General features: G+C 32.2%; 9 protein-coding genes across 14 annotated transcripts; 3 read left to right on the plus strand and 6 right to left on the minus strand.

Moving 5' to 3' along the window:
- Positions 1-3049: 3049 nt before the first annotated feature.
- LOC108478657 (NAC domain-containing protein 43-like) lies at positions 3050-4791 on the minus strand. The gene is made up of 3 exons (XM_017781130.2): positions 4399-4791; positions 4032-4309; positions 3050-3945 (listed from the first exon to the last, which is right to left on the minus strand). The coding sequence occupies exons 1-3, from the start codon at positions 4580-4582 to the stop codon at positions 3241-3243; spliced, it is 1167 nt and encodes a 388-aa protein (XP_017636619.1). The 5' UTR covers positions 4583-4791; the 3' UTR covers positions 3050-3240.
- A 5543-nt stretch (positions 4792-10334) lies between these two features.
- On the plus strand, positions 10335-16385 carry LOC108479360 (uncharacterized). 2 transcript variants are annotated; one of them, XM_053023204.1, is made up of 9 exons: positions 10335-10591; positions 10758-11611; positions 11837-12210; positions 12611-13741; positions 13852-14010; positions 14146-14461; positions 14575-14645; positions 14764-14886; positions 15562-16385. In XM_053023204.1, exons 2-9 carry the CDS (start codon positions 10768-10770, stop codon positions 15910-15912), a joined length of 3369 nt encoding a protein of 1122 aa, XP_052879164.1. In that variant the 5' UTR covers positions 10335-10591; positions 10758-10767; the 3' UTR covers positions 15913-16385. The 2 variants fall into 2 exon arrangements, with proteins under 2 accessions (XP_052879164.1, XP_017637394.1); XM_017781905.2 differs by having other exon boundaries at positions 10338-10591; positions 10751-11611.
- Positions 16386-16725: 340 nt separating this feature from the next.
- Positions 16726-23384, plus strand: LOC108479235 (ubiquitin carboxyl-terminal hydrolase 9-like). Of its 4 annotated transcripts, none has more exons than XM_017781705.2 (14): positions 16726-16955; positions 17271-17440; positions 17613-17873; positions 18211-18355; positions 18672-18731; positions 18802-18897; positions 18979-19371; positions 19491-19631; positions 20168-20338; positions 20782-21039; positions 21133-21281; positions 21825-22343; positions 22453-22723; positions 22822-23384. In XM_017781705.2, the coding sequence occupies exons 1-14, from the start codon at positions 16872-16874 to the stop codon at positions 22984-22986; spliced, it is 2883 nt and encodes a 960-aa protein (XP_017637194.2). In that variant the 5' UTR covers positions 16726-16871; the 3' UTR covers positions 22987-23384. The 4 variants fall into 4 exon arrangements, with proteins under 4 accessions (XP_017637194.2, XP_052879166.1, XP_052879165.1 ...); XM_053023206.1 differs by having other exon boundaries at positions 16864-16955; positions 17302-17440; XM_053023205.1 differs by having other exon boundaries at positions 16877-17176; positions 17302-17440.
- A 140-nt stretch (positions 23385-23524) lies between these two features.
- LOC108479237 (glucan endo-1,3-beta-glucosidase 11-like) lies at positions 23525-26055 on the minus strand. Of its 2 annotated transcripts, XR_008276046.1 has the most exons (4): positions 25471-26055; positions 24289-25376; positions 23942-24097; positions 23525-23732 (listed from the first exon to the last, which is right to left on the minus strand). XR_008276046.1 is itself a non-coding variant. In XM_053023207.1 (3 exons), the coding sequence occupies exons 1-3, from the start codon at positions 25520-25522 to the stop codon at positions 24029-24031; spliced, it is 1209 nt and encodes a 402-aa protein (XP_052879167.1). In that variant the 5' UTR covers positions 25523-26025; the 3' UTR covers positions 23525-24028. The 2 variants fall into 2 exon arrangements, 1 of the variants encoding a protein (XP_052879167.1); XM_053023207.1 differs by having other exon boundaries at positions 23525-24097; positions 25471-26025.
- Positions 26056-30436: 4381 nt separating this feature from the next.
- LOC108479236 (granule-bound starch synthase 1, chloroplastic/amyloplastic-like) lies at positions 30437-33999 on the minus strand. Its single transcript, XM_017781708.2, has 12 exons — positions 33218-33999; positions 33066-33146; positions 32793-32981; positions 32656-32719; positions 32471-32571; positions 32273-32382; positions 31931-32174; positions 31672-31848; positions 31397-31588; positions 31218-31304; positions 31005-31133; positions 30437-30908 (listed from the first exon to the last, which is right to left on the minus strand). Exons 1-12 carry the CDS (start codon positions 33551-33553, stop codon positions 30792-30794), a joined length of 1827 nt encoding a protein of 608 aa, XP_017637197.1. The 5' UTR covers positions 33554-33999; the 3' UTR covers positions 30437-30791.
- Positions 34000-48125: 14126 nt separating this feature from the next.
- LOC108476641 (beta-1,6-galactosyltransferase GALT31A) lies at positions 48126-51330 on the minus strand. Its single transcript, XM_017778911.2, has 11 exons — positions 50931-51330; positions 50149-50245; positions 50004-50065; positions 49690-49901; positions 49540-49603; positions 49371-49443; positions 49096-49216; positions 48916-49003; positions 48711-48836; positions 48523-48632; positions 48126-48431 (listed from the first exon to the last, which is right to left on the minus strand). Exons 1-11 carry the CDS (start codon positions 51032-51034, stop codon positions 48283-48285), a joined length of 1206 nt encoding a protein of 401 aa, XP_017634400.1. The 5' UTR covers positions 51035-51330; the 3' UTR covers positions 48126-48282.
- Positions 51331-59371: 8041 nt separating this feature from the next.
- On the plus strand, positions 59372-62852 carry LOC108476614 (subtilisin-like protease SBT3.8). Its single transcript, XM_017778880.2, has 10 exons — positions 59372-59755; positions 59836-59927; positions 60018-60115; positions 60201-60356; positions 60443-61116; positions 61212-61297; positions 61386-61631; positions 61709-61823; positions 61902-62094; positions 62185-62852. The coding sequence occupies exons 1-10, from the start codon at positions 59657-59659 to the stop codon at positions 62754-62756; spliced, it is 2331 nt and encodes a 776-aa protein (XP_017634369.1). The 5' UTR covers positions 59372-59656; the 3' UTR covers positions 62757-62852.
- A 35-nt stretch (positions 62853-62887) lies between these two features.
- Positions 62888-64797, minus strand: LOC108476615 (caffeic acid 3-O-methyltransferase-like). Its single transcript, XM_017778882.2, has 4 exons — positions 64024-64797; positions 63627-63937; positions 63473-63537; positions 62888-63362 (listed from the first exon to the last, which is right to left on the minus strand). The coding sequence occupies exons 1-4, from the start codon at positions 64449-64451 to the stop codon at positions 63060-63062; spliced, it is 1107 nt and encodes a 368-aa protein (XP_017634371.1). The 5' UTR covers positions 64452-64797; the 3' UTR covers positions 62888-63059.
- A 288-nt stretch (positions 64798-65085) lies between these two features.
- On the minus strand, positions 65086-67055 carry LOC108478815 (caffeic acid 3-O-methyltransferase-like). The gene is made up of 4 exons (XM_017781271.2): positions 66352-67055; positions 65956-66266; positions 65772-65836; positions 65086-65563 (listed from the first exon to the last, which is right to left on the minus strand). Exons 1-4 carry the CDS (start codon positions 66759-66761, stop codon positions 65261-65263), a joined length of 1089 nt encoding a protein of 362 aa, XP_017636760.1. The 5' UTR covers positions 66762-67055; the 3' UTR covers positions 65086-65260.
- Positions 67056-68311: the final 1256 nt, after the last annotated feature.

A 68311-nucleotide genomic window follows, 5' to 3' on the forward strand; every position in this document is an offset into this window, starting at 1 on the left:
TAAATTTTATAAATAACTGTACGAATAAATAAAACCAAAATCGATAAATATGTGTTGTATAATAATGAAAATGCTCATTTGAATTTTGTTTTTAGCGTGTTGTATTTACTACTTCATTAATTACTACCATAAATTCTCACGAGATAAATAAAAAGTTTGGGCAAAGAAATTGGCTTTTCCAATTGAAGGATTGCAGATAAGCAATCAATGTCGATTCATGAAGTCAAAGAACTCCCTAAATTTAAACTTCTTTTGGGGACCCTCTCTTTATAATTTTGTCTAATCATTTTAGCATTACTTGCTCACACTTAAATTCCATCGGTTTTAATTGGGTTAATCAATTATTTGTCCCTCAACTTGCACCCAATTATTACTTTCGTATTTAAACTATTCTTTTATTAGTTTAATACTTGAAGTTTTTAAACGTAACTACTGTTAAAAAAAAATTAGATGTCAAGCATGTTATCCCAATTGTTACTGCCATTATAAAAAAATTAAAAAATTGAGTGCTCCACGTTTCCCAATTTTCTTTTTTTTCCCTTAAAATAAATGAAAAGAAAACAGGAAAATTGTAAAACTTTTCTAAAATTTTAAAAACATAAAAATTTAACACCTTGAATGTTTTCTATTTTTTACAATAAAATTTTAAAAAAGCAAAAAAGAAAAAAATTACAAAGATTATAAAAGAGCTCTAAAAATTATCTTTTACACAATATGTATATGGTTCTTTCAAGGTTTGTCAAAACTCAAGAATTAAATTAAAATTGTACAAAATATTTTGGGGTTTAACTTTACAGATTGTTTATGTTCGTTTTTCAATCACTTTTGGTCCCGTATCATAAGTTTTCATGTAAATGAATTTGTAGTTGTCATAATTTTCTTCAATTAACCTTATTCATTTGAGGTTTGAGTCCATTTTGAGTTTAATTTATTTAAATGTAAATACTTTTGAATTTGATTGATTTAAATATAAACTGTTAGATTTTTTTATTTGATTCATAAATATGATTACAAATACAAATTTTAGAGCTAAAATATAATGTTGAGATTATTTCCTTTTGAATTGCATTTAGCATTTACTTATAAGCTAAATCTGAAATTGATTTAAACAAACTCTCAAGTTCAATTATATATAAGAATAGTAAATAACAGTAAATTTACTATTATTTACTTTATAGAATTAAGATCATAGTTTTTTTTTTAAAAAATAAGTATCAAACTTTGAGCAATTGTCTTTATGAAAAGATAAATTTTAAAAAATTAAAATAAAAATTTCCAGGTTAATAAACATACTCTACACATATGCATATTTATACTATTTTGTGTTTTTTTCTATATTTTTAATATTTTTCTTTTGAAATTTCAAATTTTTAATATTTTATGTTTTCTAAAAGATAAATTTTTTAATTAGAGAAAAATATTATAATTTTTCTTGATTTTTAATTTTTTAGATTTTTCAAGTTTTTTTGCTATTTTCTTGAAATTTTCCCTTTTCTTTTGCACTTATTTTAGAAAAAAAAAAACAGAAAATTGAGTTATGCGGTGTACTCCTAGCGTGCCACGTCATCTTTTTTTTATAAAGCAGTAACGATTAGAGTAACATGCCTGACGTTTAGAAACTTCATGTATCAAACTGATAAAGAAAATTATTTAAATACCAAAGTAATAATTGAGCGCAAGGTTTGAGGAAAATAGTATGTTAACCCATTTTAATTTATTGGTGATGAAAATTTGGAAAATAAATATTGTAAAAACCTAATGATTAGTGGGTAAAAGTGCATTTTGTCTCTCTATTAAAAAAAAAAGGAACAAATTAATGTTAAATTAATAAGTAAATTAGTCATTCTATTAAAAATTAGCCCACGTATGTTAGTATGAGATATACGTGGCATGCCAAGTGTAAATGTCTAATTATTTCGTTAATCACAGTAATTTTTAACAGTAAAATTAATAGTAAAAATTTCAACAGAACTAAATAGTTTGATCTCTAATATAACATACGGGACTAATTATTCATTTATTGAATAAATAAAATAAAATACCATTCAACTCGTCATACAAAAACCTTTATAATACTTTTACCATAACTGATCTATTGGATATTATTTCACATAGTTTCTTTTCTCTAATATACAACTAATTAAGGAAATATACATTCATTTAAAGAAAATCGCAAAGAATATAACACACGTAGCGTATGTATTTCTTAGTAAGGAAAAAGGGAATACCATTTATGTCATTAAAAACCATTTAAAGTTGCCATTTATAGTGAAAAGATGGAGCAGCAAACTTATGATAATTGCAATGCAAATGCTCCTAAATGATTTCGCAATAATTGTGATTAACTCTCACTACTAATCTCATTTATATTTTAAAAAATTAGATTAGGAGGGAGTGGCAACGACGTACCAAGTTAACCTTGTTGAAGGCATGTGACTAATTTGATATATTTATAGATATACACCTATATGTATGAATCCATGTTATAATGAACAAATGATGGTTTCCTTCTCAACATCGATCATCAAGTGCATCAGTTTTAATGAAATTAGTCGGTATTTTATACCATATCATTATCTCATATATAAACTTTAGCGTATGCTATTTAAGTGGTGATTAAAATTTTTGTTAGGTACTCGTTTGATACGGATTAAATCTTTAGTATTGTATTAAATAAAAAAAATATAAGATGATTAAAATTTGTTTATTTGTATTAACAATTATACTTAAATTTAAAAATCTAAAAATATAATGATTGAATATATTCTTGATAAGTTATAAGTACACAGGAATGAGATAATATATGGTATCTTTCAAATCTAATAATCTTTCTTAAACCACCTGATACAATGTTTGACCAACACACTTCCCCAATGTGAATTATGTGATGCAACCAAGTGGATATAATTATTTGGATTTTTTCTTTGGCGTGTGAGACCCATGAAACACATGTGCCCCAACGCCATAAAGTCACCAACTAACCTATTAATCAGTGTGTTATCAGGATAGTTAACGAATTAAGGGAAAAAAAAAGCATATTTAATCTCTATTATTCCCTGTAATAATCCTTCATATATATGGTGAGATGATTGGTAATTTGATCCATAACATCTTTTTTTTTTTCTGAGTGTAACAACGCTTTCCCATCTCAGGGTTCTTTACCCTTTTTTATGCAAATACATACATATACATATATACATTGGCCAGTACCCTTTTATATGATATTGACATTTAGTTTTATTATACCGATAGATGGCATAAAGGGTCTGATGATGATGAGGGTGACGGTGACGACGACTTGGTCAAGCTCCATAGATCATTCTCGTCTCTGTATACGTTGGAGTTTTGATTTGATCTGAGCAAATTTAAGTGCGATAGTTGAACATCATCATCGTGACGAAGACTGAAAGCTGCATTAGGGTCATTAAAACACCATAGTTGCTTGCTAGTTTCTTGTTGACCATTTAGCTGGGATGCCACAAGTCGGTCCAAGGTGACCCAATCATTAACGCCATTGTTGGACTCACAAACACCAGCAGTGCCTTGTTGGTTGATCGAAGATGGTTCAGTTTCAGTCAGCATATCGTCGATGGATTGGTAACAACAAGGCTTGATGAAGCTTCTATCTTGATCAAAGAGTGTTGGGCTTTCCAACCTGGGCAGATGCATGAACCTTTCATGTTCCCCGTTGTTGGTGTTGGGGTTATCCACGTTGTTGTTGCTCAATGAACCATTCTCCATCTTACAACAAGTCCTTCCCATGTGAAGAAGAATTTGATCTAGAACCCCATCGTTGCATGAACCAAGCATCTTCCCCTTTGAATCCAGACAAGTGGAGGAAGAGCTTTTACTACTTTCTAGGGTTTTCTGATAATTCTTCTTTCTAAATACACGACAAACCACCCAACCTTCTTCAGGCACTGAATCTCCAATGCCATTTGATGCCTGAACCCATTCAATAATTTCATATAAGCAAAAACAGATTCAACACAGAGGAATATTACTCCAATATTACATACATGCATACTTACAGTAGCGTCATGGGTACTAGTACTGTTATGATCGAGCCTGTACTCATGCATAATCCAATCAGATTTTTGTCCATGTGGAGCTCTTCCTTTATAAAAAACCAATGTCTTTCTCAATCCAATCCTCTTTAAACCGCTATAAATAATCTTATCACGCCCAGTTGCTTTCCAGAACCCGGCAGCCGTTGCACGATTAGTTCGGGTCCCCGTAGGATACTTTTTGTCCTTGTGGCTGAAGAAGTACCAATCATTCTGTGGGGTGGATCCTATTTTGCACTTCTCTGCATAATTAACCCACAAAGAAAATGAAAAAAAAGGGTTTGTTTTGTTTTTATATGGTAATGGCAGTACTAATACAGTAATACTATACCTTGTATTTCCCATGGCTCAAGCTTGTTGAGATCAACTTCTCGAATAACATCAAGTTCTATCTTTTGAAAAGCCACTTTCTTTCTGAGATAATAGTGAAGAAGCTCCTCTTCTGTAGGATGAAATCTGAAACCAGGAGGGACCCGAAACTGCCCATTTATGGATAGATTCATATCTTCTGACATTGTATATGATCTCTGCAATTTTCAGGAAAGAAAGGTGGGTATATATCCTTGCTGGTATATATATAATACAAAAAAGTCTTAGAAAAAATGAAATGAGCTAAGAGAAAGAGAACAAAAGAAGAGTGATAACAAAGGCCAGAGAGAGAGAGAGAGAGAAGTGGGGGGTGTTTCGTAAAGGGTAATGCAGTCATGATAATTTATAATGGTGGTAGGGCAGGGCATAAATGGACCAAAAAATGCATGAAAAAGATAAAAGCATTGGTTTTCATGACCCAGTGTGTACTTAAACGTGGGGTCTATGCGCTAGCGAAGAGCCAACTACCTCAAACTAGGGCTAAATTATGCTATTTGTCCCTGTACTATACATTTGATGTTGATTTATTTCATTTCTTTTAATTTGGTTACTTTCAATTTTTTTCATTTTTAAAATTTTAAAATTTTAGTCTAAATTAACCAAATGCTAAATATTAAGTTCATTAAGCTTTATTATTCTTAAAATTTAATACGACAAAAATATTATTATATATATAATATCATGTTAGCTTATATTATTTTTGTTAGCTTATATTATTTTTACATATTAGAGAACTTAAACTAAAGATATAATTCTACGTATGATACAAGATTAATAGGGTCAAGACTAAGGTATCAAAATTAAAAAAGTACGTGAACTAAAATTGACCGAATCGAAAAGTATAGTGATTAAATTTTAAAATTTAAAAACTATAAAGACTAAAATTTATAATTTGAAATGTACAAATACTACAACTTAGACAAAGTAGAAGATCTAATCTCAAAATTTGACCTTAAAACTAGACACCCTTTTTAGGAGAAAACATAGAAAGAAAGAAATTAAAATGAGGCGAATAATGTAAAAGGGAAGTAGGTCCAGCTAGTAATGTAAACAGTAAAAAAAGAAAAAAAAAGGTGGGTCCATGAGAAAATATGCGACAGCCATCTCAAACGATGACCCTCGACCTTAATATGATCCATTTGAAATAAACCAGCACTTTTTCGATGATCACTCTTTTATTGTATAAATCATCACCCCTCAACGACAATTGAGCAGTTGAGGAAGACATTTATAATAATGGCGTAGTGGTGATGTATGCATGCTTTTCATTGACGTAGGCTTTGCACTTATCATCTATAAAATTACAATGACGTCGTGGAACAATGTATGTATGTATGTATGTATGTATGGTCCTATTGATGGATTAAAATAGGTTTCGTTTGTAATCGAATAAATAATATTTGAAAGGCGTTATATATGGTTTATCGTATGTACCTTATCTACATGTTAACTTTGATGACATATTTGAAGAGACTGATGCCTATATAGGCTATAGGCGATCCATCCAAACTGTCAATCAAGTTTATGTTATTGTTGGTTTATCTTTTACCTTGTTTTGATAATGGGAATCATAGTACATATTGGGTTACAAGTGAAGATCAGGGAAGAGGGGGGTGTGCTAGTGTCTAAGCCATAACCATATGATGATCGTTAATCGTCTTAAATTCTATGCCAGTAATCATGAAGTTTGTGTGGAAATTGACGGAGCAACCACTTTTTTATACTAACCTTAAAACTGGACATTTCATCTCTTTTTATCACCTTCCTGTAGTTGTAGGTCGGACAATATGATAATGTGGTTGAATTTTGAGATTATAATCTAAGCTTACACATTCTACTACATAACTATATTCCGTTTATATGAATATCCTTTTGTTTCATGTGACGTCTATTCTGATGCCAGCGGCACGTTAACATTTATCTATTTATATAAATATTAATTTAGACTGAAACTCATAAATTAAGAAGGGGAGAATGAATAGGATTTGTTTGATTTTAAAATAATATTTATTTTTTTTTTAAAAGTAACAGTGTTAAATTTTCAAATTAAATATTAATTTTCCTGACAAGATGACAGTGATGGTTTTCGAGTTAGTTGTTGGTCGCAATTTCTTTTACAATAATTTTTAATTTTTATCTACACTATTGTAGTTTCTGTTTTGCTTACTCTATTTTTTTTCTGGAAATAGTGATGGTTTTAGTTTTTAGTTTCTAGTCGTGTTTTGGCCCATATATGAGATTTGTCAAGGGTGTCGCCAGATTTATTGGGAACTATTCTCAAAAGGTTTTATCCTCATAGAGGACAATGATGATGTTCATAAAATTGGAATATGAGATGAGGAAGAGGAGGACAATAAGTCATTTGGGACTTGACATTTTGTGTATCTATTATGCGATGAGTCTTTTGGGCTTTTGGCAACGATTTATTGGTTCACCAAAGTTCATTTTTAGGGTAGTCTGATGATGGTGGGGCTAAGATGCGACTTTTAGCAGTTTAATTGAGGTGATGTAGTTTTAGTTTGTTTCTAAATTCTTCTAATGTTGCCGTTGTTGTCAATTTATCTTTTTCCTCTTTTGGGATTATTCTGCAGACATGGCACTTGTGCATCAATTTGTATTGTCATATTTATTGTTTATACTATGGGTCATATCTTTATATTTTTATTGTTCACATTAATAATAGTATTTTATTAATAATAAAAAAAAGAACATAGTTATTTTGCTTTACTTGTAATGGCCTAAATTTAAGGTTATCAGAACAGTGGTTTCTTAACCAAAAATCCGATTTAAAGAGAAATTTATTTTAATATTTTTGCATGAATATTTATATAATAGGAAAATCGTATGAAAATATGATAAATTTTTTTTTACCGATTTAGTGGTTAGTTAGAAAAGAAATTATTGAATAAATTGGGTAAAAACAAAGTATCGAGATCTTGATCTCATAAAACCAAGTCGAAAATATTTTTATAAATATTTATGAAATATTAGTGATGTGGTATTAAAATTTCGTTAAGAAATTTTAATGTTTGGGTAATCAATTAAATGAAAAGGACTAAATTGTAAAAGGTGTAAAAGTTGCTAGAATGATTAAATAGCTTAAGTGTCTAATGAAAAAGGATTTAAAAGGAAATTAGACCCAAAATTTATTTGGGCTGGACGGCAAGGGCATGAAATCAACAGGAAAATTGATGATTTAAGGGCAAAATAGGAATATTACATAATTAACTAAATAAATATAGGACTAAATAGGAAATATCTAGATTTCTCTTCATTTTTCTTTATTCTCATCAGCCAAAACGCCATAGGAGGGGTTCTCTAAGCTGGTATTTGATAATTTTTGCACCAAATCCAGAAGATTCAAATACGAAGCTAGATCGAGGAAAGGAAAAAGTCCGGGATTAGTAGATTTTTGTTTACAAACAAGTATTGAGGTAAGTTTGTATAACTTGAATTATATTCTTAAATGCTTGAAATTTATGTTATTGATGTGAATATGATTTGAATGTTCATTGTATGAAAATTGATGAAACATTGATATATTTGATAAAAAGGGGAAGAAATTCCGATTGAGTGAAAGGAAAATTCTATGGATCTCTGAAAAGGAATTGACGGTAAAAAGGATCTAGCCCGGATGGGTGATCCTATTCTGATATAGCCCTCCCGAAGAATATGTGGAAAATGGATTTAGCCGGACGGTAATCCGAATCGGTCTGAATTTAGCTTGACCTGGTAATTCAGATCGAAGCTCATTAGAGTAATTGTCGTTGTAGGAGATTTAGCCTGGACTGGTAATCCCGCTGTAAGGATGAGGTTCGCGGGAGTGTGCTCTCTGAAATGGAAATATGCGCACATGTATATGAATTGACGGACCCGAAAATTATACACTAAAAATGTACCCCTGAAAATCCATCGAAAATTCTAAGAAATTCAACGGGATAAATATAAAAAAATAATAATAAGGGACATCATGGTATTGATAAGTTCATCAATCATGGTATATATATTATTGACACATGGAAATTATTGTACTAACTTGAATGTTGAGTTTGTGCATATTAGGTAATAATGCATTGAATGGATATTTGAATGTTTATTGCATTGTATTTAAAATATTAGATAAGTATAATTCTTGTTACATAAGCTTACTAAGCACAAAGTGCTTACCCTATTTCCTTTTTCCCTGTTTTTTAGTGTTAAGAGCGCGGAGGTCGGATTTGGTCGGAAACACATCACACTATCAACTTCAAGATTTCGGTATATCAAGAAACTTTATTTTGGAAATCAATGGCATGTATAAGCTAATAAAGTAAATGTTAACGTGAAATGAATGTAAAGTTAGCCATTGGTATGGTTAACAAACCTGGTCTTGGTATGTGATGATGTTATCTTATAAATATGCGTGAATCTATATACGTTAATCTATCTTGAAAATATGTTGAATTGGATTGGTTGATGTGATTGTTTTTGGTTTAAAATTGCAGGGAATGTTAGATATCTATAAAGGGGTTATATTGAGTTAAAAAAATTAATTCATAAACTCCGGTAATACCTCGTACCCTATTTCAGCAATGAATACGGGTAGGGGGTATTACATTACTAATGATAAGTGCGTAACTTCTCAATTATTTGTGATATTTCTCCTCTTAAATTATGATGTTTATGTTCTTAATTATATTAATATTTATACTTTTTTTATTATAGATTTAGGGAATAATTAGAGAAAATGAGCTTAATGTTTATTTTTAGCAAGCCTTTGTAGTTTGGACTTTTAATACAGTGCAATTTTAGTATTTTGATTATGACTTGAGCTACAAACCTCCATTTTGGGCTCATAATATACCGATTCTAAGTGAATTGAAAGATCTAACTAAATTTATTTCACAACTCAAGGCCAAAAATATTAAAAAGTCACACAAAAACGACTTGAAAGTTCGACGCAAGAATTCCTACAAAACCTAGAAAAATTATGCTTTATATTCATTGACACTTTTGTATTTTCTCCTATTTTTACACTATAAATTAACACTAATAGGGGGAGGCAGAGACATCTCCGCCCTCAAGATTTTTTTTATTTTGCATTTTATTTTCTTTATGGCTTACTAAACTCTTATTTTCTAGTTGAAGTAATATTTGAAGTTTGATTCTACAAGTTTGTGAGGTCGATTTGCTTCTAGTCTTTCTTTGCTCTTTTGTATTTGCATGTCTTCTAGTTTAGATACAATTGTTCAAGTTTGTTAAATATTAGATCGGTATTTGATAGCTTAGAATAATTGCTTTGTCAATTAGATAATTAGTTGATCGATTGATTTCTAATATCTATGTCGAGTGCATGATTATTATTTATTCTATTTAATTTTTAGGGCACTTGAACTTGAGTTCGGTGTTGCAAGAATTTTTCATTTTTCAGAGAATTATTAGTTATTTTATTTCATTTCCAAAGCACTTGGGCTAGAGTCACGTACTAAAATAAATTTTTTAAAATAATTATAATAAATATTATTTTATTTTATTTCATTTTCAGTGTATTTGGGCTAGAGTCTAGTGTTGAATAAATTTTTTATTTTCCGAAAGAATTATAATTATTATAATTATTTTATTTCATTTTAGGGCATTAGGCTTGAGTTTGGTGATGCAATAAATATTTTTTATTTTTGAAATAATTATAATAATTATTTATTTTATTTCATTTTTGAATATTTGGGCTTCTACAATAGTTTTTATTTTCTATAATAATTATAATAATTATAATTTATTTTATTTGATTTCTGGATACTTGTGCTTGAGTCTTAAATTAGTATGATTTTTTCACAAGGATTAATTTGCTAATATTAAAATTGAGAGTAGAATGAGGGCTTTTCATAGTTTTTGTAACATAATTTCAGTCGCAAATCTGCTAAGTTAGGGGTGAATGGGCTCGGGCCACTAATCGAAAAGGGGCTTGGATATTTTGAAGCCGAGCCGAAGAGAAAAGAATGAGAGAAAAAGAGGCGGACGCCAAAAGATTTCATAGTTGTAGTTTTTTTTTCATATTTTATTCCCTTTTAGTTCCGGTCCGTACCTGCGCAAGGAACAAAGCCATTCTCGTCTACCCCTGCGAACGCCGAGAAAGTCCCTCAAACCATCGCATCAGCAAAGGGTTTTAATGTTTCCAGGTACTCATTCTTCAATTTCAACTCAAGTTCGGCAAAAAAGGTAGCGCAAAAGATGTTAAATTAGCCCAACAGTTTTAGTTCAATGTAAATTGGGGGTGGTTAGGATAGGAATTTAGGATTTTTTTAGGTTAGGTCTTTTTGATTTTTTTTTCTAATTAGGGTTTAGGATAACAAGTATGAAAGGCCGGACGCAGCGGGCCGATACCCATGATGATTGGGGAGACGGTTCATGGACCGTGGACTGCATCTGCGGTGTCAATTTTGACGACGGTGAAGAGATGGTGAAGTGCGATGAGTGCGGCGTCTGGGTGCATACGCGCTGCTCTCGTTACACCAAGGGAGAAGAGTTGTTTGCCTGTGACAAGTGCAAGAACAAAAGCAACCGTAATGACAGCGAGGAAACGGAGGTGGCACAGTTGTTGGTTGAACTGCCAACGAAAACAGTTAGGATAGAGAGTAGTTCTACCCGACGGCCCTTTAGGCTTTGGACTGATATCCCCATGGAAGAGCGTGTTCATGTTCAAGGGGTTCCAGGAGGGGAACCTGGTTTGTTTAGTGGGCTGTCTGGGGTTTTTACGCCGCAACTATGGAAGTGTACTGGGTATGTGCCTAAGAAGTTTAATTTCCAGTATAGGGAATTCCCTTGTTGGGATGAGAACAAAGAAGATGATAACAAAAATGGTAAGCAAAATGAGTTTGAGAGTGGGAATCCTGCTGATAATGGTGCCGGAGTTCTATTTTCTTTGTCTAAAGAGAGGGTGTTTAGTGCTCCGATGCATCCAAAGAAGGATGTTTTAAATGAAGGGAAGAAGAGTGAGAGTGAAGATTTTGATGGAAAGCATTGGCAGAATGGAGTAAGGAAAGATAGGGGTGTACTTCAGCCTGTTACGGCACCCTCCAGTAAGCAGAAAAAAGATGAGCCTGGGGTGTTCAAAGATAGGGGTACAAGAAAGAAGTCTAGAAGTTCTGCTGAGAAAGAGGCTTACGAGAAGAAGAGATCTGTACAGCCCCATAAAACAGGTTATTTAACTTTGCAATTGATTTAATGCTTTATAAATATGTGCAAATGGAGAGATTCAGTTATTATAATTATTATTATATCATGAGAAATGTAGTTATTTCTTCAATAACTCTTGTTTCATACCATTGGAATGAACGGTAATGGTGAGCCTCATCTTTACCAGCGTTGGCATATGCATGTTGACTCCAGATTCTTTCTGTTTTTGTTTGCATTCTTATTACTAGTGTTTAGACCCAGCTGTGATGCAAAACAATTGGAATTTTATGAAGACAGAGTTCCAAAGTCTTTCGCGACTGGTGTCCAGAGTGGAAAGAACAAAAATTTGAAGGACAGTGTGCATCAAGAGCCAACTTCAGATGGTAATCTTGCATCGAACCATGCGGTTGAAAGACCCAAGAACAACTCAAGTGGAAAAGAGCATGCTTCAGAGGTCTCCACTTCTAGCATGTCTGGACATGATTCGATTAGAATTGATGGGAAGGAGGAGAAGGCTGATGATCAACTTCCCGCAGCTATAACAAGCACTCCAAAAACAGAAGATCTCGCTCAATTGCCATTAGGGAACAAATATACTGGGATAACTCCTATTAAAGAAGAGGTATCTTTGTTATGCTTTTCATTCATTGGTATCATGGACTGGACTTTGTTTCTTTTGTCATTTTGTCTGATATAATGGCCGATGGGTACTTTTTAAAATATATATATATATATATAGTGGAAGAAGTGCTATTAGTTGGTGTCGCTAGGACTGTCATGGCTCCACCATCTTTAATTTTCTAGAAGCAAGTGTCAGGTGATGTGAAATCAAAAGCAAGTCTCTGATGATGTTGTCAGGACCTTCAAAACTAGCATGTGCAGTTTACATGCACTTTAAGAATGCATGCAATCCTCCATCTGCCTTTGTGTAGTAAAATATTAGAGGGTTATTTGACAAGTATTTCTGATATGCTTTTGGTTTCACTTAGCATTTTATATAACCTTCCTTATTCTTGCAACAGGGTGATGGTGTGGCAATTGACAAAGTAGATGGTGTTGTAGTAGAAGGTTCTACAAGAAGTCCTCGGGACAATCAGGTTGATGCTTTGGCTAGTACTGCCCTGAAAGTTCAGGGAAATAATTTTCTTAAAGATTCTAATAGCGGCATCTCTTGCAGCTTTGATAAATCTGATATTGAGGTGAAAAGAGAAATGAATGATGATGATTCTAATGTTGTCTTAATTAATCAACGTTCTAATCCTGATGATACTAAAGACACAGAAATATCTTTTCATCAGACATCAGAAACCTCCCAAATGAATGATTTGGTTGGAGGATTTTCACATTCGTCTGACAGTAAGGCAAGAATCAGTGAATCAGAAATTGTCGCTGATTGTCATTCTGATAAAGCAAATGAGTTGTCTGGCCATTGTTCGTTGCTAAAATGCGATTTGGAGGGTTCAGAAGTTTCTGAGACTGTGAAGAAAATTTCTCCAGAATCCAACTGTATTCCTAGATCTTCTGAAGAGTCTAAACCAAGTATAAATGTTCTGACCCCTGAAGAACAGTCTAACCAGCGTAAAATGGTAGCATGCGTTGGAAAGTCATCTTCCACCTCATCCGCTTCCATATTTTCTGTATCATCTGTTCCTGATAGCTCTAAACCTACAGATTCTCAGAATAACTCAAAGCAACAAGTAATGCCTGACAACAATCTGAGCAGTAAGAAAGGTCACGCTACAAATGATGTGCCTAGGGATGAAGACAGACATGACTTATCACGTAAGGCAGTAAAAGAGCGACCAAAATCCTCTTATAGTTCTACGTCAAAAGTCCCACACCAAAGCAGGATTTCACATGCTTCCATTTCAAAAAGAAACATATGCGAGTCAAAAGACTCTGTGCCTTCCTCATCTTTAAAGGCATCTTTGATGCAGAATAGTACAGTTACGTCAGTCTCTGGTGAGTCTGCCGGCTCACTGCAAAGTCAGTCTGCTTCATACATTCAACAAAACAAGACATTGGCTTCAGGTTTCCCACAGAAAGGTGAAAAGTCCACTCAGTCAAGTTCCCAGCCAGCATCTAAGGCTGCACATGCATCATCAGTACATCCCTTTGCAACATCAAATTCCACTACTCTAAGTGATGAAGAGGTGTGAGATCAAGTTCCATCTTCTAATAAGATTTATACCTTCTCTTTCTAATTTTTTATGAAAATTTCAGGAGTTTCCTTTGACAAGATTTTCTCCCTCTTCAATTTCAGCTTGCTTTGCTTTTGCATCAAGAACTTAATAGTTCTCCAAGAGTACCTCGTGTTCCACGTGTGCGGCAGGCTGGGAGCTTTCCTCAGCTGGCATCTGCAACTGCCACAAGCATGCTAATGAAACGCACATCTAGCTCAGGAGGAAAAGATCACAGTATGGTAATATGTCTACTTCATTATCTTACATTACTATTCCAACTTGTAATTCCCGTTTTAAGTGTTCGTTGCATTGATAAAAGAGGTTTAGGAGAAGATTCTACTTTGATGAATGGTTCTTAATTGATACATTTGTAGGTCCCTAGAAGAAAAAACAAGGATGCATCTAAAGATGGGTCCCGTGGATCTCGTGAGCTTGATCATGATGCTAAAAGAACTGATAAAGTGCTATCTTCACTTGATCAGAGACAAGATCTTGGTTCTGCCATGGATGCTTCTGCTAAAAGGAATGACAAGAATGTACATGCCACACCCTCCACAGCCACAAACAGTGGCCCTTCTTCTTCAACTGAAGCTAATGAGCAAAATTTGTCATATGTACGTAGTTCACCTAGAAATTTATCTGATGATGACACAGGCACAGCTCGTGGTTCTGTACCTCGTACTTTACCTGGTAACTGCCTCTCCAAGCAAGTCTGGTTTACAAAGTTTTCTTGAATTGGGACCAATCTCATGTTTATTTGCATAGCATGTAATTAACCATTTATAATATTCTTCATATTTCAGGCTTGATAAATGACATTATGAGCAAAGGCAGGCGAATGACTTATGAAGAGCTTTGTAATGCAGTCCTGCCAGTATGTTGCTTCTCTCGTGCTGAGTGCCTACTGTCTGCTTTATGCCATCTTTCACTTCTGCTAGTTCTTGGAGGAAAAATATTGCTTCTCATTCATTTCTTTTCTGCTTTTATTCCAGCATTGGCCTAACTTGAGGAAACATAATGGAGAACGATATGCGTATTCTACTCATTCTCAAGCTGTTCTTGATTGCCTAAGAAATCGACAAGAATGGGCTCAGTTAGTTGATCGTGGCCCCAAGGTATGCACATAGGTTGTAGCTGAGCATCTTTTATTATTTCTTTTGTGCATTTTTTTCTGCTGAGAAAATCCTTATGGGACCCAAAACCATAAAATCAGTATGGTGTGGACTTTTCTCTGTGGTTAATAATCATAACTTGCTGCATGGCTTGCAATTTTTTCCTTGTGGATTGTCCTTGCTTTCTCCTTTTGGTTTAGCCAATGAAAAATGAGATGTTCTGAACAAAATGGAAAGAAAATGTATGCCAACGCAGCCTTTTGGAAAGTTTGAACTATCAATGTGAAATCTAAAGTTTATTCATCTATTGGCATGACAATGGCATGGCTGTGAAGGGAGATGGATTTTTGCTTCAGCTCTTGTGATTATGAGGTTTGGTGTTCTGGTGCATTGTTAAGCACTTTCAGTGATAATATGGAAGCCAAAAGTTGTATAAAATTAAACAAAAACTAATAGAAAGAAAGGGAGCAAAGATAAGGGGGAAAAATCATGGGGTCTTGTTGTGAATATCTCCTGGACTATGATTCAGATTTTCTATCCTGTACATACTAGAAATGGCGTGCGTTTGTTTTTGTTGTTCCTTCCATATACATAATTTTCACTGTTCTTGTAAGTTTTAAAGAATATTCTTATTGTTGGTTTTTTATTGAAGATCTAAATGACATTATTGTGTACCAGACTAATTCAAGTAAGAAAAGGCGCAAGGCAGATGCTGAGGATTCAGACGATAATGAATTCGGCAAGGGAAGAAGTACGAAAGAGGTAGAAAGCAAAAGCCTCGAGTCACAGAAAGAAGAGTTCCCCAAAGGCAAAAGGAAAGCGAGGAAGCGCAGGCGATTGGCTTTGCAAGGAAGAGGAATAAAAGATGTCCGCAGGAGAAGGAAAGTAGATTTCAGTGATGATGATGCCGGACCCTTCTCTAACTCAAGTGAGGAGAGCATGTTCAGTGACGATGAGATCCAAGGAAGCGGAGCTTGCCCAGTGGGAAGTGACGCCTCAGCAAGCTCTGATGAGATAGGGTCCATGTAACTTAAAAGCCTATAGAGTCATGGTTTTCAACTGATTTTCCAAGATGAAGAAATGGACTCTTCGGCTTTAAACGTTTGGATAGTGCTCTTCTGTTCCTCATCTCCTATCTGCAGATCACGAGATGATTCTTGTATTGTATTTGTATCCAGTGACAATCTTTTGTGCAGCAATGGGTTCATGCCAGAACAACAATTCCCTATTCGCCTTCGCCCATAGTCAGATGCTTGGTCTGCTCACCTGTAGTTCCTGCCGGTTTGTCTATGGGTGTGATTGATATTTAGTCCTAGTCCTAGTTCTGTACATAGACGGATATTTTTGGTAGTATTATGTTAGAGACTGCCACAAGTTTTAGCACAAGTTCCAACAGCATTGGCTCCTTTTAATTATTATTTCCTTTATAACAAGTATAACTTGCTGTCAGATTTGATCATTCCTTCTTCAATATAATGAACAAAACACCAAATATTTCTAAATCATTTGTGATTTAATATTCTTTGGTCTTACTTTTGGAGTTGAACAAATTTTTATTCTGTGTATACTGGAATTTTGAATCATTATTCGATCGTTTAATAAGTAAATATCCCAAGATGTGGGAGATGAATTTATATTTATAAAAGCAAATAATAATAATAATAATAATAACTCAAAAACGAGAGAAATCGAAGTCTTATTTTAATTTTCTTTTCGACCAATCAAGTTTTATGTTTATTTAGATATATTCTTTTTATTATATTGAAAATATAGAAAAAAAGGAAAAGAACGGTCATTTTCTATAATTAGCAAGTGGAGTATTTGGGGATTTTTTTACCTTTCTCTTTACTTTGTTAAAACAAGAAGTTAAAATATATGATTTAGATTAAATATAATAATCTAATCTTCACAGGAGAAAGGAAAACAAAAACAAGAGAGAAGAAAAAAGAAATAAAAAGAAAATATAAAATAGAGTTTTTCAATCTATTATGATTTGGGTAATATCCCGTTTTATTGTTGAAGCCTATAAAAAGGTGAGTGACTCAGGAAAAGACAAGATCGTTGAAAAGACGGTAAGTTTAAGTTGGCTGCCTTTTGTCCAATTAACTCCATTTCTCCTTCCCCAATAATCCCTCTCTCATTTCCCGATCTGCTTTAGCTTTAGGGTTCTCCACAATATTCAATTTTCCCTTTTTTTTTAAAGAAAGAAAGATATACTTTGTTTTCTAATTTTCTTACATTTATTCGTCGACGAACAAGCGATTTATCTGTGCTTTGATTCTGATCTCTCTAGGTGATACAAATCTGCTTGATTTTTGGATTGGAGATTTAATTGTTATAATTTTCTTTTTGGTTTAAAATGAATTTGTGATTTGGTTGATGTTTAGGGTGTTAATTCATCGATCATGACGATTCCAGATTCGGGATGCGTGATGGAGAACGGCGCGAGTTGCTTGCCGTGCACGCCCGAAGAAGAGAAAAAGATCGTTACTGATTTAAGAAACGAATCCGAACGTAATTTGAAAGAAGGCAACTTGTATTTCGTTATTTCTAGCAGGTACGTTTTAGAGGATTTTCGACCTTTTCTTCTTCTTTTTTTTTTCCTGGTTCCTATCTGGAACTTGAAGAAATGATTTGATTTTTTATTGAACTTAATTACCTGTTTTTTTAAATCATTGTATATTAATTAATTGTATGATTCAGCTTTTTTTCTCTTCATTTTCTGGCAGCTGGTTTCGAAAGTGGGAGAGGTATGTTGGAATAGACGGTGATGAAAATTTGATTGGGAACCAATCTTCTGATTCTCGGCATATCAATGGAGCTTCTTCGGTCGTGGCAGAAAGGCCTGGCCCTATGGATAACTCTGACATTGTTGAGAATGGAAGTGATAGCGATATCAAGGGAAATGACATACAGCTGCGAAGAATGTTAATGGAAGGGCAGGATTATGTTTTGGTACCACAAGGAGTTTGGGAAAAGCTTCACGGATGGTAATGCTTCACCTCTTCCAATTTCTTTTGCTAATATACATACTCTGGTTATAAATTTTCAAGTTACCAAACAGCGTGAATATTTATAGCCTTTTAATGAGTTATTAGCCTTTTTAAGTGGTATCTATTTGATGCATTCACGTTAATTGAAATGGACGGACATACAAAGGATATGTGCATGCATTATCTGCCACTGTAATTGTTTGACATTTTCTTCCTGGTTAAAGCAGTATATGCTACTGACCTGATTATATACCATACACCTGAATGTACCTATCTTTGCTTTACTTATTTGAGAAGATATCTTGTAAAATTTACTTTTTATTTTAACATGTAGGTATAAAGGAGGCCCAGAATTGCCTAGAAAGATGATTTTGCAGGGTGTTTATCATAAAAAGTTTGATGTGGAGGTTTACCCCCTTTGTCTTAAGTTGATAGATTCCAGGGATGAAAGTCAGTCAACTATATGGTTAAGCAGAAAGGTATGGCTTTCATTTGCATAAATTGGTGGTTTGTCCATTCTTTTGTTGCCTTGGTCTGGCCAAATGGAGGATAATAGTGATAAAGTATCTTGTTTAAACAGGTTTAGTATTATTGTAAGTTTTGATGTCTAGGACAAAACTGGAAATCCTTCCATTTCAAATCAATTGTTAAAATGATCTGGAAAAGCCTTTTGGTTTCTTAAGTCTTATTTTTTTAATGTCCTTGAAATTATGCATTGTTGTTTTAGTCAGGCCATGCAGGTTCTAACTCCCTTTTTTCCCCACTTCTATTCTTTTGGTTGGATGTAATGTTTAGGCTTCTTTAACTGAGCTTTTCCAGAAGGTCTGTGCACTTAAAGGAATAGAGCAGGATAAGGTGAGCATTTTTTTTTTTTAATGTATTCCGAATAAAATTGTTTGCTTACATGTTTTGGCTATATTGTTAGGTTCGCATTTGGGATTACTTCAACAAGAGAAAGTATGCACAGTTGTCTGTTTCAAACAAAACCCTAGAAGAATCAAACTTGCAGATGGATCAAGATGTGAGCATCCTTTTGTTTTCCCTTCTTGTTTTGCTTCCTAATTGTTCTCCATTTACCTGTATGATTGCTGAAACATTACAGATTCTTCTGGAGCTAGTTGATGGACATCAATCGTCAAAAATTGGCATGGATTCTACAGGAAATGACCTAGCTTTGGTTTCCTTGGAACCTTCAAGATCCCCCTTGACAATTGCTGGGGGCCCAACCTTGTCCAATGGCCACTCAGGTTACAGATCAAATCTGTATCCTGGAAGTTCCATAGGCTCAGGATTAGCAGATATGGATGATGGTTTTGAAGCATGTAACTCTGCTAGAAAAGTAGAGAAGGGGGGCTTGGCTGGATTGCAGAATCTAGGAAATACTTGTTTTATGAATAGTGCTCTTCAATGTTTAGTGCACACGCCCCCTCTTGTTGAGTATTTCTTGAAAGATTACAGAGCTGAGATCAACACAGACAATCCTTTGGGAATGCATGTAAGTGTGCTTCTATCAATCAATTTCTTTTGTAGTTTAATGTGAATTATGGTTTGGACAATTTTGATATCTATTCTTGAGCACTCCACAAAGTCTCTAACATAAGTTTACTTGTGCAGGGAGAGCTTGCTCTTGCATTCGGAGACTTGTTGCGAAAATTATGGTCTTCAGGGCGAACTGCTATAGCTCCACGTGTATTTAAGGGGAAACTTGCTCGGTTTGCACCCCAGTTTAGTGGTTACAACCAGCACGATTCTCAAGTAAGTTTTTTCTGATGTTTGAATATTTTGTTCTTCTGCAATGTTGGGAATTTAGTAGTATAGAGTAGTGGGAATTGTATGTTGTCTGTTTAGGGTTTACCATCTCTGTTACATTGGGAAGACACTGGTACGGGTGCAATATATGTGTTGGACATGGCTTGGAGCTTTCCAAGTCGGCTTTTTCATGTTTTGGCTTTATTTTGTTGCAATCAAAAGAAGCAGCAGCAAAATAGATGAAGGGGGCTGACTTGTTGTAAGAGAAGAAGAATGGCGCATGCTTAAAAAAAGGAAGAAAAATGAGAAGTTAAGCGCAAATTAGGGTAGTGAATGCTTGAAGGATCCTAAGTAATTTTTAACTTCTAACTCTTCCAAGGCTTAGCATGGAGTATATATATTTTGCATTATACTTTAAATGCAACTTAAGAGTGACTTATGAATGTTGTTTGAATGGTATCTATATGTAACTTTTCAGGGTTACATTTTTTTTATCATATTTATGTTTTGTTTTCCCTAATGATGGAGTGTCCCTTTTTTAGGAACTTCTGGCTTTCTTACTAGATGGGTTGCATGAAGACTTGAATAGGGTCAAACAAAAACCTTACATTGAAATGAAGGACTCTGATGGTCGTCCTGATGAGGAAGTTGCAGCTGAGTGTTGGAAAAATCATAAGGCACGGAATGACTCAGTAATTGTGGATGTTTGCCAAGTGAGATATTTCTTGTTTTGCTTGAATTCTTAGATTTAGAGTTGCATATAGTAGTCCTTTTTAAAGTTATGTAGGAGAGTCAATAGTGGTATCAGGGTTTTTCTTGGGAGATATAATTACTATCTACGATTTGTTGCCAGTGCCATTCTAAGCAGTTTATGATCAATTACTTTTTCTTTTTGGGACAAATTAGAAGTGCCTTTTTTTACATATCTGTCATTATATAGCTTTTCCCATTCTTTAATATTAGGTTATATCTCAGATTTAGGTGCCTAATGCTTTTATTGTTCCATGTTTAATATATCCCATGCCTATGTAGTTGTTTTCATTCATCTAGCATATCAATGATACTTGACTTCAAGTTTCTGTTCCTAGCAATTAGGTTGATTTTCCACTTGGTTACTAACAATTGGAACATTGGTAATAATGCTTCTGCTCCTCAGGGTCAATACAAGTCTACACTGGTTTGCCCAGTTTGCAGCAAAATTTCTATCACCTTTGATCCCTTCATGTATCTATCATTGCCACTACCTTCAACTATCACTAGGACAATGACAGTGACAGTTTTTTATGGTGATGGAAGTCGTCTACCAATGTCATTTACGGTCTCTGTGCTGAAAAATGGTTTCTGCAAAGATCTCCTTTTGGCATTAGGTACTGCATGTGGTCTGAAGAGTGATGAAAGCCTTATGCTTGCAGAGGTAAACATATGTTGAATTGATTCTTAATTTATTTCTAGCTGTTTAAATTATACATTCTCTTGATTGGCTGAAGTAGTAAACCTTCAATATCAGGTGTATGAAAACAAGATTTACCGATATTTGGAGATGCCTTTGGAGCCATTGGCTTCGATAAAGGATGATGAGCAAATTGTGGCATTCCGGTTTCAAAAGAAAGAGATAGGGAAAACTAGGCTAGTAATTTTTCATCGATGGCAGGAAAAGTAAGTTTATTTCTTTGTCTCTCTAGCTATTGAAATTCCCCCAAGCAGATTGTATTCTTTCAATCTGATTTACTACATGCAGTATTTTGATATTTTAGAATACTAAGGGTCCATCGTTTCTCTATCATTGCAATTGTCTACTGATTATATATTATTATCTTTTTATTATTATTTCTCAAGTAGTGTTTATATCTGTCTACTCGGTTCATCCATTGACTGTGCACACCATGCGGAATGTATTTGTTTAAGAAAATCTGTGGAAGGGTTCATGACTTTTACAGCACACTAGGCATTGAGGAATGGACTTTTGTGGCTTCGTATTTTTCCTTCAAGTATTTGGGGGGAAGCTGAAAGTAGTCTCATACCAATCTGTAATAAGCTGAGAGAGAAAAGGAGGGGGGAGTATATTTCTTTTATGTTTTGGCGCATGTTTTTTTCTTTGAGGGAGAAAGTCATATATGAATATGTTGAATAAGCTGTATTCTTCTTTGCCTCTTTTCTGTCTTTGCTTAAGATTTTGAACCAATATATTGGACTTTCCAGGGCAGAGCTTTTTGGAACTCCACTGGTTACTTATTTGGTGGCGGACCAATCAAGTGGAGCTGATATTGAAGCCGCTGTTTCTAAAGTACTGTCACCTTTCAAAAAAATTTCTTCAGCTAAGGCTCATGTTGGTAAGGAAAATGGCATTCTCTTGGATGGGCTTGATGAAGAATGCAGCTGTTCTGATGCTCAGTCAGTTGAGAATGCAGAACTTGAGGGTACTTCGTGCAGAGACTTGTCAATTCCACTCCGTCTGACCGATGATAGGGTTATGAACTTCAATGCTTTTAAGAAGGATACCCTCTTTGAATCAGGAAAGATCATAGGAAAGCTCTTAAGGGTTGTACTAGATTGGACTGACAAAGAACAAGAGTTATATGATTCCAGCTACTTGAAGGACATTCCCGAGGTTTATAAAGCAGGGCTTGCAGCAAAAAAGACCCGGCAAGAAGCCATTTCTCTATCTTCATGTTTAGATGCTTTCTTGATTGAAGAACCCCTAGGGCCTGATGACATGTGGTAAGTGCTTAACGCTTGTTCAAATGGATTTCAGATGATAATGTTGCAGTCTCACATTACTGTAACCAGTACCGACCTTAATATGCTATGTCTTAAATTATTAATGCAGGTATTGTCCTCGTTGCAAGGAACACAGGCAAGCTATAAAGAAGTTGGACTTGTGGATGCTACCTGAGATTATTGTTTTTCATTTGAAACGCTTCACTTATGGCAGATACCTAAAGAACAAGATTGACACATTTGTGAATTTCCCAATTCACGATCTTGATTTGAGCAAATATGTCATGAGCAAAGATGGTCAATCTTATTTATATGAGCTATATGCCATCAGCAACCATTATGGTGGTCTAGGTGGTGGCCACTACACTGCCTATGCTAAGGTAAACTGATAACCTAGCTGATTAGTGTTTTATTCGAATTTACGACATTTGTATATCTAATGGTTATATTTGAGGCTTTGGTGTTTCCACTTATCCAGTTGATTGACGAGAATAGATGGTATCATTTCGATGATAGTCACGTCTCTGCAGTCGATGAATCTGACATCAAGACATCAGCTGCTTATCTCTTGTTCTATAAGAGAGTTAGATCTGAATCCAAAGTGGAGGCAGGAGAGGCATCACATAGTCATTCCATCTCTTAAAGACCCCGATGAGTGCAATCTCCAATACTATTTGCCTTATCGAGCTGCCTCCAATCAAGGATAGGCAGCCGGCCTCACCTGCAACAACCACTGTTATACTACGAAGATTTTTACTTGTCTGAGCAGAAGCCGAGCGAACCCTCAATGTTATAAAAGATACAATAGGTGACCCTAACTCCGGAAACAACTCACAACGAAGCAGCAACGCAATTCAAAGGTAGGGGCAACTATTATTATTAGTTCTATTAAATTTTTTTAATTAATTTTTTTTGAAGGAAATTTTGGGCAGAGAACTAGGTCTGCTTGCTTATATAGTTCTTAATTTGTACTATGAGCGAGTAATAGTAGCCAATACCCGTCTATAAGTATTTATTTAATCTTTGAAGCCTTTTAACGAAGCCATTTAATTATTATTAATTTTTAGGGATGCCTATAACTCTTGAAAGATTGCCCTTTACATAGTGGCCATCTTTTTCTTGTCAGTCTTGAGAATTTTGGACTTGTAAAAGAAGAAAATATAAAGGAGTCATCTAGAATCTTATTCTTAATGAAACCGCCCTCTACCAACTGATGATAAATTTATTGCTTTTTCTTTAATCACTTTAATATTATTATTCTGATGTATAGAATCAAATTCTAAATATGTAAATAAGAAAACCACCAAAAGGAAGAATGAAACCATAATCTATACTAGTAATCAAAAACAGCCTGCAGTCCCTCTCTCTCAATCACCAAACCTAACATCCCTGCAAAAGACCAAAAGTGAAGAAAAGATACAACTTGAGTGCCAACTAAAAAGGATCAAAAGCCAACCAAAATCATGTCATCAAATACCCACCTACCCACCCACCCACCATCACCCAATTTTGATTTTTCGGGCCGACATTGAAGACAAAGTTTGATGATATTCCCTATAAACCACTGTTGGCGTACAATCAAAGAAAAAGAATTTTACCTTTCTCTAACAACCAAGTTGATGCCGTTCATTCCCCCTTTTTCCCCTTAATATCTGATAAAATGACCTTTCGAAAGCTTTGAATTACTACACCAACGTTTTAATCAACAACAGTGACGCCATCATCAACGCATGTCCCACGAACTTACGTCTTCCCTGTTATCAATCAAACCACAAGTTCAAGAAAAAAACCCAGTAAATCTCATCATGTCACTGTTTGTCATTGTCAATAGGCAAAATAAATCCAATGGATCTCGTAAATCTTAATTACATAAAACAGAGAGAAAAATAAAACCCACAATTAAAAGCGGGGATTTTTAACAGTAAAAACGTGAAAAAGCTCTTACCGTCGCTGAAGAAATAGACAAATAACCAGTTGATGAACTCGTCGGAGAAAACGGCATGGTCACCCCATTCCCGATACTTCCACTGGCGGTATTGTTATTCGTAACACCAAGAGCATAGGCCGGTGTTCCATCAGGCTTAAATAACCCATAATTCCTCTCTGAAGTTGGACCTGGTTTCATATTCTCATTAAACAAAGCAAAAACATATATATTAAGATCCGAATCCGGTCTCAATGGAGTCCCTGCGTTTTGAGACATCAATTTAATCAAATTCCCATTGTATTTCTTTGCATTATCGGGTGTAGCCCCAGCTTCGTCTTCATCTCCCTTTGATGGCCACCCTGTTTCCGATATATGAACTGGGAGTTTCTTGTAACCCAACGAAGCTAAAGCTGAGTAAACGGCATCGATTTGAGCGTATAACATGTTGTCGTAGTGTAAATTCGTTGCTGGATCGATTACCCCTTGGTTTGGTTGAAACAGAACAAAATCCAACGAAACTTGCTTCGGGTTTCCTTTATAAGCAAAGAACGGATACGCATTGATCAAAAAAGGTGACCCTGTTTTCTGATGAAAGCTCAATGTTTGGCTCAAAATATCGACTAAATCCTCACGGAAAGCTCCGGCTGACGGCGGAAAAGAGGTTTGTAGTATGCCTAAAGAATGCGCTGTGGTTACTGTCACCTGTTTGTCGAGCCCGAGGTTTACAAGTGCCGTATGAACGCTTTGCATGGCCGAGACGAGGTTATCGGAAAGATTAGTGTCGTTGAAAGTGAGAACCTCGTTTCCGACAAAGATACAGGTGATTTTCGCGTCCGGTAAATGGGCTTGCACGTTTTGCTTAACCCAATCTTGAGCATTGTTCGGGTCTCTCATCTTCTCCAAGTCCCCGTTGCCTAATCCGATCATGAATTCAACGCCGGAGTTGGCGAATGCGCCGAGCACTCTCGGATCTGCATCGTAAAGTTTAACTTTGGTGACCCCAATAGATTTCACGAGCGGCACTACGTTTTCAGGGGAAGGAAGATTGTCTGCTATTTGCCCGTAATTGATCCCAATCGAATTAACCATAATTGGAAGCAAATAAACTGCAAATTCGAAAACCCAAAACGAGAAAAAAAATCAGCAAGATCCAAGTAGATAATAAAAAAAACCAACCCCAGAAAGTAAATAACCCACTACCTGAAATCGAAAGAATAATCGAAGCATAGCTAAAAATTCTCATCAACTCCATGAAAACAGAGCAGAAACTAGTAAAGAGTGACGAGTGTGCAAGTAAAAGCTGTGAATTAGTCACCCAAAGCGTTTGAAGATTACAAGACAACGAAATAATAAAAAAAAAAGTTTTTCTGAAGTGTTCTTTGCTAATAAGCTATGAAATTAGAACGACAACTGTAATGGAGCTGGTGGGAAAAAAAAAGGTTGATAAGAGCAATGATTGAATGAGAATTCTCGCACTGTTTTCTCAACAAGTGTTTTATGTCCACACGCAGTTGTTGAAACCCAACAAAAATAAAAACAAAGAACAGAACAGAACAGAACAGAAAAGGGTTTTAAGATCTTTTCTGTTAAGCTATAGTTTTCAAGGTCTGCGCCGATTTTGAAATCGGTGGGTACAAGATGGATGCTTATAAATAAATTTAATGGAAGTGGTGGGAGATACTGTTAGAGGCGGTGAATTTTATTGTCCCACTATTTTGGTTTAGATTTTTTTTTTTCACGAACCGAGATATATGTAAAGTCAGATATTTCTTTTCTCAAAAGATTTGATTGATATTTATGAATGAACGATCATTGTTTTATTGAATTTTTGTTTCGTGTGATATCTTTCTTTTTATTTTTGTAGCTTCAACATCACTTCTCGCTCAATTTCCACATGGGTCGGCCTTCTACTTTAGGGTTTAGGGTTTATCAAGAAACTTATTTTTCAAGTATAAATTATGGTTTTAAGTAGCTGGTTGAAAATTAGTTTTTAAGTATTAAAGTAACATTTTAATTTTTTAATGGTGTCGGAAACAGTTGTTTGAGGTCACTAAATCTGACGAGTATGCTCGTAAATTTTATTATTTAGTTTTTATGAGTCAAATATGGATTTTAAAAAAGTTTTTTAAATTGATAATTTGTATTTTATAATAATTTACTAGGTCAAGTAATTTTAGAAAATAAGGTATCGAGATATTGTTTTATAAACCGAACCGTAAATATTTTTATAAATATTTACGAAGTGTCATTAATTTAGTATTAAAGTTTCATTGAAAAATTTTAACGTTTTAATAATTAATTAATTAAAAATACTAAATTAAAAAAGTGAAAAACTTACTAATTATAATAATTAAGTGATTAAGTGGCATGAGTAATAAATGAAAAGTTGAGGCGGCATATGAAAGAAAAATAATAATAAAATAAAGCCATTAATGGCGAAATTGTAATTAAAGTGAAATTAAAACACCCAAATTGAATTCTAAAAGTATTTCTAGACATTTCTTCTTCAATTTTGGTTCAGACATGGGGAGAGTTCCTTGAGCTGGTTTTGCATATTTGCTTCATTTGAGTCCAATTCTTACTCATTTCTTATAATTTTTATATTTTTGAAATTGTTACAATTAGGTCCAACTAAATCTTACCTTAGTTTTTGATTTTGTTAAAGATTTTGGATGTTTACATTGATGAATCTATATGATTTTTATGCTAAATGATGAATTTGAGATGTTAGTTGTTGTTTAAAAGTATTTTGTTAAGTGATTTTGATGAATTTTTTGATTAAGGATTAATTTGTTTAATTAGTAAAAATACAAGGATTTGTTGCTAAATTATTGTAAAAATGGGCTGTATTGAATGCCATGAATATTCAGCTAGCATGGGTTTGCATTAAAAATTATTAATTTGCATGTTTTGGGCTCAGGGACTAAATTGAATAAAAGTAAAATTTTAGGGACAATTTTATAAAAATATAAAAAATAACCAAATTGCAAGAAATGAATTATTTTATTGCCTAAATTAATATATTGAATGAAATTATTAATTTAGATTAAGGTCGAGTAGAAAATCGAGCAAAATAAAAATTTTCCAAAATGCCCCTAAATATTAGTATTCCTGCAATTTAACCAGGTAAATTCGTACGGTTATACTTTAAAAAATATATTGATTTGACGGCTGGTATTATGTATTTTTTCTATTGTTGAGAATGAATTATTGTTGAAATTATAATTTGAATTGAATATTCGGATTAAATGGAACGCTGGATTTGAGTACATTCGTTTTGTGGCGCATGACAACATTGGGCGAAAATGGCGAAAAATTACCCAAGTAAATCGAGGTTCAACATTTGTCGCGAACTCTTGTGTTTTACTTTTCGTTTATCTCTTATGAGCTTCTATTTAACTTATATGAGTTTCCGTTCAACTCTTTTGAGTTTCTGTTCAACTCTTATGATTTTCTATTCAGCTCTTATGAGCTTCTGTTTAACTCATATGAGTTTTCGTTTAGCTCTTACGAGCTTCTGTTCAGCTTTCGAACTTCTGTTAACGAAGTACTCAAATCCGTAAGTCATTCTTCAAATGGTAAAATATCGAGAGTTATCTTGGATGATATATGTATATAAAGGAATGGTAAGAGAATGATATGTATCATGATAATATATTAATATCTTGATATGTACATGGAAATTATGTAAGTTGAGACGAGTAATAAACTTAAGTGTGACATATTGAGATAATAAGATTATTGATGTTGAAATTATATGAAAAATGTTCAAGTACTCTAACAAGTGTTGACGTTTGATGCTTAGGCAAGTGCCAAGCTTTTGGTTGAATGGTAAAATGTTTAATTATAAGATGCATTGAAATGGTAAGTGCTCAAATGAAAATATACTTGTGCTCATGAAAGAGTGGAAAGTTTTAAGTTATACAATTTCTTATGGCTTAATATGTGATTAATTTGAAAAAGGCTATGTTTGCATGCACTAGCTTGTGGCTATGGTGGTATGGTATGCTTATGACTTGTGTGTTATGCATATGGAATGGGTGTGATAAGTAAAGAAATACAATTGTGAATAAAGAACTTTAGAAGAGTATAAAGTTGTTTAAAAACTCTACTATACTTGGGATAATATGTATAAGAGATGCTATGGATTTATTATTTTGTGAGTTGTTAAATATGGTTTCTTGAATCGTGTGGCATCAGTAAATGTTTATTCTTGATAAATGTAAATTTCATAATGAAATGAATTGATATGATTAAAGTTTATACGAGCTTACTAAGCATTCATTGCTTATTTATTTGTTTTTCTTAACTTTTCAGATTATCGGAAACTTGATTGGGTTGGAAGCTTGTCGGAGTTATATCACACTATCCATATTCTATCAATACTTTCAAATGTTTTTTATTTTGGTTATAATGGCATGTATAGGTATTTTGGTTAATGTTGACTTTTATGTAATTTGTTGAGATTTGCCACTTATTTTGTCTTGTTTTGGATGTATAATTATGACTTGTTGATATGTATAAAATTGATTGTAGGTTGATACAAAATTGGGTGAGAAATATGGCTTGTAAAATGACATATTTTCATCTACACGGGTAGAGATACGGGTGTGTGTCTCAACCGTGTGTGACACATGGTCGTGTGTCCCCTGTATCTTTTAAGAATGTAAGTCAATATGCTCACACAACCTAGCAGATGGGCGTGTGACTTGGCCGTGTGAACCAAGTCAGTATACTCACACGGGCTGAGACACGAGCCGAGACACGACCGTGCGTCCCTATTTCGAATGCCCACACGGCCGAAGACACGGGCGTGTCTCTTGGTCGTGTGAGTGACACGGCCTGACCACGCGACTATGTGATCCCTGTAGTTTTGAAAATTTTAAGTATTTCTAAAAAAAAATTTGAGTTTCCGATTTAGTCTCGATTTGTTTCTAATGCGTAATTTGGGCCTCAAGGGCTCGTATAAGGAATAATATGTATGATTTTGATTGGTTTTTGACATGAATATTATATGATATGTAATGTTTTCATTTTCAGTCTGTTTGATTTATAAACTCCGGTAATGCTCCATAACCCTGTTCCGACGAGGAATTTGGATTAGGGGTGTTACAATTAATAGCTTTATAAAAATAAAAATATTGAATTATATTAATTTAAAGCAAATTAAATTGTAATGATTAGTTTTAAAATAGGTTAAATTTTATTATTCGTTTTTGTATTATGCATATGTTGTTAATTTAATTTTTATATTATAGCCTCAACTCAAATGGTAATGTTAGGTTAAAATCTACTATTAGTTTCGTATCATGTGTATGTTGTGAATTTAGTTATTATTCTCCAATTTAGTTAATTTTTAATCTTATACATTACAAGTTCAGTCTTAATTCAAAATAGTTGTTAAATCCATTAACTAAGACAACATGTATTTTTATAAATATTTTTGTGAAAATAGCACTCTAAAATGACGTATATGTATGATATTATGTTTGTCACCAATGGTGGCAGAGCGTAGTGGAGACTAAGGGTATGATTCCCTTAAAATGATAAATTTTAATTTATGCCCTATATAATTTATAAAATTTTAAATTAATAATGATAAAATTACACTTTAACCCCCAAATGATAAAAATTTGATTTAACTCTTTAAAAATTATAAAGATATAGGCTATTAAAATAATAAAATACATTTTTACTATCATAAAAATATACAATTTAATTCCAATCTCTCAAAAAATTATAATAACATGTATTAACTTAATAAATTTTCTTAGCAAAAAAAAGTTTATAAATTTAATAACTACAATCCGAATCAGATTAAAATTAAAAAATATAAAAACTCAAAAACCAAATTAAAATATAAGGTTTAAAACCACAATTTTCATGTAGAATAAGGACTAATAACAAAATTTTGACCTATAAAAGATATATATCTTTGCATAATATGTTTTTCTTACAAGTTGTTTTCAAGCTACTAAGTTATAAGTTTGAATCATTATTTATAAAATATTAAAAATTATATCTACATAATTATCTTAAATCATGTATATATAGATGAATTCCAATTTAAATTTCGTGTGTATAATTATACTAAATTAAAATTTAATACAACTAATTAAAATTTATTTATAAATTTAATATTTATCTCTATAAATAATAAATTGGCAAAATACAACTCATTTTATATAGGATCCAATCCAAATAAATAAAATTAAAGCACAATAAAAGTCTAATGGCACCACAAACGAACTAACTTTATTTGCTCTCAGACATATTCAGTGAAAATGGCTTCACCATTTTAGTCTTTGTGAAACTTTCACTAACACCCTGTTAGCTACTTAATATTATTTCTCTCTTTATACAAAAATCTCCCAACTTTTCACCCTCAACCATACCATTGAGTGCTTTATATCAGTCAATGCTAATGGCACCCCAAAACTTGACGCAGCTACTGGTTTGCATTTGCTTGCTTTAAGAACAATTCGATATCGAAACATTTTATTTAGACTCCGAAGGGCAGTTCATGGGGTGGCAACGTTTTCCTTGGCAAATGGAGCAATCTCCTCGCCTTCGTTACCGGGTTCACTGCCAGCAACCTCCAGGCTCAACAACAACTTCTCCCACAGCTTTGATGGTCCCTGCATTGATCAACAAATTTCCCATTGTGTTCATTCTTCCTAAAGCTACAAATGCGGGTTAGTGTGAGGTTCTTACGTGTTCGGCAAGGAACTAACCTTCCATGAAAGGTCTTGTGCCATACAGTTTTGGATCATTTCGTTCATGGTTGGAGTGCCATATGTTGCAAGAGCTTTCTTGACAGTCTTTGCCACCTTATCCAAATCACTTGGATCCACTGCATCACACTGCAACGCAATATCCCATAGAGATTAATGGCCCTTCTCATAAGGCTTGCCACAAAAGTAATACTTTTTTTTTTAAATACTTACTTCAACATTGAAAGCTCCCATTTGAAACCCTGTGAATCCTTCCTTGACGGTGTCGACGAGTCCACCGGTTGAGGCAACTATTGGCACCTGTACCACAGAGCAAATAGTGTGTATGAGGTTTATAGATTCACTGCTTATGCAAATCCTTGAAACCGAATCAGTTGGTCAAAATCATTTACGGTTCCATATCGCATAGCGTGCAACTGGATCAGACCGCACGGTTCGAATCGGCTGGGGATCAAAATGAAATCAGAACCAGCAATTATCTTATGAGCCAATGGGACATTGAAATTGGCTATTCCTCTAGCTTTGTCAGGGTATTGTGTCTCTAAATTCTCAATCTGTTCCTCCATGGCCTTTTTGCCAGTTCCCTGAAAGAAAAGATGTCACTGTTGATACCGTACTCATCGAGGCAACAGTAACAACTGCTTCAACATTAAAATTTGACACTAACAAGGATTACAATCTGACAATTTTCTCCGATGAATCTCGGGATCGCTTCTGCCAAAACATCTGAACCTTTCTGCTCTTCTAACCTACCGATGAAGCCAACCACTGGAACGTTCTTGTCACAATGCAAGCCCATTTCTGCTTGAAGAGTTTCCTTTAGTATAGGCTTTGCATCCATTACCTGCAATGAAAACTTATTATGGAACATGACTTTTAATACTCGACAAACAATAGATGAACTGGAAGTAATTCAAAGCACATACAGTTGAAGCATCATATTGGACATTGATGTGTTGGTCAGTGGCAGGGTTCCACTCTTGAACATCCATGCCATTCACAATGCCGGTGATGCCGGTTTTACGGATGATGTTATCAAGTTCAACGCCTTTATCTTCACCTGATATAAGCTCCTGGGCGTAGTATGGGCTTACAGTCAAGACCTTATCTGATTCTAGAATTCCAGCCTTCATCCAATTAATTTTCCTTCCCTTGATAGGCTTGGGATACCTAACGACCAAAACGGTATCCAGCATAGATTTCCATGCAAGTGCAACAAGAAAAAAAAAAAAAAAGAATATACATGAGAAGCATCAATGGTTTCGTACCCATCGAAGAAGTCAAACGAACTCTTGAACCGATCAGGCAGATTAAGAACAGAGAAATCCGAAAACGGAAATCTTCCCTGATAGGCTATGTTGTGGATGCAAAATGCAACCTGCCCATATTTTATCAAACACAAGGTAAAGTTTCAAGCTTTTCTGCATGATGAATCAAACAAAGGCCATCAAGGCATCAAACCATACCTTGGCATTCATGTAGATGTCCCTTGACTGGTACATGCTTTTCAAATAACATGGTAGAAGACCAGTGTGCCAATCATTGGCAATAAAAATAACATCTTCCCCTGCAGCAGATGGTAAAACCCTAAACTCTTAACTTTTATTAAACAAGTGTTGAAAAACTTACAGAGGGAGAGAGTCCTCCATACCATATGGTCCTGAGAAGTATCTGTTGGTATTTAAATTCAGAACCTTGGGTGCTTCCAGAGCAGCCTGCAAACAGTGAAAACAGTGACATTACTGTGATAAAATCATAAACTACAGTTAAACATTGTACAATTTCTACCTGGCATAACAAGCTAAACCGCAATTGATTGTCTTTGTAGTCCACACCTGCATTAGGGCCATAGATTTTTGATCCAGTTTTGCCCCAAACCTTCTCGAGGAACATTGGGTGATCAACAAACACACGATCAACTCCACGTTTGTAACAATGGAAGAATCGAACGGTCTCGATTTTGTCACCAACTTTTACCTGCAAATTAAGAGCTGATCCTGAAGAATATAATCCAAAGATGGTTCACTTTAGTTGAATTTAACAGAATAAAATAAACCTTACTTCAACTAATACACTGGTGTCCCATGCATCCATGTACTGATCATATCGAGGAGACACTGTCATAACACGATGTCCATTGGCCTTCACAAATGTTCAACACAGGCATTTATTAGTATCCCATCAAAATTAAGCTAAAACCATACAATACTTACCGCCATTGCAGGCGGAAGTCCACCAAGGACGTCGCCAAGTCCACCAGTTTTGCTCCATGGACCACACTCAGCTCCCACAAACACTAAGTTCAACCCTTTGCCGCAAATAATTTTTCCCCAAGGCCTGGGGTTTTCCTGTTTCACAGCTTGTCGGGCAACAGCCTTTGCATTGGTTCTCATCTGCAACCTGTCTAGCATGTTCAAAAACCTTAGACCATTGTGAGTAATAGCAGCTTGGTTCTTCATGCAAATCAAATTGGCGGCCTTAGTGTCTGCTCCATGGCTGTTGACTTGACAAACTGTAGAAACAAGGTGTGAGGCTGTCACTGTGGCCATTGCAAGAAGCTGAGACCAAAATGAAGATGATAATGAAAGTAAAAACAATTTTAACCCCCAAAATCCAAAACAACACAACTTGATTCAAAAACAAAAGAAGAACCAAGCATTATAAATTTTTTATATGGCATTAAAAACGTAACAAACTAGTTCGAAAATGTCTCGAAAGACAAAAAATATTAGAATAGTATAGGATGATCAAAGAAGCAGAAACATATGCAAGTGGTTCACTGAATCTCTCAAAATCAGTTAAAAGAACAGAAAATCTGAAGTCAGGGGTCACTTCAGATTTCACGCCGAGGATCGGCTAATTTGGACTGATTGCACCACTGACCCTTACAAAAAGGCGTGGCATTACGAGAACAGTTGAGCCACCTTCAACAGTCCAAGTGCATCATCAACATCAGCTTCTTAAATGAATATGTTGCAAAAATTTGCCATTCTTCCATCTTAAAAGGGTCCAAAAGAGTTTCTTCTTAAATGAAAATGTTGGTTTCGCCGAGATTTTTTAAGTTTAGTACTTGGCATATAATTTTGTTTAATTAATTAATTGGTGGTGTTGAAGGAACCCATGGGAATGCCATCATAATCTATGTAATGTACTCGAGTTATGCACTGCAGGGTGCCAACTTATTTTTGTGCTTTTTAGTGAACACCAATTCAATAATAATAAATTTTAAAAAAAAAACAAATTTTGAAATAAATATAATTTGCTTTTAGGTCCTTTTAGATTCCGTGAATAAAACAAAAAAGCTTTCACTCCATCCACACGAATGAAACGAAATAATATATTAATATAACAAAATCAATAATATATTAAATAATCTTACATCCAAATAATTATAATCAAAATTAATTGTCACAAAACATGACTAAATTAATAAGCATAACATATTTAAACCTAAATAAAATAAATTTTAACTTAAATCAAAATAAATATAGACTAAGAAGAAACACATTGTTTACAAAGTATAGAATTTAAGTCACAAAAACTGGAAGACCACAACTTTACTATTAAGTTAAAGCTTAATCAATAAAAATATAGTTTATATATATATATATATATATATATATATATATATAATGTCTATTTCTATTTATAAATCTATAAAAATTGCACTTAAACACGTTTAAATTTATTATAACAGTATCGACTAATCTTGAATGAAAAACAAATAAATTGTATTTATAATGTTGAAGGTTTCGTAGAATAATATTATTGGGCATGAAATAGAGATTCTAGACCCACTGCAAATATCAGTATATATCTCATCACATAATTAGTTCTCAAATAATGACGACCATCTTTATCAAATGGACTACCATGTTTTACCTAACCCTAAATAAATAAATAAAAGGAGTAACATTTAGTTGTTTGTTGGTTTCACATCTCTTTCCGATGCCAATGGCTTTTACCTAATTACTAAATATGTTTTATATATAAATCATAGCTAATGGCTTATGTTAGTTTTCACCATAAAACAAACTGTCCCCAAACTGGTTTAAAATTTGTGCCTTTGCACTAAAGAGAAGAAAACATGTGTCTTAAAAAATAAAGTACCGTGGAGGTTGAATTATAAGGTATTCATAAATATGGGTTAATATTAGTAAAGAAGATGACGGTAAGAAAAATGAATTTAGAAACAAACAGTTTAGCAACATTAGATCTTGTTCATAGAAATGGAGAGATAAATTACAACAGTACTATTTTGTGAAACATCAATAGAATAATTACTAGTAATTAAGAAATTAATCTTAAACACGTATTTCGTGAAGGAAATTCACTAAAAAAATAATACTAGGATCATGATTTTTAATTTGAAACCGGGTCTTACTATCTTTTTATATCTACCTCATACATTTCTTCAAATTCCACGTAATGATTTTGTAATGGTTAAAATGATTGTAATTTAAATATTAATGGTTAACGAAAAGCCTATCACGGGTATATTCTTAATGTCATTTCAGAATATCTCTTTGTCACGTGCCACCTGCCCAGCACTTGAATTTATATTGGCTATTGAGTATATTTTGATTATTTTATGTATGTTGTGTGAGTGTGTATATATATATATATATAATTTTATTCCCTCTATTTTAATTTTGTGCAAATTGATTTCTTTAAAATAATAGAATAATTTTATTTGTGTTAATTTTAAAAACGAGTTATGATATTTAATTTTTATCAATTTATTCTATTTTTGTTAATATAATAATAAATTCAACTTCTGAAGTTTTGTTATTGTTGATTTTGATTCTAAAATTTTTAACAAAATTAATCTGATAAAATTTATAAATGTGAGGACTAAATTTATTAAATTTTTTAAAAATTGAAACTAATTTGGTAAGATATGTAAATAATGAAAGCTATTATACCAATAAAATATTATAAATTAATAAAAGATATAAATATAATGATAAAAACTAAATTAATATGATTTTATTAATAGGAACCAATTTACTAATATTTGAAATTCGAAAGGGTGCATTCAAATTCACACTGCTCTTCAATTTTAACGTTTGGTCCGTGATGCTTTTATGATTTTTATTATTATTTTGCTTTATTAACTATTTTTCTACTTTTTCTTTAAAAACAAAATAAACCCCACTAAACAATAAAGAAAATTACCGAAATGAATGGTTGATTCAATGTTACGTGGCAGTTGTGGAATGAAGCAAGAATTGCAAACATTGGTGGTTTTGTCCCTACGTTTCAATTGAAGTTATCGATTGACGTTCATAAATGAAAGTAGGGCGATTCTTGCAAATGATTGAAAAGAAAAGAATATGCTATTTTATGATTTTAACTTCTTTTTATATTATAAATGTTTTAATTTATAATGTATAGCTTTTAAAATTATTTATTTCGACTTTGCCACTTTGATACACGTTTTCAATTTTAAAATAGATCAACAATAACAATTATAATTCATCCAACCATGTATAATTTTTACCAAAAATATATTTAATAATATGTTATGTAATATCATTTAGAAATCCTAAACGCACACCCTCAAATTTAAAAGCATTTTTTCTCCTTGGTTTGTTTAGAAAATTATTTACAACGTTTAATATATATTGAAAGGTATTGTTTAAAATATTAAAAAATTATTGTTTGGATCATTAAATATTTTTAATGATAATTTATAAATGTATTCTTATTAATAAAAATAATATTTATATATTTAATTTTTATTATAAACTTTATTAAAACAAATATTTGGATTAAATATTTAATAATAAATTTCAATTGATAATTTTTAAATTATTTTTATTTTTAATTTTAATTGAAAGTAAAATTATTTCAAATTTATCTTACATGTATTTTTAAATATAATAATATATATAAAATCATGGATATATATAACTTGTTTTGGAATAAATAAATAAAATACTTGAAATCATGTTTTGTTTTAACTAAAATCTAACCCATAGAAATATAAAAAATAGTTAATTGCTCTGAACAAAACTACAAATGTAATGACTCGAACTTTAAGGTTTTAGAAAAGTTTATTTTCGGTCATCGTTTCAAAAATGGATTAGAAAATATTTATTAAAAAAAGTAAAAATATTTATGAAGTTAAGTAAGTGATTAATTAAAGTTTAATTAAGTAAATTTAGCTTAATTAGGGATAATTGGATAAAAGATTAAATTGAATATAATGTGAAAGTTTAGTTTTAAAGTAATAGAAAATAAAAGGATCAAAATGGCAATTAAGCCATACCCATGAAATGAGGCGGTGAATGGAAGAAAATCAAGATTTTTCTTGAATTATGTATATTATTAAATTATTAAATATATATGTATATATATATAAAAAAAAGAAAAACAAGTGTATAAAAATGATTGGTACAAGTGTTAAATAAATATTTGTTATTAAATAGATTTTTATTATAGTTATTATTGTCATTATATATATATAAAAGAAGCAAAAGAAAGAAACAAAAGAATAAAAGGAGGAAAGAAACAGAATAGCAGGGGACGAAACAGAGAAGGGAGAAAGGAAGAAAAGAAAAAGGGAAAAATAAGGTTTTAAAGGTTCCAAGCTAATTTGGCAAGTCAATTTAGCCTCTTTTCTTATGATTTTTGAGTTTTTGGAATCCTAGAGATAAATACTACTTGTTTTAAGTAGAAATTTTGAAAGTCATTAGATTTCTAAGTATGGTTCATGTTGAATAAAATGATGGAATTGGGGTTTATTTGATAGAAATTTTGATTGGAATTGAATAAAGGATTGAATCGTAAACTAAGCTATAAGTTTTGAGTTTTAGGGATTAAATGGAAATAAATTCGAAATTATGAAAATATGCTGGAAATTTAATAGTTAAGTATGAGTTTGGACAAAATTTGAATAGAAATGAAGTATGAATTGAGATAGAAAAGTAAGTGAATCTAGTTAAGATTAAATTGAAATTAAAGTAGAAATTGAATAAAATTGTATTAATTAGATATAAATTAGTAGTGAATTAACGAATATGAATTGTTTTAATTCCGTAGCTAATGTTGTCTCGGGAAACCTCGGCTAAGCAAGGAAAAAAAATGGCAAAGACAAAGGAAGTTAGCTCGAGAAAATACGGTTTGTATTTCTATAATCCGAACCTAGTTATTAATTGTTATATTTTTTTATTCAATGCATTTAATAAATGTTGAAGTGAGAATTATTGTGTTTATAATGGAAATGGATTAATTTGGTATGTGATGAATTTATCTTGATCGAATTAAATTGAATTATATATTATAAATATATAAATATATATATATATATATATATATATATATATATATGTGTGTGTGTGTGTGTGTGTGTGTGTGTGTGTGTGTGTGTGTGAATGAGATATTATGCAATTATGATAATTGAATTTTGGATAAATATTATGATAAATAATTAAGATGGGAATTATATGTATTGTGTCTTTATAATTGAAATGAATTGATTTAGTGTGTGATAAATTTATATTGAATTGATTTATGAATATCTGTTTTATTGAATTTATATTGATTGAAATTATTTTAATTGAATTTATATTGATTGAATTATATAATATATATGATTTATGTAGAAATTTGAATATTTGATATTGAAAATGAATTGAATTGTCTTGAATTATGAATTAATGTGAATAATTGAAATATATTGTTAAATTGAATGAAATTGTATGAATTGTGAAAATGGATAAATATATGTAATTATCTGAATGAGATATTGATGAAAGAATTATTAAATTGAGAAAGTGAATGAAATACCCTATTAACTAGTCGGGCTAAGTCGGATATAATTGGCATGCCATAGGATCCGAAAGTGTACGGATTTGCGGCTTTACCGATTAGGCACTTTATGTGTCGTATTTCGGCACCTCGTGTGTCGTTTTAGGCACTTTATGTGTCGATATCTTGATCGGTACTATGTACCGCTTTTAGGCACAATGTGCCGTCTTGGTGTGTTTGGGTTGGAATCCGTGTATCCGTCAAAGTCCGTTGTTAATAGGGGTAAATAAGTGAAAAGATAAATCGAGTGAATTTGATTGATTGAACTATTGGAATGAAATGAGAAATTGAATTGAGAATTGAAATTGAGATATGAGATTGAAAACATGAACCAAAAGGTTCATGAAATGAGTGAAGTTCAAATGGATGATGATTGATGTTAGAATGAATTAAAATGGTATATTGTTAAGAAGTAAAGTGTGAATACAAGTGAATTGTGAATATATTGAAAGAATTTATACAGTAAGCAAATGAAAAGAATTGAGCAAATATGTTGTTGTGTTTGTTATATGGCTTGTATAGAATTTTTATGGTAAGTAAATGAAACTTATCTATAAAATAAATAAATGAATGGTTATATTTATCATTGTGATTTTAAGTTTAATTGCTATATTACCAAGTGTTCGGATTATAGAAATACCACTGAGTATACCATACTCAATGCACGGTTTGTTTCGCATGCAGTTAAGTAAAGATAGACGTTGAATCAAGATCCCATCCGATCCCGAATTCATTAAGGTAAAGTGTGTTAATTATTGGTAATGGCATGTACCTAGGATGTCTTATGTGTATGTCATTTTGAAATTGTAAATGTAAGGATGAAATAAATAAATTTAGATTTGGCTATGGTATAAAATAGGATTTGACTAATTTGGTATGAATTTGAATTTTGTGAGACAATGTCGATTGATTTTGGAATTCCTATTCTGAATTGGGAAAATCATTAAAATTGTATAAAAATAATTACAGGCTATAATTTATATTCTTAGAATCTTTAATGAGTCTATTTTCAAGAGAAATAAACGGAACATCATCCAAGTCCTGTGCTATGAGATAATTAAATTTTAGTAAAGAAAGGTCGAAACTGTCAAACAGCAGATCAGGAGTAACTTTGAGGAATAAACTGTACTAATTGGCTAAACCAAAAATTCTGAAAATTTTATGGTAGAAAGGTATATGAGTCTAGTTTTAAGAAAAATTAACGGAACTTAATTTGGAGTTTCGTAACTCTAGATATAAATATTTTAGTGACTGTTACTCAAGAAGACAGTTTTGACATGAACATAAGATAGTAAATGAAATTGTGTGTAATTATTCTGTAAACTCCGGTAATGCTCCATAACTCTCTTTCGGGACGGTTTGGGGTTAGGAGGTGTTACAACAAATAATTACATTATAAGAATATAAAACTGTAGGCGATCTAACATACAATTTATATATAACTGAAATGGAACAATTTTATCTATAATTTGCAAAAAAAAAAAATATTCCATGAAAAATACAAGTGCTAACTTAAATTTATAACTGAAAATAATACATATTTGCAAAGAATCCCAATAAAAATAACAGAAAAATCAAGTAATAAAAAAAGGTAATAACTACTACTTTTTTATATTTATTAATAAACTAATACCCTAAAGCAAAATATATAATATGTTTCATTTTGTCTTGAAAAATTCCATTATAAAAAGTAAATTTCTCTTTGTGAAAAATTACTCATCATAAAAAGTTAAATTTCAAATAAATTAAATAAAATTTCACATACTAAACATAATCATTTTTCAACTAATTACAATTTCAAAAACGTAAGTATTTACCATTATACCAAACGCTACTATTGCAGATACGAATACAAATTACAAAGTCGACAACTCATAATTTTAATGTGTAACATTTAGATTTATTTCCGTTATTAATTCCATTATAAACTAAAAGCTGAATTTTGATTATAAAATAATTTATTAAAAAATACAGGAAATCAATAGGCCCTAAGGTATTGGAAATTCTAATATCGACATCAAAATTAATCACAATTCACAAAGGGTACGAAAACGACATGAAATTATAAAACAAAACCACAAAACGGCACTCTAATATCCCACATCATATTTCAAATATATAACAATTAAATTGAGAATAATTTTTTGGGAATGGGTTAGCGCGACTTTTCGAAAAATGAAAAACGGAACGAAAGTACGGCGTTTTTTTGTGTGTCTAATCTCTCTTTTATCTGTGAGCTGTGACCAACGTCTCTATGAACCTTAAGCCATCAAACCGTGGCGCGAATTTCTCCCTTTCTGACGCCGTACGATTCCTCGACGAACTGTTCTGTGACTCCTACATAATCACTTGTTCCATGTTAAGATTAAGAACTAAATATTTAATTTAAAATTAAAGCAAATGAATCATGCTCCTAAAGTGAAATTAAATGAGCAAATCTAGATCCAGAAGCAAGGCACTCGAATTAATAGATTTAAGCAGCCAAAGTTTCCCAGTAATATATCTACAAAATTAAAGAAAAAAGAAATTTGAACAAAAACTAGAAAAGAAAAATCACGCATTAGACATTGGAAACGGGAATCAGTAAAATATGTAGTAAATTTGAAACGAGAAGAAGCATTTAGGCCAAATTTCTAATTTCTGAATGAAAAAAATGCTCTAATTAAAAGGGGGGGGGGGATAAACCTGGTTGGATGAGGTTGGAGAAAAAGAAACATGTTGGACTCCCGCGGATGAAGACGAAGTGAGAGCCACCGTAGACGCAACGAGCACGGTCGCAACAAGAGGTCCAGATCCCTTCATTTTCCCGATTCTTTTCTATATCTGCGATCGAAACTCAGATAAAGAGTTGTTTTTTTGGAAGCTCCGATGACGAATGGGTGAAATCCGACGAACTTCGCCGGTTCCCGACCACCTGCTGTCCCTTTTTTTTCTCTTCCCTTTTGTGAATTCATATTAACTTTCTTTAAGGGCTGAGGCCCTTTATATTTTTCTGAAATTGCCACAACGTCCCAGCTTCTTCAATTAACGGAATTTAATTTTACTCTTAGGTCCGACATTATTTTCTTTTTTTTTAAAAAAAAAGAAAAAGAAAAATCAAAATTGTGTAGCTTTCTCTGCCACGTCGAGTATACGGCACCCTCAAATCTTCTTAACCAATAGGGAAGGAGCGCGTGTACTTAAGTATTGCCAGCTTGGCATGCGGAAAGTGACGGCAGCCGTTGGATGATATAAAAAGGACGGTGGCCTATACGTCTTTCCTAGTCTACCTTTGCTTTAAATTTTAATTAATTTATATTTATAAAAGAGAGGTGCGTTGATTGTAGAGAAAGGTACTGGAATCAGGCAGGCTCGTGTTTTTGAAAATAGGTGGTTGTTGTTTGCTTAAGCTCGATACCGTCCGTGTCTGACTCAGTCAGTCAGTGAGTCAGTCAGTCCATCCCCTCTCACCCCTGCCTAGTGCTCCGTGTAGACCGCTCCTTTAATTAACTATGATTTTTATTGGATATCTTTATGGTTAAATTCTTCTATTAGTCCCTGTAATTTTCAATTATTATGTATTTAGTCCTTATACTTTTATTTGATCGATTTTAATCTTGTACTTTTTGAATTTATCAATTTTAGTCCCTGTACTTTTCAAAATTTTAAATTTTAGTCCTAACCCAAATAGTAGAAATTAAATATGTTTGGTTAAATTTAATTACTAGTCTTGTAGTATTCATACGGTTGTAGATTTAATCTATTTTCTCCAATTGAATCATTCTAAGTCTCTATACATTTTAAAATTTGAAATTTCAGTCTTAAAATAAATAAAATTTATTAATCCATTAGTTGGATTTTAATGAGTAATATAGGAAATAATAAGCAAACATGACATTACACGATAATAATATATTTGATGCATCATATTTTGGAAATAACAAAACTTTACTTAATGAATTTAACTACTATTGTTTGGTAAGAACTGAAATTTTAGAATTTAGAAAATATAAGAACTAAAAATATCAATTAAAAGTATAGAGATTAAATCCATAACTTTTGCTAAATATAGGGACTAATAATAAAATTTAACCTTTTTATCTCCAATCTTTCTCAATTTGAATAATGCGTGAATTAATTTCTTAAAAAAATAAACAATTTAATATATGTCAATTTAAAATTAAGCAAATAAAGATAAATCACAACAATTAATGTTTCTCGTCAATTGTAAATAATTTCGATTGATACATCAAGCCCTCAATATTTTATATATTCTATCATTTTGATATTAATTTTAAAAAATAATTTAGAAAAATATATAATAGACAAAAAAAGTGTAAACTTTGAAAATATATTAATATTAAATTAAAAGAAATTAAATTATTCTAATTTTTTAAACGAAATAAAAATTAGAAAATTTATTTTCCTTTTAAAATAATCATATTGCGATCCGGTCAAATATTACTGCCTCAAAAATGCAATTATTGTAAGCTAAAATATTTGTAGTAAGGCCAGGTTTGGATCATATATATCCATATTTGAATAAGAATTTCTGTTTACTTATTATTCTAATTCATTATTTTTACGCATTCATATTGGCATCAAAAAGTCAATTAGTACCGCCTTTTAATATTCCAACAGTTGCGGTTGAAAGGATGGTCTCCGCGGCGTGCCTTGATTCTGCACGGAATATGGACCAATTGACATGTTGTATATGGACTTACAAATATTCAAATCCATTAGCCAAGAACTTTGGCCGTATGAGATTATATTGTAATAATTGGGATGGCGCTTTCTAAGTATCTTCCTTGAAGGAGTCACCATCGTTTCTTAATTATTATTATAATAATAATATCAAGTAATCAAATTTTAGAGGTTTAATTTTAATTTAATCATCTAAGATTTGGCTTAGAATATATGATGATCTTACAACTATAATATGCGGTCTCCATATATTTCTTACTTTAGTTGTTTATTGTTTTAAGGCTAAATTATACTATTAATTACTAAATTATGGATAATTTTTGTTATATCACTTAATTAAAAAAATATAATTTAGTTATTAAATTATTTAAAATTTTTATTTAAATAATTGGGTTGTTAAGTTTTTTTAAAATTTCGTCAACGAGCTTCAAACGATAATTTGATGATCTTATTAATTGGTACTTGAGTTTGACACTTTTTTTTAATATGGTATATATGTTATTTTTTGGTCAATGTGGTACTTGTATTTGACAAAAGTTATATATTTTGGTACTCAAAGTAACTATGTTAACCCTTTAGTGTTTGGTTCAGGTTTTAGGTTTAGTTTGATGAAAATTAATGGGTTTGAATTTTTCATGATTTTGTTATTTGTCAATATATTTACTTTTGCATTTAATTTGCCAAGTATAATTCGATAGACAAAGGCGAATCTAGAGGGGGACTGGCATGGCCCCTGACCCCCCCTAAAATGAGAAATTGTTGTTTAGGCCTTCTAAATTTTTTTAAAATTTTAAATTAATAAAGGTAAAATTACACTTTTGCTCCCTAAAACTATGAAATTTTAATTTAATCTTTTAAAAATTATAAAGATATAGACTATAAAAAAATAAAAATTCATTCAGCCCCCTAAAAAATTGTTTTGGCTTTGCCCTTGCCAATAGATTTGATTTAATTCGGTTTTATGGTTAATTTAATGAAAGTTAATTGCTAATGTTATTAGTTAATTATAAATTATCATCAAATTAATTCTAAAACCTGAATTAACTACTAAAAATAACATTATTATCTTTAAATATCTAAATATATAACTTTTATCAAATACATATATAACGTTAAAAAACACAAAAGTTACATTAAAAGAATGAGAAACTCAAGTTTAGCATAAACAAATGTAAATATTTATATATATAAACGATTTTATTTATTTTCATATAAAATATTGTTGTATTCTAAAAGTAGGAAATTAAAGGATAGATATTAGATTCTAAGATGTCACGTTACCTATATACATTTAAGACATCGTGCATCTATCGTATAACTTTTAAGACATTATTCTTGGCACACAGTTTTTGAGATTAAAAGCTGTTTCTCTATGCTAAAAGTCAAAATATTTCTATTTATTTATTTCAAGTTATATTTTAATTATTTATATTTAAAATATTATATTTTAGTTATTTATGTTATCATTTTGTTATAAAATAGTCACTTTGTCGTTAAGATATGTTATCTCCGAATGAGCAGTCCACATGATGCTTAAAATAAATTTTAAATGCCAACATGAATGTTTAACCATGTAAATTAATTGATTTTTAATCAAATAAATTTAATTAATTAAATTTTCTAAATTAATTACAAGAAAATGTTAATTTAGTTTTCCGAAATAATAAATACTAATGCATCAAATTAATCTTTCAATTGGAAAATAAAAATCATTGATCTCCACTTTCTTTTAGTTTTCGTTTCCATTTTGAATGAAAAAGCCATCCATTTTCATAGTCATCTTTGTTGAATCGAAATAATAGAAATCAAATTGAGTGCTCCATCAATCGGTTGTATTTTTTATTCAAAATGGAAGAACAAAGGATCGATTCAATGAAGGGTCCAAGCATGAATTACAATAAAAAATAGTTTTTTTTATTCTTTACCTGAATTTTGGATTTAGATATTATGTTTTTTATTTTTTATTTTTTACAAAAAGGTGATCCATCTTTTTATTTTATATGCGACATATAAAAAGGATATGCTTCATATTTGTTTATTTGTGTATTGTGGGCAACCACAATAGCACACATGTATAGATATTGGTGCATGCATTTCTTATTCTTCTTCTATGTCGTTTTGCTATTCTCTTCTCTTTTTTTATGGTAACAAAAAAACTCAACTAATACTTCTTTTTAAACCGAAAAAATTTGAGTTTTCGGGTAAAATTTTGTATTCTATTTTTATAAAAAAAAATTAACTTTTCTTATCCCAGCTGGACATCCACATTGGTATTTAAAATTCATTTTAATTGTCACGTCGGACTGTTGTTTGGTAGATAACAGATCTTAACGGTAAAGTGATCATTTCGTAACAAAACGATACCTTAAGTGACTAAAACGTAATAGTTCAAACATAAGTAACTAAAATGTAAGCTGAGACAAACAAAAGTGACTATTTTAAAATTTACCTATTAAGTAATGTTAAATGGGTGAAATATTAGGGTTTTTGTTGGGTTTGACAAATCAAATTAGGAGAAGGTGCAAGTTTGACTTTACAATGAATTGATTTTATTATCCTCAGACGTATAAAATTAACCCTAATTTATGCTAATTATTTCGCAAAAGAATCTAAACAAAACTTGAGATCACCAATTAGATTAAGATAAAATCAGAGAGATATTTATTCGTAGCAGCGGTCAAAAAAGAATATGGTTTTGCTTTAATTAATGAAATTAGCACCGTAGAATTTGGGACCATACACTAATCAAAGAAATGAAAAATACTTTCTCAACAATATTTTAAAAAAATAATTCTTAAATACAGAAATTCTTCAAACAAAATTTAGTGGCATTGAACCCTATGTGATGACTTGATGGTTAAGGGTATTTATCGCCCTAGGTGTAACCTGAGTTCAAGTCGCACTAATCGCGTTTATTATTCGATATTTACCTTATTATTATAATTCACCAAAAATAACTAAAAATTGGTGGCATTAGATTAATTAAAAGTTCCATAAAGCGTTAAAAAATTCTTATTTTAATTAATGAAAGTTGAGAGGTGTGCATTGAAAAGTTGAATATAGAAAGACCTTTACAGCAAAAAGATAATTTAGGCGAAGATGAAAGGGGTTGAAAGGGTCCCTTAAGTACCTTCATTTTGACAATTAAGATTTGATGGCTCAATTTTTTTATATATATATTTTAAACTTTTACTATTTGTGCAATATTTAATTTGGAATTATAAATTTAGTGTTTAAACCTCATTTTCATTAATTAATATTAGTTTAATTTTTCTATTTTTAATTAATCAAATAATTTTATTTTTTTAACATATGCAACTAGATGTTTATATATTTGGATTCGTTGGATAAATCTAATAATTTTGTTAAAAAAATCTAAAACAATCTATAATATTTTTTCAGTTGTTAATATTGATATTAAATAAATCAATCTTTCTAAGAAAAAATTGGAACTATTTAATTCAGTATTCATTTTGAAAGTGAGTAAATAAAACAATTAATTGCAACAATTAATGCTTTCCGTCAATTGTACATAACATTTATTGATATACTGAACAAATTAAGTTCTTAATATTTATATATTCTTTAATTTAGTCCTAATTCTAAAAAATACTATCTAAAAATGTATAAAATTTAAAGCCCTTATCACACACCGGTTGACACAAATTACAACCATGTTATCCCCATCTTCTACTCCTTATATTGTATAAAAAGAAAGAATATACAAAAAAAATTATCTTCAAATTATATAAATACATAAATAGACATAATGTATAAACTTTGAAGGTTAAATTTATTATTATACCAAAATAAATTATGTAAAATTGTCAAAATAATTAATGTTGTGATTAATTATAGTTAGATGCTTATTTTCGAAATCAACAAAAATTAAATTATTTAAAAAATTAAAGAGACCAATTTACTCAATATCAAAATTACATATTTTTCTACCTTGTATAACGCAATATATATGTTTTTTGAATGGATTGTTTGCTGGCTTGTTGCAAATTATAGTGATGGCCTTCAATGGTGGGTTTTGAACTTCCCTGGCTCATTTAAAGTAGTTTAATTTGTATTAAGCTCAATTTGAGATTCATTCGAATGGCCGGATTATCCACTTTTACTTGTTGATTAATTTTCCTTTACCTAAAAGTTTTTCAAAATAGATTTTTTTAGGCAAGGATTTTAATTCCTAACATAATTTCAAGGGTTAATTTTTTTTTCTTAAAAATTTACCTAATGGAGAATGATCTAGAATTCATTATAAAGTTTCAAGCTTGAAGCTTTGGAAAACTGTACATGTCGGTTCCCTCCTAATTGTGAATTTGGTGATCCATCAGTATCAAACGGTCCTCTCAAAGGGCTCACAAATTTTGAGAGATGAGTTATCTTATCAAAGATGTAACCATGAACCCATGAACTACGAACTATCCGTGCCATATGGCGACTTCTAATAACCCTTTCTGGGCCCGACCAAGCAACAGCTTCAAATGACAAGCCGATATCAGTCCACCACTCGTAGCTGGTAAGGATAACATTGTAGCATATACCAGGATGTGCTGTTTAAATAGTTCTCGTCTAACCTTCTAATGCTTCAAACAGTGTAAAACAATGGGAAACCGCTTTCGGAGAATGATAAATGAGAATATGTGCGTTAATTAATTTAATCCTGTACCAACTGTCCCGGAGACAATATGATAGGCAAAAATCAGGGCAGATGGTGCTTTGATTGATGCAACATACACAAATATATTACTAACCAGGTTAGTGACAGTGTGTTTTAGAAGCTTGTATGCCATATGGCATCGTCGCCCTCCCCGCATCGCTGATGCACTTCCTGCATTCTCTCCACGGACTTGCAAATGCCACTGCAGCTCCAATCAAAAGATGCACCACATGGATTCCCTGCTTGAGCTTTCCACTCGCAATCTATTGAACAAATGTAAGACATTGTCATGAAAAGATCGTTTCAATTGCACAACTAAAATCTGGCACACTACTACGAAGATTCAACCCTTACCCAAGAGAGTACCACAGCAGAGGCTTCGTTCGTCAATATGCTCAACATCAAGACCAATAAACCAAGAACCTAAAGAGACATCTTCGTTTGCATATCTATGAAGTATGTGCCTATAAAGAAAACAAACATATAGTTAAAAAAACATCATGTAATAGAATAGCATACCAAAAAAAAAAAAAAAAATTTACCGATTGACGGAGATGTAGGTTGCCAAGTCTTTGGACACTGCGTATATTTGTCCGGTTGCATGCCTAAAGTATTTGTTTCCCTCCTCACCAAATTTCCAATATTCTGGCTCATGGTATTTGACCCCTCTATAGAGGTAAGCACGGTTAGATGAAAAGAAGCAAATACGACAATTAAAAAAAAAAACTAAAAATATTTAATCCTTACTTCTGTGCTAGAACAGGTCCAGATTTCATGCAACCGATATAAACACGGGGTTTTGATCTGTGACGGGCCAATGTAGAACCCACCATACCTGTAGTATAGTCCATATCAATATGGTAACCCTGTTACAGGTCTGTTCAAGAAAAAAATGTTGTACTGAAAACTTAGAGCCGGATCACTAACCCAGATTTACATGTACATCATCGTCGACTTTAATATAAAAGTCTGCATCCCACTTAGCAACAGCTGTGGAAAAGTATATTTGGGTTTTCGATGATAATTCATGGTAACCTTCTATGTGATTCTGCCCAAACAAAATAAAAGATGAGAATCCGTGTAAGCTTCTAAATTCTTTAAAATTATAAATATTGAGCTCTTCACTTTGTCATGCTTTTGTACACTAAGATTGGAGAAAATAATTCATGAACTTGCTCCAATGGAAGAAAGCATGAGCATACCAGGCGCAGAAAATCCTTGTATTGCTCCTCTTCAGCTTCAATCCCTCGATCCAAAATACCACCCGGGGTTGCACTGAGAACCGAATGTACATGTTCAATAAGAATATCATTCAAGAAAGCTAAGTAGCACATAAAAGTTGAATGCTTCGAATTGTCCATTTGAACTTACCTGTGTCCTATGACAAATCGCATTATAATTCCCTTCTCTTTCTCCAACCTCTTTAATTCCTCCCCTGAGAACAATAAACCTCAAAAAATAAATAATTGACTAGATCCCGGCGAGTGTCTAATAGAATGCCAAAACAGTACTGAATCAAACCTTGAGGCATCCAAGTTTCCCTGATCGAGTCCCTTCTTTTCCTACTGCTGAATGCTGTTATAATTCCCATAACAAAGAAAAGTTTCGGGCGTTCCTTCAAGTTCTCGATTCCAGGTCTTGTAACCATCGGAGATCCTTCATTACTATCTCCCTTGGCAGCTCTAGCAGCAGCTAGCTGGACCTCCAATGAGGAGATTGTTTTGTCTAATGTCCTGAAAGTATGTATCGTGCGAACACTCTTTTTAAGTTCTAAACAAATTTTAGACACCAAAGGCTAACTTGGGGAAATTAGTCTAAAAGACATAGAAACTTACATAATTACATCATGAGTTTGTGAAACTCGAGAAAGAATATCACCTGCCTCGACAGAAGTATCCTGTTGTAAATAAAACATAATCTCATCAAGATTATTTGTATGCTATATAAGCTTTATGACAACTTTATATTCTATGAACTTGCCTTATCACAATTAACCAAGGGATGAACTTCCTTTCTCCCATGTGTCTGTACAGAAGAAGCCTCATTGATTTTGACAGGATCGGAACTAGTCCACAATCTGTAGAAAAATGAAAAACCCCATGCACCACTAGTCAATGCACACTTACATATAATACTACCACTCAAAAAATAGGCAACAACATACAGAAAGACCCTTTTTACATAAAGTGATAACTCATAGATGCATTAACATCAGATGACTATTTAATGGCCGTGTTTATAGGCGATGTCCCGACTTCCCCTAAACAGTTTTTTTTTTTTTCGTTTTCAGGGATCTCTTGCACTTAGCTGCTACCAGCTTATAGCTTTTGATACAGAGCATAAAATCAACTTCCAAAAAGCCAGCTTTTAAGTACAAAGTACAAATTCCTCATACATAACAAGTTATAAAACCAAATTCAATGAGATTAATCTCTTTTCCCACAGTCATGCATTACTAAATCTGCTACTAGAAAAGAACCAGCATACCAAGTAAGACCCCCCCCCGGGGGGCCCAAATCCTGGACACTGATAGATCTAGCAAACCTAAGACCTAAATCTATTCATACAGAGGCATTTTGCTCGACACCTTTGCAACAAATTAACAAGATCCTTCAATGTAAAACATAAAGGAGCAAAAACAGCAGAGAAATGAAACAATAGTTAAAGCTTCTAATTTTATTTTTCAAAGCTTAAGACTTTGTCATTCAAAACAAGATCTCGATCATTCAAATTCCACTAAGAGAGAGAAAAAAGAACAGAACCTGTTGATAACAAGCACACCCAAGAAGAAGCTAGCAATGCAAAAGAAAGAAACCCATCTGGTAGAAACTCCATTGGCAGTCTTGTGAGCTCTACTCAAACCCATTGCAGAAAAAAAAAAACCCTAAAGAGCTTCAGCCTTAAGGAAGCTTCCTCTTTTTTCTTCCTTTTTTTCTCAGAACTTTTTCAGTGTCAGAGACAAGAACCCATCAAGAGATAAAAAGAGAAAATCCTTAACAGCAACAGGTAATAACGACAAAACATTCATGGAACCAAAACATATAGGAATTCAATTGGATTTATGTTCATATTTGGCAGCAATGGAGATGTAATATCAGCTGGCTTCTAAATCATGTTATTTGTTAAGCTTATATTATATGCTCCCCCCTTTCATTGTTTTTAATAATAAATATTTTTTAAAAAGTCACGACAACTCTTTAACTTCCTACAATACCCTTTCATTCCCTTTCCTCTCGTCTTTTTCAAGCCCTTTTTTTTTTTTTTCCATTTTAGATAATTATCCACTAATATTTTTATTTAAGTTCAAATTATCGACAAAACCTTCGAAATCAAATTTCTTTTTTTTTCATTTAAATTTGTTGGTTATTGAATATTATTCCCAGGTGCCAATAACTTTCTTCAACCTGTATTTTAAAAATTCTCAGCTAAAAATTGTGGATCAGCTTTGACAATTTTGCATTTAAATGTTGATAACTGCAAAACCTTCAAATACTGGTTCAGGTATACCCACCCCAAATATAGCAAATTTGCTTGTTGCAATCAATTTTTATTGGAAGCAATATCCGGTAAAATTACATCTTTAGTCTCTCTTAATTTTAATATTGATAAATTACTCCATTTTAAAAAAATTCAAACAATTTAATCTTCGTTAATTTTACATAATTTTAATTGGTATGTTAACAAATTTGGTCCTAAAAATTTACATATTCTATATTTATATATATATATATATATATATTCTTCAATCTAAAGTTTTTATATTCTATTTTTAATTTGTTTTAGATATTTTAATTTTTTATATTTTTCAAATTATTTTTAGAATCATGACCAAATTGATAAAATATATAAATATTAAAGATTTAATTTCATATTATATCAATCAAAGTTATATACAATTTACTGTAAATATTAGTCGTCAGTAATTAATTATCCTTAATTGCTTATATTTAAAATTAACAGATTAAATTACTTCTATTTGAAAGGGACTAATTTCTCAATATTTAAATTGTGAGGGATAGAAGAGATGTTTTTACCAGCAATATCCAAATGCAATTTTATTTTTTTTATTGTGGGGACTTTGGTTAGCCAATCACATACTTTATTTAATTCCCGTAAACTAAACTAATTGACGATGTTAATTTAAATTTTAGTGGCTCGATGTATTCGTCCACTAATGTTCCCATGTGAAAAAACAATATCAAAATATTGGGTTCTATTCTAACAAGCAATCAACGAAGAAAAATATATTTAGTTATTGTATTTGTAATCATATGACGATTATTAGTTGATGTTTACGTTTTAATATATTATTAATTTTGTTAATGTCAAATCGATTAATTAATATTTTTATTTAATAATATTTTTAAAAATATATTAATTGTTTAAAATAATGATTGTGAATGTTATAAAGTTTTCTTTAGTAGAAGGTATTTAATTCTGTTAAAAAAAAAAAATAGGATACGGAAGAACAGAGGGATAGTTTGGTCCAAACAAGACAAAAGTGAAACTTGGTTGCCTTACTGTAGCATAACTTTATTGGAAAAATTCAAGACAAAACATGTTAGAATAGGTCCAACTTTTTGTTTCAGAATTTAGAGTAGGTTTAATAATTATTTAATTATTTTTATTCAATTATTAAATTATTAACAAAAAAATAATTTAGTAGCTTTAAAAATTAGCATAATAATAACTTTAAGCCTTAACATCTATATATTCGTCAATTCAATCTTGATTCTAAAAATTAATTTTAACATTTATACATTGTATAATATAGTACTTATTTTTGTAGTTTTACTTTTATTTGTAACATAAATGGTTAATTTAAAAAATAAAAAGATGAAAATTATTATATTAGATTTTTGGTATTTTTATTTTTATATATTTTCGACCAAATATAATTTTTACTTTTTTAAAAAAATTTTAAGTGATAGAGTCATAAAGTAAAGTAAAATTGAAAAAAAAGACCAACTATATAATGTATAAATAGAGGATTAAAGTTGTTATTTTTCAATTTTAAAAGTTAATCTTTTTGTAAACCATTTAATGGAGAAATTATTGTATAGGTCCTTCCCACCTCCTAATCTATGGGGCTATGGGCCCCACATCATTTATTTTCCATATGAGATTTGCACATAAACATAATTTTTCAAAATAACCAATTGAATTACTTTTTTTTTTTATTCATGGTCGTCACCATCATCAACCAAATGCAGAAACTATTTCTAAAAAACAGTATAACCTGGAGTTCATGAAAAAAAAAATAGAACAACTTTTATGAAAACAATGGAGAAACCCAGAACTAAAGTTTTAATAGAAATGAAATCCAAAAGGAAGCTTTTTTTTACATGATCTCATAAAAAAAAAGTGAATTTTGATTTCTTGGATTTAAAATTGAAAAATGAAAAAAATCTTGTATAGCGACATAGAGAAATCCAAACGGACCTAAATTCTTTTTACATTATCTGAAATGTCGACTCTTAGGGAGTTTACTTTTCAATTTTTTTTTCTCCATTGTTGAGTTTGATTCTTGATCATACAAAAATGGTTGTTTTTGTTTGGGTTTTTTTATTTTATTTTATTATCTTTATCAAAATTTTCCGATCTTGATCCAAGAGCTTTGACATTTTTTTGTCAAATATTTTTTTTAAAAAATACATACAATTATTACCTTTCGTTTGGATTTGTTTTTATAAAAAGCTAGGATTTTTACTAATACTTTTAGCCGAGTTTCAATAAAAAATCCATTTTTTCATGAACAGCAAAATGGTGTTATTCACCATTTGCTTGAATGATATTCAAAAATGGTTTCTCCATTTAGTTGGCAATGGATGCAATATATATTTATTGCAATCAGGTATTTTGAGGGGAAAAAAAAAAGTTAATTGGAGTTTATATTCTTTTGTAAATATGGCATGGAAAAAATAAATGATGTGGATTAATTTTATTAATTAGGGCTCATGTTTTTACGTGGTTGAGAAGTTTTATATAATAAATTTTTCATTTAACGATTCATAGGAAAAGGAAATTGAATAATTAAATGATTATTTTGTAATTTTTATAGTTGAGTAACCGAAAAAAGACTTATCAATAGTTAAGTGATAATTTATCCAATGTTTATTTTAGTCTAATTTAGATATAATATTATAAAATAAAAATATATAATATTTAAAGAATGTTTAAATTCAGATATGTAACTTAGGTTATACTAAAATATTAAAATAAAATATTATGTAATTAATATTTTAAAAATAAAATCCATTAATGTGAAAAAAAAATTAAGACAACAAGTAGACTGATGATACGGACAAACTAAAACTCGAGCCAACAAGCTCACTTGATACATCTGAACCTATCATTCGCACTCTCCAACCACATTACCTTTAGTCACAGACAAAATATTCTCATTAAAAGAAACAATGGGAAAGTCATCTCATTTCATGTGGTTTGCATATAACAAAGTTGCTCGAGCTAAGGAATAAGCCTCCTTATTGGCATATTGACGAGTCCAATAGAAGGACAGGCACTGAAACAAATTCTTCATCATTAAACAATCACGTAAAAACACACTTAGTTTAGAAAAATTAGATGATGGGCGTAACAGAGCCAAAATTATAAGCAAGCAATTTGACTCAACTATAACATTATTGAAGATGAAATATTTTAACAATGACAAGGCTTCCCTAATGGAAAAAGCTTTAGCAATGGAAGGACTAAAACAAGCATAAATTAAAACCAAAAAAACTTGTAAGCACACAACCCTTAAAGTCTCGAACTACAGTCGCATACCCTGTAACCCCCTCTTGCTCGAAACAGGCTGAACCAACATTACATTTTTGTAGGCCACTGTATAATAACGTCGATAATGGTGGTAGAACAATCTCAAAGCAATAAAAAGAGAAAAATAAGAGCACTTTGACTACATCTATTTAAGGGTTGAAAAACATTGTTCTAATCAAAGTCAAATAAAAGAAGTATAGTTCTATATGGACTCAACTTATGCGGTATGATCCGTATTGCGGAAGCTTCGCCCACGTACTCACAATCGCAACCTCAGTCCTCTTCAACAAGCATTGGGATTCAAGTCACATAATCCCTAACAACCACCTTCCAAAGGTGCCCAACCAGCCCTTCCCCAACCACAAGTTACTCCGTCCCAGTCACCACTTGCATCAACTGTGATAAACTCCCCTATTAATTACCACCAACGAGTCCAAAAAGCATCAGCAACCCAAACGATTGATGTCGCGACCACATCTTCCCCTTTTCAAACAAAATAATTACGACTAGATTATATCATCCAACATAACACCAATATACGTTATAGATACTCAGGAGTTGCCAAGTCAGGAAACTTGCAAAATATGTCAGTCGTTATTGACTGATCGAATGAAAAACCAGCAGCACTCCAAACAACTTGCGCATTGGAAAAAGTAGCAAAACATGATCCATACTCTCGACTTCACTACATCAGCTACATTAGAGAGATAGTGAAATACCCTTCTCATTCAAACGAACCACTGTTAGTAAAAATCACCTCAGACAACTCTCAACAAAGTCCTTAACCTTTAAAGGAATCTCACACCGTCATAGCTTTGCCCGTTCTCATCCAATAATAGCCGATCCAAACACATTAAGAGCAACACAAAATGTCGACGTCGCACTATGTTATGATATGAAATATATAAATTTAAATCATAATCGACATCTTTATTTTCACTAGTCTTTATTATTAGCATGATGTGATGCTATTATATTTTGGTATTAACAAATATTTGACTTAAATTACAATACAAATGTAATAAAATGATTTATAGCAACTCATTATTGATATTATGATATGTGATATATAAAATTAATTTATTAATATTTAGTACATTGATAGTGTATTTTTTATTCCATAAATAATTAAAAAATTATCATATATATTTTAATATACTTTTATAGGATACTGTCAACTTTCTAACTCTATTTGTAAAGTCTAAAAGCTCTATTAAAATGTATCAAATAATTTCTGAAATTTAAAATACTTTTTAAGTAATTAATATAAATTATTTATAAAATTTAATTAAAATATTTAAATCATATTTAAAATTTATAGTTAGAAAAATTTATAATGTTTTTAACTTTTTTATTAAACTTGAGAAATTATTTCTTTAACCTAAACTTTACTTTAATTGATATGAATTATTTTTAAATTTAATTTGAGTGGATTTATAAATTAATTTTATTATTTAAAAAAGTTTAAAAGTACTTTTATTAAATGAATATTCAAACTGAGCTAATTTGTAACCCAGAGTAGAAAGGCTAAAAGAAAAAAAAGGTAAAGGGACATTATGGTCCATTATAGACAGCGTGACAACTCCAGAACAAGGGCGGTGGCACTGAACATGCGCCTCTCCCGCATGAAAAAAATAAAAAATAAACAGCGAAATTTTAGACGACAAGACGTGATCAAATCTAATCATTTAATGGGTTCAATTTTTTCTTTTCTTTTTTTCTCAATTAATTGGTTCAATGAATCAATATTCGTGCTAAATAATATTGTAACACAGGATGTTTTGCCTCACTGGCTTTCTCTTCTTTTTTTTTTTTCGGTCGAGCCTCACTGTCTTACTTTATTACTTTCTGAAAATTATTATTATCCCCATATATATTAAAACATCTGTTCTCACTTTACATTGCCTTAATTTAATTTTTAATAGTTTTTATACAAAATAAAATGTTAATTTTATATAATAAAATAAGATGCGACGGTTTGATATACATTCTTTAGAAAAATTAGAATTTTTATTTCTAAATTTGATAAGTAAATTTATTTTCATACTTGTATTTTTTTTGTTCACTTTTGTATTTAAATTTGATATCTTTCATTTTGACCCTTCACTTAAAAATTATAAAAGTTTGATGATGTGTCATTTTAAGATTGTGCCACATCATCATTTGAAAATTTATATATATTTTTTTTAATTTTTAAAGTGACGATGTGGTTAAACAAGTCAAACCATTTGTTTTTAATTCAACTGGTTTAATCGATTTATCAAAGAATGACTTTGGTTATAAAATGATTGAACAATTGAGACTAATTTACTTACGATACTTAGTTGACATTTATAAAAAGTATATAATGAATTATGAGTTCAATACATTCTATTTAGCAGAAAGTCGGACATTTATAAAAAGTATCTAATGAATTATCAGATAATCACTTATTCACAAACTTTTTATAGGGCTAATAGTTTTCATTTCTCGTCTCGTGGAAAATCCTTTCGCTCCACTTAGCCCTATCTCCCTCTAGGGGTATTTTAGTGATAGGTTTTATAGGAACCAGACGATCCTATTTGGTAAAATACCTAGTGACAAACTTCTATGTTCCTTTCATTACAATATTTCTAAACAAGTTCTTAGATAACAAGCTTAAAGATTTTCTTATTGATGATATCGGTATTGATACTAGTGACTCTATTAATTGTGACCTTGATACGGAGCTGGAGATCACTAGACAAATAATAATTAAGAATTCATAACAAAATTAAAAGGAATTATTAAATTGGTTGTAATTTTGTTCCAAAATTTTACCATTTTCAAACAATTTCTAAATTAATCAATTTAATTTGTTCAAAACATTGTATAAATCAATTTTTAATTTTTTATCACGGATACTTCAATTGGTTAATCACCGATACTTCTAAATATTCCACTAAGAATTATTTATTTCGTTCTTCATTATTTTAATTTTTTTTTTTTAGGTTCATTATTTGATTATGGAAGTTTAAGTTTTTGCTTACAATTTAGATGACATAAATTTAAACTATGTCATCTCCTCATTACCATTGTTAAAGCCAAGACTTGGAATCTAAAGGGTCCATCATAGAATGAGATGAGGCCCATGAAGTAGGATAGGCCACCGTACAATTGATGAGTTGAGACTAGAGATCCTCCACATGTCCATAACATGGCCCATCAAAAGTTGATCCTATGTCGAATTGATTAAATGATTCGATTGAATTGTTGATTTAATAATAATTAACTGAAAATAATTAAAACATTTTTTATTTCAATTTTCAATTTTTTTCAGTTTATAGTAATAATTATTGATTTTTGTTCAACAAACCTGTCCGATTCAATTCTCGAGTCACTTTAAAAATCCCACAAGAATTAATCCATTCCGTGGACGAAGATAATAAAAAATTAAAAAAATAATCAAATAATTAGCAATAAAAAGAAATGAATTGCTTTTTAATAAATAAAATTTTAATTTATTAAAAATAAGAGTTGACGGTTGACTTCTTAAATTAATATTTGCATAAATTCTTTCAATTTGTAGTTGAAAGTTGCATATATAGATTTTTTTTATTTATTAAAAGTGGTTTTATAATTATATAAATAAATCCATATATTTTAATGTTTTGTTGTTGAGCTTTCTCTACACCAAATTCATATCGGACCCAGATTGAAAACTATACCCTAATGATCATTGGGGTTATCAATATCATCAAACAATCATCAGCATACCTTTATGTACTATTGCAGGATAATAATTTGACTTTGTAATATTTAATTATTTATTCCCATTCTTAGATATACATTTCGTTCAGTCTTTGTCATCATAATTCGGGAGTAATAACAGTTGTTTGCAACTTGTTATATATATATATATATATATATATATATATGCTTCAGCTGATGTCAGATGTCATTTGGTTGTCTTCCATTAATTTCAATACTATTTTCTTTATTTAAGGTTGGAATTTAAAAATATCAAAGTATGAAAAAATATAGGTTAATAAAAAATTTTGCATTTGATGTTTTAACATTTTCTTGTCACAAGACACCAAATTGATAGATTGGAAAAATTATTAAACAAGTTTCTTATAGAATGCCACCATCCTAATCCCTGTCTTTCACACCAGAGCCAAAATTTAGTTCATGAATGGGGTTAAAGTGGTGATGAAGTCAGCCCTTTTCTTTATGTCTGAACTTTCGGCACATATAAAAATAAGTCAAATAATATTTTATAGTCTGCTGGAAACAGGACATGCTACAGAAATGTTGATTGTCCAATTCCAATGTCAAAACAATGAGGCCAAAGCACCCACCTTTCAAAAGTGCCTTTTGGTGAAGATGACTTGGGAATCTCTACACGTGTTTCTTTCTGTAACAATTTTAATTCAGGTTTATTACCAAGTAAACCAATGTTGTCCTGTTGCCTTCATCTAAAAGTGCGTACACAACACTTTCTCTAATGTCGATGAAGTCTGATTTCTCCTTCCCATTGCCCCCATGTCCCATCCTGTGTATATATATATATTTATTAAGTAATGGAAAAGTTAAACAGCAGCGTAAAGTTTGACTTTCTATTGGTTTCCCAGTTCCCACAACCTTAAGTTGCCATTTTTCAACCCTTTGCAAGCAAAAAACAGCCATTTGTATATATGACACCCATAGTCTAGTTCCTATGATCCATATATGCGTTGGATGAGTAAACAGTATGGGATCAAATCCGTTGCCATCCTTTGTTATTGTTTTAATTCTCTTGGTTCTTAATGGCCAAGGACCGATGACTGCAAAAGTTGAAGCCAAAAGCACTGTATGTATATTTTTCCCTTACTGCTCATTTTTCTTTTTAATTTCGAACAAGTGCTGCAAATTGTACTTTTATTCTAACAGGTTCACATCGTTTACCTTGGAGAAAGGCAACATGATGATCCGAAGCGGGCTACGGATTCTCATCATGACTTGCTTGCTACGGTGGTAGGGAGGTATATACTATATAGCAATAAAATTATGTGTTTAATTAGTTATAAGTTAATCATGAATCTTAGTCTTGTAAGGGTATCATGGTGATGCAGTAAGGAGATAGCCTCAGATTTGATGGTTTACAGTTACAGACATGGCTTCTCCGGGTTTGCAGCCAAGCTTACAGAGTCACAGGCACAAAAACTCTCAGGTACTTGTTAATGATTAGTTGAAGTGGTACAAAGTTATATGATTTGCTTTTGTTTTCCTCATTTTGTGCAAATGTTTGCTTTTAGAGTTGTCTGGTGTTGTTCGAGTAATACCGAATACCCTTCACAGACTGCAAACAACTAGGAGTTGGGATTTCCTTGGCTTGTCTTCTCATTATCCTAATCATGTTCTTCAAAACAGCAAGATGGGTGATGGAGTAATCATTGGTGTCTTTGATACTGGTTTGTACTTGCAATTCTTCCGTGTCTCCGTTTCGTAGACTTGTAAATGAATTAAGGAACTCAGTGAGATTTTGTTAGCAAAACAGGAATATGGCCAGAGTCTAAAGCATTTAGTGACGAAGGGCTTGGACCGATCCCATCTCATTGGAAGGGTGTGTGTAAATCTGGGGACCAGTTCAATGCAGCAACTCACTGCAATAGGAAAATCATTGGAGCTCGTTGGTTCATCGATGGATTTCTTGCTGAGTATGGACGGCTACTGAACACATCTGATGATCCTGAGTTCTTGTCACCGAGAGATGCTAATGGACATGGAACGCATACATCTAGCACAGCAAGTGGTGCTTATGTAAGAAATGTTAGCTATAGAGGACTTCTTTCCGGGACAGTAAGAGGTGGTGCGCCGCGTGCTCGGCTGGCCATATATAAAGTCTGTTGGAATGTGCTTGGTGGACAATGTGCATCAGCTGATATTTTGAAAGCCTTTGATGAAGCAATACATGATGGAGTTGATGTTTTATCACTTTCAATTGGGTATTCATTACCTTTATTTTCAGATGTCGATGAACGAGATGGGATTGCTACAGGCTCTTTCCATGCCGTTGCTCGGGGCATCACGGTTGTTTGTGGAGCAGCAAATGAAGGACCTTCAGCTCAAACAGTGCAGAACACAGCACCATGGATATTAACCGTTGCAGCAAGTACCATGGATCGAGCTTTGCCTACACCCATAACGCTTGGGAACAATAAAACCTTCTTGGTATTAACTCTGTGATTATGTTGGCTATTGAATGACTCAAACTTGATTCATAGACTGCTGATGCATATGATTTGATTTGTGTAACACACATACAGGGTCAAGCCATTTTCACAGGAAAGGAGAAGGGATTTACCGGCTTGACATACCCAGAGGGCACGGGGCTCGACCCTACTTCTGCAGGGTAACTATTTATCTAAGACTATGAGTTTAAATTTAGAAGATTCCAAACAAAAAACTTATCTCAATTGGTTAACTATATTACCTTGCAGAGCATGCCAATCTCTTTCACTTAATTCAACATTGGTAGCTGGAAAAGTGGTACTTTGCTTTGCCTCAGTCACCGGTAGAGTTGCCATAAGACTTGCTGCGGCAACTGTACAAGAAGCAGGAGGGATTGGGCTGATTATTGCTAAAAATCCAAGTGATGCCTTGATTGAATGCAGGGATGGCTTCCCGTGCATTGAAGTTGACTATGAAATTGGCACCCGAATACTCTATTACATTCGATCCACAAAGTACTATTCTAGTTACTCTCCTAGACTCCTTTGATATCCTTGGTCCGATCATGATTCTCAAAATTTATTCAAAACAGGTCCCCCACAGTGAAATTAGGCCATTCAAAAACACTTGTAGGCAAGCCTGTATCAGCAAAGGTGGCCTTTTTCTCATCAAGAGGCCCTAGCTCCATTGCACCAGAAATTCTCAAGGTAGATTTATCCCTGTAATTCGAGTGTACTTGTACTAGATATCCCGAGATCATCTTGTTAAATTTCCTCTGGATGCAGCCAGACATAACTGCACCTGGAGTGAATATACTAGCTGCAACTTCTCAGCTGGATCAGTGGATGGATGGTGGATATGCCATACACTCAGGCACTTCAATGGCTACTCCTCATGTTTCAGGCATTGTTGCACTTCTCAAAGCAATACACCCTGATTGGTCTCCTGCAGCTATTAAATCTGCATTAGTCACAACCGGTATTGCCATTACCGAATCTTTTTATTGCTTTTCCTTCATGAAATGTAAGTGATTTAATTCACTTATCGATTTCAATTCACATATTGCAGCAAGAACAAAGGATGCATCAGGTTTCCCACTCTTTGCTGAGGGATCACCTAAAAAACTGGCTAATCCATTTGATTTTGGAGGTGGCATTGTAAACCCCAATGGAGCAGCAGATCCTGGCCTAGTATATGACATGGGGTTATCGGACTACATTCATTACCTTTGTGCCATGGGGTATAATAACTCCGCCATCAGTCGACTTACAGGGCAATCTACAGCGTGTTCAGCTGAAAAGCCTTCCTTTCTAGATGTGAATCTACCATCCATAACCATTTCAAGTCTAAGAAATTCAGTAACTCTTACTAGAACTGTGACAAATGTGGGGTCCCCTAATTCAATTTATAGAGCTGATATTGAGACTCCAACCGGCATGACTGTAACAGTAAAGCCTCACATCTTGGTCTTCAACTCTAGAACCAAGAAGATCTCCTTCAATGTTACAATATGTGCAACAAAACAGGTGAATACAGGGTATTTCTTTGGGAGCCTGACTTGGAGAAATGAACAAAATGCTGTGAGAATTCCATTGTCAGTAAAAACTGAGATTTTACAATCGTATGCTGATGATAATTAATTGTTACCTTGCAGTCCAACATTGCATTTTACTAAATTTCAAGAAACTTATGTAGTCTAAATCAGATTGCATTTATTTATATGAGATGTTAAAAGAGTCTCTTCATTGGATGAGATTGTGCAAGTCCATCATTAGCCAAAACCAGCAAGAAAGAATAGTATTTATTCATATTATTATTTCATACAGATTAACATTCTAAGAGATTGATAACAATGGAAGTGTAAGTAACGTAATTTTATTCGAAATTGCTAACTATTCTTTTCTATGCTGCTGCTGTTTTGCAAATTTCCCATAATCAAAACCTCACATGTTTTTGCAGAACTCCAAGACTGAAAAACCATAGACACAGCATGCCACTCGAAGACGAGAAAAGCCTGCATCCTTCGCCACTTTCTCGAATTCTTTTTCTGTCCTTTCCTTTGCGCCTTCGTTCATGGTTGTCGACAACAATTCAAACGGATACACACTTTTACATAAGGGGTTGGCATCAGGGCCTTCAGGGATTACTGTTTGCACCGCTATCACTTTCCCCCTCGCCGGTAATGCTTCGTAGCAGTTCCTAAGTACCTCCACGCATTGCTTGTCCTCAAAATGATGGAGTACCCACTGCATTTTTTTCCCACATCAAAGAACTGAATGTTAATCAATAATTCCTTGAGATGCTAAAAGTAAAAATCAACTAAGAGGAAAGAAAGAGATTGTATATCAAGCTTAACCTTGGTGAAAATGGCGTCTCCTTTTGGTACACTCTTGAAAACATCTCCAGCCACATTCTCAATTCCTATAACACAATTAAACTTGTGAATGTCAAACATACAAAACAATTTACAACTCCATAACTCAAATATAAAGCTTGTATAATGATCATACCAGGATAGGAGGGTGACTTGTCAATAACATGTGGCAGATCGAAGTTAATACCCTTAATGGTAGGGTACTTGGAAACAATACTGTGGAGAATAAAACCATTGCCGCCACCTACATCAACCAATGAACTCAAGCCATCAAAACCTCGGTAACTTTTCAACATCTCTTCCACGAACAGCTTGTTGTAATCCATCATAGCGGCCTTGAAGATGCTTCCAAACCTTGGATCTTTTTTCATATACTCATTGGTCTTTACTCCATGTGCCTTGTTAAATGGACTCCCCCCTTCTAAGACTGCATCTTTCAGGTGGTACCTGTTTTGATTTCCAAAGAAAAGTTTAAGCAATAATGAAAGAGGAGGGAAAATTGGAGGCAATATGCATTTGTCCAAGTGTTTTACCAGGAATCCATAGTGACTTTGTCCTGATACAAGTCTAACATAGGCGACAAGGATCCTCCACTTGGGCTTGTAATGAAGTATTTGGCAACAGGTGCCAAACCATAGAGCCTGTCAACCTGCCCATCTGCTTGGTTTGTTACAAGAGAGTAAGTGAGGATGGAGTGGGTAGCTAGAAGGCGGAGGATTCGATCAAGGACCAAAGGGGCTTTCGGATTAGCCTGAGATGGAAGTTGGGATGCAATCTGGGAAGGTGACAGCAGCGCACTAGGACCAGCTCTTTGTATAATCTCAAACACACCAAGTTCAATAGCTGCTTTCAACACCATGGGCACCACCGATGAGCTAACCAGTTGCATGGCATATTGCTGGGCTTGTTTGTCTTCTTCATCGGTCCATGTTGTGGCTTGTTGGGTTTCTTTAAAATTCATGGGGTATTTTGTCTTGAATTCGAACAGTACAAAGGGTAAGAAAATGGCAGCTGAAGTTGAAGATCACTGTAACTGAAGTTGAGACCCTTGTGCGTCTATTTTCAGTTTAAATATTTGCATTACAGAGGAAGATTCAACTTTGGCAGACTTGATTAGTATAACTTTGCCATAAAAAAGATCAATATCATCCAAAAAGAAATGATGAAATTTTGGTTGTGAGATAATATAAAAATAACCTTCCGTTGTCCAAATGTCATGGCCAAATTATCAGTTCAAAGCCACGTTTCAGGGGGCTGCTGGACTTTTCTCTACCTTTTGTCAAGGAGCTCCATCTAGACAGACTTTTATCAGGACTTGTCGCTCATAATTCTTCAAATTTATCACCTTTTAATCTAATAAAATATTTTGCTTTCACATGTATTTTTTGTCGCGCAATTGTTGGGAGATAATATTACCATATTTCGTATAAGAAAATGCTAATTAAATCACAACAAAATTACACTGATAGCACTTAATTAGGAATATAATGATAAATTTCAAAATAATCTCATGAAACAAAATATTTTATTAAATTTAACATTTTTCAACGATATTTATTATGAACAAAGTTAATTTATTATTAATAAACACGTAATTTAATCTATTTATTTTAAAATTAATATATAATTAAAATTTAAATATTCAAGTTCATCATTGGCCACAACCACCAATGAAGAATCCTATTTATTCATACAGATCAACACCTTTAAGAGATTTCTAACTATCTTTTTCTATGAATGCTTCTGTTTTGCAAATTGGTTAATCAAATCTCACATCCTTTTGTAGAACTCCATGACTGAGAAACCATAGGCACCGCATGCCACTCGAAAACCAGAAAAGCGTGCTCCCTTCCCCAAGCTCTCCAATTCTTTTTCTGTCCTTTCCTTTCCACTTTCATTGATGCTCATGGAGTACACATCAAACTGATACACGCTTTTACATGAGGGACTGGCATCAGGGATTTCAGGGATGACCGTATCCACTGCTATCACTTTCCCGTTCACCGGTAATGCTTCATAGCAGTTCTTGAGTAATTCCAGGCATTGCTTGTCGTCCAAGCAATGGATTATCCACTGCATTTTTTCCCCATCAAAGATCTGGTGTAAGTAACATAATAGTTCCTTTGACTGCTAATAGTAACATCAATTTACAGAGCTTTTTAGTTATGTAAGTGAAGGAGCAAAGATCATTGCCAAGGGAGTGATGGGGTATTCAGGACTTTCTGTTGTCAAATTCACAAGATGATTATTAGCTCAGAAAGGAGATTATATGAAGCCTAACCTTCATGAAAATGGCGTCTCCTTTTGGTACACTGTTGAACATATCTCCGGCCACATTCTCAATTCCTACAGAAAAATTAAACTTATGAATGCCAATGCCAATTCCAAGTATATAAATCTGGACTTATGAATTGTTTATTTTAATAGTGCTAATTACTTTTTGTAAGCTTGTATAATGATCGTACCAGGATAGGAGGGTGACTTGTCAATAACCTGTGGCAGATCGAAGTTAATACCCTTGATGGTAGGGTACTTGGAAACAATACTGTGGAGAATAAAACCGTTGCCGCCACCTACGTCTACCAATGAATTCAAGCCATCAAAACCGTGGTAGCTTTTCAACATCTCTTCCACGAACAACTTGTTGTAATCAACCATAGAGGTCTTGAAGATGTCTCCAAACCTCGCATCTTTGCTCATATACTCACTGACCTCTACTCCATGTGCTTTGTTAAATTGACTCCCCCCTTCTAGGACTGCATCTTTCAGGTGGTACCTATTTGATTTCACAAAGAAAAGTTTAAGCAAAAATGATAGAGGCGGGAAAATGAAGGCAATATGCATTTCTCCAAGTGTTTTACCAGGAATCCATGAAGACTTTCTCCTGAAACACGTCTAACAAAGAAGACAAAGATCCTCCACTCGAGCTTGTAATGAAGTATTTGGCAACAGGTGCCAAACCATACAGCCTGTGGCCATCCTGTAGCTTGTAGGTGAGGATGGAGTGGGTAGCTAGAAGGCGGAGGATTCGATCAAGGACCAAAGCGGCTTTTGGATTAGTTTGTGATGGAAGTTGGGATGCAATCTGGGAAGGTGACAGCAGTGCACCAGGACCAGCTCTTTGTATAATCTCAAACACACCAAGTTCAATAGCTGCTTTCAATACCATGGGCACCACCGATGAGCTAACCAGTTGCATGGCATACTGCTGGGCTTGTTTGTCTTCTTCGTCGGTCCATGTTCTTCCCTGTTGGCTTTCTTTAAAACTCATGGTATTTTGTCTTGAATTCGAACAGTGCAATGGTTAATGGCAGATGACGATCTTCTGTAAGACTCTAACCCAAGTTGAGACCCTTGTGCATCTATTTTCAGTTTAAATATTTACCGGCAGAGGAGAATCTGGGGAGAGTGCCTGAGCCTAAAATGAACTATTTAAATAATTTAAAATTTTTTTAAATTTTAATTTAATAAAAATAAAAATATACTTTAACCCTTTAAAATTATAAAAATTTATTTAATTTTTAAAATTATAAAAATTTAGAATATTAAAAATTGTGAGATAATATCATCTAGGAAGAAATGATGTTGTGAGATAATATATAAAATAGCCCTCCGTCGTTCAAATTTCATTGTCAAACAGTCAAGTCAATGCCCCTTCTGGGTGGCTGCTAGACTTTTCTTTAGCTTTTGTGAAAGAGCTTCATCTGGACAGACTTTTATCCGTACTTATTTGATAATAAATTGAATTTTGAGTTAGTTAATTAAATAGAGTTTTTTATATAAATTAAATAAATAATTTATGTTTTGAATTTGATTTGAGTTAAATTTTATTATTTGAATAACTTAATTTTAATGATTCAAATAATAGATTAGTGTAAATATTATTTTAGTCCTGTCAATTTTAAAATGAACAAATTGGTCACTCTTATTAAAATTTACAAAAATCAAAATAATTTTAAAAATACAAAATGTTCATGAAAATTCCAAATTTATATTTTTTAAAATTTATAAAATTATAAAAAATTTATAAAAGAAAGTTAAAATTTTAAAATTTTTTAAAATAAAAATTTTGGGATTTAAATAAGTTAATTCGAGTTTATCCTAAAGTTTTTTTTCTTTTTTTCCTTTGAAAAAGTTTTCAAATATATATTGGTCTAAATTTATGTGCTTTAACATGGAATTAGTTATCTTGTAATAAGATTTTAATTGATTTATTTAATTTTTAATTTATCTCGAACAATTTCATTGAATTGACTTGACTTGAATTTTATTTCACTCCATTCGAATCCAAAAAAATTTAAATTAAATTAGCATGATAAAATAAGACTCGTCAACACAAATAACTCAAAAAAAATTTACTCGATTCGATCAAATGCTCATCCCTATCCGAAATTATAATTTCCCTATCAAATTTTGAAAATGTGATGGCAAAACAAAGTGCAATTTTAGGTTTTTTTACTTGTATAATGCAAATAAAAAAATTTTAAATACTGAAATAATATGCTAATACCATTATTTATCAAAATGGTATGTTTGAAAAAGCAACAAGGGGTGGAAGAAGAGAAATGGGTGACACTCATAATTTTTCTGACACACTCATTGAATCATCGTTACAAAATGATATATGTTTTAAAAACAAAAAATTTAAGGATGTAAGGGAGAGATGTCCTTTATTACTGGTTCATACATACCATTTTAATAAATAATGATATTGGCATACCATTTTAATATTAAATTTTTTTGTTTGCATTAGACAGGGAAAAGAGCCGGAAATTTAACTTTTCCTTGAATTTTAGATTCTGTTAAAACGTTAGCAGCTGA

This window comes from Gossypium arboreum, chromosome 12, assembly GCF_025698485.1.
Source record: "Gossypium arboreum isolate Shixiya-1 chromosome 12, ASM2569848v2, whole genome shotgun sequence".
Lineage (NCBI taxonomy): Eukaryota > Viridiplantae > Streptophyta > Magnoliopsida > Malvales > Malvaceae > Gossypium > Gossypium arboreum.

What these genes read in the sequence shown, in the direction of transcription:
- LOC108479236 (XM_017781708.2), bottom strand. Translation starts at nt 33,553, where the DNA reads ATGGCCACAGTGACAGCCTCACACCTTGTTTCTACAGTTTGTCAAGTC. An exon ending in ACACCAGTGTATTAGTTGAA is followed by an intron (nt 32,982 to 33,065) that starts GTAAGGTTTATT and finishes CTTAATTTGCAG; the next exon opens with GTAAAAGTTGGTGACAAAAT. An exon ending in TCCAATATGATGCTTCAACT is followed by an intron (nt 31,849 to 31,930) that starts GTATGTGCTTTG and finishes TTTTCATTGCAG; the next exon opens with GTAATGGATGCAAAGCCTAT.
- LOC108479235 (XM_017781705.2), top strand. Translation starts at nt 16,872, where the DNA reads ATGATTTGGGTAATATCCCGTTTTATTGTTGAAGCCTATAAAAAGGTG. An exon ending in AAGGAATAGAGCAGGATAAG is followed by an intron (nt 18,732 to 18,801) that starts GTGAGCATTTTT and finishes CTATATTGTTAG; the next exon opens with GTTCGCATTTGGGATTACTT. An exon ending in ACTACACTGCCTATGCTAAG is followed by an intron (nt 22,724 to 22,821) that starts GTAAACTGATAA and finishes CCACTTATCCAG; the next exon opens with TTGATTGACGAGAATAGATG.
- LOC108479360 (XM_017781905.2), top strand. An exon ending in TGTACAGCCCCATAAAACAG is followed by an intron (nt 11,612 to 11,836) that starts GTTATTTAACTT and finishes TCTTATTACTAG; the next exon opens with TGTTTAGACCCAGCTGTGAT. An exon ending in TGTACCTCGTACTTTACCTG is followed by an intron (nt 14,462 to 14,574) that starts GTAACTGCCTCT and finishes TTCATATTTCAG; the next exon opens with GCTTGATAAATGACATTATG.
- LOC108478815 (XM_017781271.2), bottom strand. Translation starts at nt 66,761, where the DNA reads ATGAGTTTTAAAGAAAGCCAACAGGGAAGAACATGGACCGACGAAGAA. An exon ending in AAAGTCTTCATGGATTCCTG is followed by an intron (nt 66,267 to 66,351) that starts GTAAAACACTTG and finishes GAAATCAAATAG; the next exon opens with GTACCACCTGAAAGATGCAG. An exon ending in CAAGTCACCCTCCTATCCTG is followed by an intron (nt 65,837 to 65,955) that starts GTACGATCATTA and finishes ATTTTTCTGTAG; the next exon opens with GAATTGAGAATGTGGCCGGA.
- LOC108479237 (XM_053023207.1), bottom strand. Translation starts at nt 25,522, where the DNA reads ATGGAGTTGATGAGAATTTTTAGCTATGCTTCGATTATTCTTTCGATT. An exon ending in GATTATTCTTTCGATTTCAG is followed by an intron (nt 25,377 to 25,470) that starts GTAGTGGGTTAT and finishes TCGAATTTGCAG; the next exon opens with TTTATTTGCTTCCAATTATG. An exon ending in TGTCTATTTCTTCAGCGACG is followed by an intron (nt 24,098 to 24,288) that starts GTAAGAGCTTTT and finishes GATTGATAACAG; the next exon opens with GGAAGACGTAAGTTCGTGGG.
- LOC108476641 (XM_017778911.2), bottom strand. Translation starts at nt 51,034, where the DNA reads ATGGGTTTGAGTAGAGCTCACAAGACTGCCAATGGAGTTTCTACCAGA. An exon ending in CGATTTGTCATAGGACACAG is followed by an intron (nt 49,444 to 49,539) that starts GTAAGTTCAAAT and finishes TTCGGTTCTCAG; the next exon opens with TGCAACCCCGGGTGGTATTT. An exon ending in CTGCTGTGGTACTCTCTTGG is followed by an intron (nt 48,432 to 48,522) that starts GTAAGGGTTGAA and finishes TTTGTTCAATAG; the next exon opens with ATTGCGAGTGGAAAGCTCAA.
- LOC108478657 (XM_017781130.2), bottom strand. Translation starts at nt 4,582, where the DNA reads ATGTCAGAAGATATGAATCTATCCATAAATGGGCAGTTTCGGGTCCCT. An exon ending in TGAGCCATGGGAAATACAAG is followed by an intron (nt 4,310 to 4,398) that starts GTATAGTATTAC and finishes TTAATTATGCAG; the next exon opens with AGAAGTGCAAAATAGGATCC. An exon ending in CTAGTACCCATGACGCTACT is followed by an intron (nt 3,946 to 4,031) that starts GTAAGTATGCAT and finishes GAATGGGTTCAG; the next exon opens with GCATCAAATGGCATTGGAGA.
- LOC108476615 (XM_017778882.2), bottom strand. Translation starts at nt 64,451, where the DNA reads ATGAATTTTAAAGAAACCCAACAAGCCACAACATGGACCGATGAAGAA. An exon ending in CAAGTCACCCTCCTATCCTG is followed by an intron (nt 63,538 to 63,626) that starts GTATGATCATTA and finishes ATTGTGTTATAG; the next exon opens with GAATTGAGAATGTGGCTGGA. An exon ending in GAGACGCCATTTTCACCAAG is followed by an intron (nt 63,363 to 63,472) that starts GTTAAGCTTGAT and finishes AAAAAAATGCAG; the next exon opens with TGGGTACTCCATCATTTTGA.
- LOC108476614 (XM_017778880.2), top strand. Translation starts at nt 59,657, where the DNA reads ATGGGATCAAATCCGTTGCCATCCTTTGTTATTGTTTTAATTCTCTTG. An exon ending in CTCGACCCTACTTCTGCAGG is followed by an intron (nt 61,298 to 61,385) that starts GTAACTATTTAT and finishes ATTACCTTGCAG; the next exon opens with AGCATGCCAATCTCTTTCAC. An exon ending in ATCTGCATTAGTCACAACCG is followed by an intron (nt 62,095 to 62,184) that starts GTATTGCCATTA and finishes CACATATTGCAG; the next exon opens with CAAGAACAAAGGATGCATCA.